General features: G+C 44.3%; 1 protein-coding gene across 1 annotated transcript; it reads left to right on the top strand.

Moving 5' to 3' along the window:
- The first annotated feature begins 33,274 nt into the window (after positions 1-33,274).
- LOC144167338 (uncharacterized) lies at positions 33,275-41,284 on the top strand. Its single transcript, XM_077696631.1, has 5 exons — positions 33,275-33,402; positions 36,783-36,931; positions 39,309-39,376; positions 40,510-40,593; positions 41,035-41,284. Exons 1-5 carry the CDS (start codon positions 33,292-33,294, stop codon positions 41,187-41,189), a joined length of 567 nt encoding a protein of 188 aa, XP_077552757.1. The 5' UTR covers positions 33,275-33,291; the 3' UTR covers positions 41,190-41,284.
- The last annotated feature ends 30,805 nt before the right edge of the window (positions 41,285-72,089 follow it).

Here is a 72,089-nt window from a genome sequence, read left to right as displayed (position 1 = left end):
GCTAGCGGGGAACAAAATGTTAGGGTATCGCTTGCCACGTGACTTATGAATGTGACTGCAGCTGAGTGGAACAGGCGAACACCATCCAATGAGAACTCTGTTTTTTGGGAAGGTGAGTCGTGCGTGAGCGGGCTCCTTTTTGAGCTAATGAACGGGAAAAGGCGAGGAAACGAAAACGAAGAGGCGCGAACACGATGTAGCTGTAAAGGAGCCTCTCGAAGTAATACAGATAAAGATAGGGGCCGAACCCACTCCTTCCCATTACGCGCGAAAAGTGGCAGAAACGAAATCGAATAAGGAGACGCAAATGTGATGTATTAGTTAAGAAGTCTTTAAATGCAACCCGCCTTTGCCTTCGAAGCTGCTTAGCACACTTAAGTGACCCGAAGAAATTTTCGGGTCGTTTAAGCACATTGTTAGTAAACCAAAGAAAAAACTAATACAAAGTTCCAGAGTAGAACTAAACTGGTACGTCGCTGCTGGATGTGAGGGTTCCGTTATTAGTCTCGACATCACGCTAAACGCACCTGGTACCACTTGCTGCTCCTTTGGTGGCATCTTCAAACCACGTAGGCGTTGCCTTGTTAAAGTCGCGGCCAATCCACTCTGTCACGAGGGAAGTCAATCCAAGCTGGCGCCCTGGTTGGATTTGCTATGCCAAATTATAAATAAAATGGCGCCATCTTTGCTTGAAAACAGCGCGGAAGACGGGACTGAGCAAGTAATAGACGACACAAGCGCTCGTCTATTGTGTCGTCTATTACTTGCTCAGTCCCGTCTTCCGCGCTGTTTTCAAACGATATGATGTACCAACAAGCCCTTCAGTTCACCCTTTTGCCATCTTTGCAACATACACTACGGACACGCACGATTCGTGGTTAGACATAATTATGACATAATTATCGGGATAGATAGATGCTGTGCGCGGTAAAGATTATATATACGACTCGGGAAGCAGGCGGTTAGCGGTGGAGAGCAGCACATAGTTGTACTGTAACCATACTCTTCCTGTAGGTGGCCACGCTTACTGTGCAACTCACAGTGTGGAAATGTCAGCTTGCAAAGACCAAGCCCCTTCAAGGCAGATTCATCGCTAGTCGAAGAAGCTTTGCGTGGACGCTATTTTTAAGAGGAATAAAGGCAGTCTTGTATCCCAATTTCGGGGCTGTAGTACCTTGTTTTTCATTTTGTCAAGTATCAGCCTATGCTCGGCCTGTCAAGGGAGGACATCTGGTGGATCCTAACCATAGACAGCTTGCCTGTAAAATAGGTTCCCCTCTAAACCGCGCACACACGTGCACGTACACTTTCCTGGCGACATTAAACTACGCTACATTACAGCATATGTTGCACCACACTAAGCTCTATATTTCAACTTTAACACTACAAATGTACCTGAGTGAGCACAGCAGCATTTTTTAACTTCAGATGACAAGAGCTCTCCAGGCATCTGGGAGTGCATTTTTATGCGTACTTTTCAATTCAATCAATTTAGTCCTTCCAAGGAGAAATTTTCTTACAACTGTAATTGCCTTGTTCATCACCGCAGGTGTGGAGGAGAAATTCTAAGGTTTTGTGAGGCTGTTATATCAAACTTCAAGGCTTTTCTTGTGTTCACTAGAACCGTAGACAGAGGCCATTCATTCGTAACGCCGAAAATGTGCGTTTTGGGCCTTGCTATGATCAAGAAAATTTTATTGGCACGCGGCGGTCTAACATTAGTGCCTCTCTGGCAGTTCTTTAATCATCGATGCGCTAAGCTTTGATAACCATTTTTAAAGTTTACATGTATCTCAATGTAGCACGGAATATTTTGTGAAAAAAATGTTGGAAGCATTTTTCGTTCTCTCAACGATTGTGACCTAACCAGAGAAACTCTTCGCATGCACTGTCACATCGGCTGCTTTGAAGAATCGCTTGTAAATTAGAAGCGATGCCGCGTGAAAGTGCTGCTTTTACCGTACAGGCCATCGACGATACGTTACAACAATTGATGCATGTTTCTACGGGGGAGAGAGAGAGAGAGAGAGAGAGAGAGAGAGAGAGAGAGAGAGAGAGAGAGAGAGAGAGAGAGAGAGAGAGAGAGAGAGAGAGAGAGAGAGAGAGAGAGAGAGAGAGGAACTGTTTTACACAGGTTTTAGGTACAGGTCCTAATTTGAATGTTCAGTTACCGGGTCCACGTAGTACTAAGGGATGCCCGTGCAGATCCGGAGCACATGTTCATAAAGAGCTTCCCGGGCAGCCTGGATGTTTACTGTCGACGGAGCAGTTATTCAGAGCTCCCAGGAAGTGATGGAGGTGAGGGATGGGGAAAGAGATGGCGGGGTGCAGTCCTAATAAAAATGAGGAATGTGGATGGGTAGGAAGAATGTGGATGGATAGCACAAGAATGAGGGCAAGGGCACCGATAAATGCGGTGAAAAATATGATAGCAGGAAAGTGAAGGGGTTTGAGACTTACGAATAAGGCACGCAACCTTACGAGTTAGACGGGAACTGGGGGTTGGGTACAAGGTGCGTGACAGGCGTTGGGCGCGTAATTGGTAACGGCGGGAAGCGCGGTGCTGCGTACGAAGCGTCGGCGGGTGGTAAAGGGATGGCCAGAACGTGGGCAGACTCGGGAAAAGTACTCGGGTTAGTGCGTTTGCTAGGGCGTTTGCACACATGCCAGCATGGTTAAGAACCCAAATCAGTGTAAAACGTGGCCGATGATTCGAAGCAAGTATTGAAGTGACGAAGTCATTGGTGGGTGGGTGGTCTTAGGGCAAGAGGAGACAGGCAGCATGGTAGGGTGTCATGGCTGCCCCGAACAAATTCTACGCTTTAATGGATTGATTAGGTACAAGATGATGAAAATGTGGGAGCATGCCCCAGCGGGGGATTCAGCACGTGGGTCTTATGTTGAGCAAAATTACGAAGGTATGATTGACAGTAGGAGGAGATATATACTGGCGTGGTGGTAGGAAGAGTGAGAGTAGGGTGTTCTATTCCCGGCCGCGGCGGCCGCTTTTCTGATGGAGGCGAAAAGCAAAAACGCCCGTGTGTGCGAGATTTCGGCGCACGTTAAAGATCCCCAGGTGGTCAAAATTAATCCGGAGCCCTCCACTACGGCGCGCCTCATCGCCTGCGTTGCGTCGGCGCGTTAAACCCCCACAATCAATCAATCAGAGAGTAGGGTGTTCTATTGCCAGGGCGATCGCGCATTCTTCGAGGGAGGTCGAATCAGGTGGGGGCAGAGAAAGAAACCATGGCAGTGTCAAAAGAAGGGATTTGGAGAACTGAAGCCGAACCCGTTGAGTTTGAGGGGATGTCGCTGGCGTCAGTAAACTATGGAACCGTGCGAGAGTAGACAATGTATTCGTTTGTAGAGAGCCTGTAGGACACAGTAGTAGAAATTGAGAAGAAATGGGTGTGCGCAGGGCACGTAATGCGATGTAGATATAACCGCTGATCATTAAGGGTAACAGAGTGGATCCCATGAGAAGGCAAGCGTGGCAGGAGCGGCTGGAATTTAGAGGGGCAGATTAAATCAAGAGGTCTGCCGGAATAAACTCGTGGCAGTTAGCACAGGACCGGGATAATTGAAGATCTATGGGTGACGCATTTGGCCTGCAGTGGGCATAGATTTGATGATGATGATGATGTAGAGGGCCTGAACGCGCAGTGCACGACGATCAGGGTGTCGATCAGGATACATTTTGCGGGGCAAAGACTGAAGCCGTAAATTAGCGAAAGTGGCCAAAGGAGGGAGTTCAATGGTATTGGTGGGTAGTTGCGAATTGGGGTAGTTAAGTGCGTTAAGAATAGCACGATGCTCTGAGCTTGTCTTAATCTTTGTTACCTAATAGTAGATAATACATTTGAGTGGTTTTAAGTGTGTCCTGATTTAAGCTCTCAAATGCATGTGCCGTGTTAGAGCAGCCTATTTTTTAAGTATAAGGATAATCAAGCAAACTCTGTGAAAACGTTCGCTTTTGTTAGTTGCGGAAAGCAACTAATGGAATGAAAGCACTACTTCCTTTCCTTTGTCTAAATATGACTAAAAACCGTTAAGTGACTTCTTTAAAGTACTACAAAAAAGCCTTTAGTGTGCGTACCATGCGTGTTATCTGAACGGCAACATTCGGCTATAAACACAATATAATCACACGAAGTGTCTTGCAGTTGATAATCTTGACTGCACTTTATTCTAACAAACTGCCCACTGCAAGGGGGTCGTCATTGTTCACCTGTTTACTCTATATTGGCAGTACGGTATTTTTACATTTTTAACACTCGCTACACTCGATACACTCTAACCATTCAGGTGTGCTCCGACGTCCTGGTCGCCCATGCGCGGATTTATTTATTTATTTATTAGTAATACTTCAGGGCCAATGGTGGTATGAGGGGAGTGGTTACATTCATAAGTATAACGAAAAAAAATCAGCGAGAAAAATACATATCAAACAAACATCTTATACAAAATTAGGCAAAACAAGAAGAAACGTAGCAAGCAAGCATAACAGTACACAAGCATGAATTACACAATGTTGACTATGGCATTTTTGAAAAGCGTGTGATTTACAATGGTTGCTGTAGGAGAGGGAAGGCGATTCCATTCTAATGACGTACGAGGAATAAACGACTGAGAGAAAGCGGTCGTTCAGCTTGATGCTATACCGAATTTGTGAGCGTGATCATGGCGAGAAGAAACGTACAATGGAGGCAAAATGAGTTCTTCATGCAGATGCTTGTGATGAAATATTTTATGGAACAACGAAACTCGAGAACTTCTTCGTCGAACTGCTAGGGATTGAAGGTTAAGGGAATTTTTCATTGTTACGCTGGCGGTTCGGTTATAGTTAGACAGGATGAAACCGGCAGAATTGTTTTGTAGCATTTCAAGTGATTTTATGAAATTGTTAACAGAAGGATCCCAAATAGACGAGGCGTATTCTAATTTAGATGGAATAAGTATTTTGTACAGCATTAGTTGAAGGGAAGATGATGCCTTAGCAAAATTACGCCTCAGGTAACCCCAGCATGCGATATGCATTGTTAATATGTTCAATGTGAACGTTCAAGGTGAGGTTGCTTGTGATGTCAACACCGAGCTATTTAGAAGAAACAGAGTCTAGGGCGATGCTATCAAGGTAGTAAACAGGTAATGTGTTATTTTTTCTAGATACATGCATAAATTTACACTGGCTAACATTGAGTTTCATGCGCCACTTTAAGCACCAAGCCGTTATAGAATTCAGGTCAGTTTGAGGGTGGTAAGGTCATCGTCACAGATTATTTCTCGGAACACTACGCAATCGTCAGCAAATAAATTCATATTAGATGAGACGCACGACGTTAAATCGTAATATATATTAGAAAAAGCAGAGGGCCGAGAATAGAACCTTGTGGCACACCGGATTGAACGAAGGTATTGTTAGAATTTTGGTTGTTAATCGAAACAAACTGCGAGCGAGTAGTTAGAAAAATCTCAAGCCATGCAAGACGTTTCGGTTCAATATTAAGCTGACGTAACTTGTGTAGTAGTAGTTTATGGCACACCTTGTCAAATGCTTCTGAAAAGTCTAGATGTATGCAATCAGCAGATGGTGATCGATCAAGTATGGCATGAAGCTTATGTGTGAAAGACACCAACTGTGTTTCACATGAGTAACTTTTGCGAAATTCGTGCTGTGATCGCCTAAAAACTGAATTTGATTCTAAGAAATTAAGAAGGTGTGAAAAAAGAACAAATTCGAGTATTTTACAAGGGATGATAGTAAGTGAATATAAAGCGGCCGCTGAAAAAATAATGCCCAGAGACTCGATTACACTATAGTTCGAGTTGAATCCGCTTCTTATAGGTTTTGGCAAAACGTAAACTTTTAAATCTTACTTCTGTCCCTCTATCAAATTCTTTCAGGAACACGCCATATGCGACAATGTCTTCTACACCTATTGCGGAAATACGTTCCCCGAGTTTCACTACGACCCCCATAGTCGGGAGTGCGTAGACACTCAAGACCATGATGGCGTGCAGCGGTGCAACCACAGCCCCAACCGATTCCCGTCTAGGGCTGCCTGCGTGAAAGCCTGCGTGCACAGCGCAGTGCCAGAAGAGAGGTGCTTGGACACGCCCATATTTTCCAAGTGCCGAAGGTGCGTACCAAACAAGTGTTACTACGAATGGTTACTTAAAACGATTTGACTGCCTTAAATTAAAACAAGACAACATTGTTAGTGCCTGACAATGCTCTAAAAAGCGGTTTTATGCCCACTATACTCTACACGGAGAAAACCTAACAAACTGGTTAATAATGTTCCACAATGGAGACATGGGTCAAAGTTGTGTTTAATGCATGAATAAAAGATAAAAGCGACCTACAGCGTTGTCAGGAGTAGGGAGGTTCTTAACCCATGCTATTTATCCCAACGCAGTTGAAAGCCCGCCTAATTGTGAAAATTCACGCTCAAACTTTATTCCGTGCATTGACCGAATAGGAACAGCTTTATGAGTTCCGGAAAATGCTGCGGTCGCATTCTGTCTAATTTTCGCTATCTTAGCCATCCGTAATGGCATTGCTCGTATCCACGCTGGCTATAACTGCTATGGCAATTACCTTGCGTCAGTAATATTAACGGGAGAGCATTATTAGGGTCATTTTTCGATTTCGCCGTGGCTTCTGGCCGTGCGCTACCGGCTGTGCTCATCAGGCGTCCACTGAAAGACGTCACCGCTGTCACCCGGAAACTACGACTGAGGCAGCAAGATTGAAGGGCTCCGCATAATTGCAATGTGGCGCAACGGCAACTCAAGTTTGGAAAGGAGGACAATGATTCAGACGCAGTTAAGAAAGAAAGGACACGCGTTTTCAGCAGGTACCGCGCCTGCGTGGTGAAGTTTGTTATATGCCGATTTCGCTGTAACTCGCTCGGCCGACACCATTGCCAGCTCTGTGCCGGTAACTTACGTCATCACACCAAGGATTGTTTCTACCAGGAGATCAAAAAATATAAACTTCTGGTAATCCATTTGCCGAAGCTACACGTATCAGACGAGTCGCGCCGTTGTGGAAGTCTCCGGAATAATTTACAGCACCGTAGGAACTGTAACGCGCGCTGAAATGTCGACACAACGGTGTTATTGTGAAAAAGCGTGCCGCAGTCTGGAATCTAACCCGCGTTCTTGGGCTCAGAAGCGCAACGCCTACCCCCTTAGCCACCTCGGCGTGGTTTCCATCAGAACTTGTGCCGGCACCAACATTGGGTGGCTTAACTAAAACGGCAAAACGTGAACGCTAGCCTGTCAGAAATCACAGAAGGCATATATTATAAGCCGAAAAGAACTAAAATAAAGCCCACCGTATAGGTTCGAATCACGTAAGTTTTTGAAATGCTTTGCAATACTCCCCCGATTTTGCCTCCGCTGCAGTTTTGTTTGGCAAACGAAAACTGGCGCGGCGCGGGGTAGTTAAAAATCACCGTAAAAATAAGTACGGAGTAGTCGCGTAAGAATGCTTATCGTGGCTCTGGAGACTAGCGGTGGTGCGAAACTCACAAACGCAAAAAAAACTTTAACCTATCTTTAGCCCACAAACAAAAGGCCCAACCAAGAAACAAGCAAGAAAAAGAGAAGAAGAACTAGTACCACTCATGGAACCACTGATCATGAGGCGAATATTCTAGACCTTACGGTACCACAAATTTACCCTTAGTAAAGAAAGTGATAGGAACACTATCATCAGGACAGCATATGAGGCAGGCCTCAAACTTGCCATTTTCACAGTAAGACAATAGGCTGGACCACCAGGGTAACAGAATGGACGTGAAGACTGGTCTAGAAGAAGGGAAAGGCCATTTACTCGATGGAGGGATAAAGTAACAATATTCGGAGCAAACAGTGGACTCGGAAAGCGCAGGACAACACTGGGTAAAGGTGAATGGGCCTTTTAGTCGTCCTAAATATGATGTTTAGCGATACTGACGATGAATGTGTCCTTAACTTGTGCCTTGCAAATGCGCTTGAAGAAATCGGAGAAACCACTCTGCGAGCACCCAGAGAGCGGAAGGCAAAACATACTCGTGCCGGGGGGGGCATCATATAGAAAACAGGCAGCTCCCCCCCCCCCCCCCCCCCCCCCGTTTGAAAAGAAACTACTGCTTGCCATGATAGACCATTCACCGCTATGCGCCTGCGCGGAAACGCTCCCCTCTACCAAAACTATGGATACAATTGTACACAGGAAGAGGCGATATGGCAGGATGACGTTCATTTGGCGAAAGTTCCAAAATCATGAGGCCACCCTATACAGCGCCTCTGGGATGTACGAAAGCGCGAGGCTGCAATTCTCGTTGTTGACTATACTCTGGAAATCTTTGTGACTGCATGAACCTCCAAAACACAGAAAGAAAGAAGTGGAAGCTGGAGCCATACTCTTGGCAATCTGAATAGAGGACGTAACGAATGGAAACGTAACATCATTACAGACTCTAAAAATACCTTATACAGTGAAACCTCGATATATCAAACTATTTCGCAGGCACCGCGCTGCTCGATATATCGAGCAGCGCGGTGCCTGCGAAGTAGTTCGATATAACCAGAATTCTATATATAAAATCACGTAAAAAACGCGTCATAAACTGGTACAAACCAATAAATGAACGAATTGTGCAGTAAATACTCACTTGGTGCTTCAAAGTATTTATTCTTTTGGCTTAAAGTACTGCATCAGGGTAGCCTGGCGTGTTATACACGACTTCCTCAACGTAGTCCAAATGTTCCACAAGCGACAGGCCGGTGCTTTCCATAGCGCTGCAGTAGCGGTGCGGTAGGGCCAAAACCGCTGAAGCCTCGGTCGAAGTCGGGAGCGGGGCACTATAGGCGCTTGCGGGTACAACCTCTGAAGCGCCTTCGTTTGTGCGCTCAAAAGTAACCTCCGCTAGGATATCCACATCCGTCAACTCCGCCGTCGTTCCGGTGCTGTCGTCACCGCCAACAAAGTCATCAATGTACATGCTTCGTGGCTCAGCCCCAACAAAGCGATCCAGCTGGCCCCAGGTTTCTTCAAGCTCGCATTCTTTTTTTGCAACGTCCGATTCTGCTTCGGTGCAACCGATGCGCAGCAGTCGGGAACGCCCATCGCGCCACCGCTATCCTCGAGGGAACTGCGGGATAGCTCGCCGCCTGTCAACAAAGCGCGAGTGGTGTGGGCAGTGTGGGGTGGCGGAGTTAAATATACCCATTTCATGTCCGTCCCAGTTCTAAATAAAATATTAAAAATGCATGTGATTCTCCGCGTGATATAGAAAGTTCTCAATATAGGAAATAATTCGATATACCGGTGTTCGATATATCGAGGTTTGACTGTACTGTTTTGTTCAGGCAGAATGCCTAAGCACTTCGGTAAGATATTCCCCTCCACAAAACAAATAGTTAATAACCTTCCCGGTACAACCGGACAGAATGGTCTGGAAGAGAACGACGCACTGACCAAGAGGAACAAAAACTTACATGCCGTGCTCCTTGTGACAACGACTACCACACTACTCTACTCGAAAAACGTTAAGAACGAATCCCCACCCTATGCCAAGATAACTCGAAATGTGGAGCTGACCCTGTACCCGGTTACCTTTAATTTTTCTCCCTTACCCGACACAATATACCATCAAGCATGGGAGTGTGTACAAACCGTACGCATACCCTCCAGCCCTTCCTTCTCTTACGAGCAATGGGCGGCTTGCCTGAAAAGTCTTGACCCTGGAACCCAGCGCATACTGGTGAAGAGGGCCTGCACTGCATGTGAGGGCCTGCATGTGGTGGCCTGCATGCCAAGGCCACCACACATGTGCGCAGAACCTTGATCTTTTCTGGGCCACGGCGACAACAAACCCTCGTCCCTAATCTTTCTCTCTTCGATCACCTTTATTGCTCGTGAAGCATTGATCGGGAATACAGCCGCTGCGTACGAAAACACTCTGTGGGAGTCGATGTATCGCTACAGTTTCTTACATCTTAGGATACAAACCTAGATGTCTCTGCAACTTTTTACTACTGCGTTTATAATTTGACATTAACCCGAGCTTTTCACTATGCTGCTGGGCCAATCAATTTATTTTAAAACAATGTTAATAATGTATGTGGGAAATGCGTGTCCAGCCTGATTCTGTTTTCCGGAGGGATAGCTCCTAGCCGTTCCTTAATAGGTGCAAACGTTGATCGCGCAGGCAATATTGGGAATAATGAAAACAAATGCCAATGTAATGAGGTGTCACTCGTCTTTGGAGTGCGAACTCGGGAACATGCCACAGCAGGAGGGCGCGGCCACAAACTACGATATTATTTCAAATTATAGACATAAGAGGTCACTGGTAACAGATGATCCCGTTAAGCCTGCCTCATAATCATAACAGAGCTTTTTTCAGAAGTAACTATGGACTCATTTAAAACCACGCTTTCAATAAGCGTAAACGTACATATGTTCATTTGTCTGTATAAGAATCTACATTTTATATTGCTAGAGGGGGGCGGGAGGGCGGAGGTCCTAGGCACAAACCAGAAACTGCCTATTGCCTCGAATGAAATCCGCAACAGACACGTGAATCTCGCCATTTGGAGTTAATGCCGGGACAAAAGTTACTTCCTTCGAAACGTCTGGACAGGTAAATTTTCTGGAGCTACCTTTTTAGCTGAGACACAACCGCTCCTAGTCAGCCTCTTCATATAAATATTCCATGTACGCTTTTCACTGCCATTCTGCTGATGTTTCACTGGTATCCGTGTCTTTTTTCGGCGTTCTACCGCTCATCACATAACTTTGAAAAACCAGATCGGTTCCAAGGGGGAGGAGACAGTCACCTACTGGGAAAACTACTTCAGCAGGGATCCATGTTTGAATAAACATGAACGGCAATTGCTCAGCGTCCTTCACAGTGCAATGACTTCCTTTATTTACGCGTTTCGCACAAAAAACTATGGGCACGAAAGCCCACACTAAAGGCAACATGATTTGCTGCAGTACTCTCCGAGAAAACGCATGAATACATCGCATTTTTCTGCTCTCTACCTTGTAGTGAGGATGTGAAGACGAGACAATGGCACTTCACGGGAGGCACTTGCTCTACCTGGAAGTTCCCAATGGGAAAATGCCCTGCCAACAGGACACTCATGTTTGCTACGTTCGCCGACTGCTTGGAGAGCTGTGTCAAGCGCAGAGACGGACACCTGCGATGCGACCCACCCTCGCCTGCGGGCCTCCAGGGCAGTGCCTGTATGGTCCGAGAGCTACGCTACCCGTTCTTCGCTTACAATGTTGGAGGCAGCATCCGGTGCCTCTCCGCATCGCTGGCTGGATTTAAGAACCACCGTTGCCTCGTCGGAATCAACCGTTTCGCCACAAAGGCCGCCTGCGAGAGGTCCTGCATTCGGATTCTCTGAGAGAAGGACGCATTGCGCTCTTAAAGTAGCTCTCTTTCTTGTTTAGAATTAGCGTTTCCAGAAAGGTAGCGTCCCATTTCATTTGCGATTAAAACAATTATAGACAAATTTTCCAAATATAAACATTGTAAATTTCGAAAAACGTGACTAACGTCTGTTGATTTTGTTTACGTTTTTTGCCCATTACGAGGGAGTGTGCGTGGATAGTTGGCATAAGCAAAAGCCGTTAGGTCATGTATTCAACGACGGCGTGCCGGGTTTGTAAAATGCTTGCTTCGGCCGGTGAATAAAGCGACTGCGGTGACCACTTCCGTCTGCACTTGAAGATTAGTTCGGCCGGCAACCAAAGTGTGGTTGGTGGCCCTGCCATTATCGCCTCGAATTGGATCATTTGGTGGGTGAGTGAATCGTGTATTGGACCAAGGTGGGCGTGTGGCGTACGATGGGGAGGTGCGACGGACGGGAGGGGGATTACTGATCAAGAAATGACATTACTCATGCATTGCGAAATATCTGTTTACTTGTGGCTAGTCGGCCATCATTCTATTATAGCGCACGTAGTGGGTTTCATTTTTTACAGAACGGCAATCTTTCGCGCCTGAAGTGTACTGTGGTGGTAGGATCCCTCATTCTTTTCAGACTCCGTGAAAGTAACGATAATATGGAAAAAAATGAACGAAAAATTTGAAGTGAGACTACTCAAAACAGCATTTACGCGTAGATTTTCCCTTCAATATTTTAGTTCCCCTAGCGCACACAGAACGAAACGAAAACTGCTAGTTTCTTGGGGAATTGTCCTTCAGTGGTGCCTGTTGCGATAGACATCATTTTTGTTTTGTTTTAGTGGAGCTACCCCCAACAAAAGAGAAAAAGCGCCGTTGAAGTCAAAATTACGACGCTGAATCTGAAAAAAATGGCGGTCTCAGTTCTATTCCCAAGCTTGTAAATACATGCACTACAAAACTGAATTTTTCTTTGTAGGGTGATGTAGTCATAGCGTTTAGGAAAATGTAAAAAAAGTGGTGTCGTTAATGTACAGAAAATGTTTAATTTCCAGCAGTTTTAATTAATTGCACCATTATAAAATCCGTTATTACTTTTACATCTAGCTCTATTTTTTGTTTGTGGGCTTATGGGACCCTAAAGCTTAGGAAAACATAGGAAACACTGTTTTGCTTGAAATAAAAGTTCAGGACCGAAAGTGTTAACTATTCGGCTTTCGGAAACCACATCTCGTGAGTTGTTTGCTATACAAACATTTTGAGCCGCAATAACTATGTTCGCCCCAAAAATTGTTGTTCTTTTAGACTTTTTTTTGTTTTACCTGTACAAAATTTGTGTTTGTGCTGCGCAAATATTTTTTTAAGGTTAGCGGTTGTTGCAGCGAATATCACTGTCTGGTTCAGAAGAAATCCTGAGGCATTTAACATAACTAAAAAATGTTTTAGCTCTGCGACTGTAAAACCATTTCTGAAAAATGCTCCCTAAACCGAGAGAAAAATCTACATTTAATTTTGAAATGTTATGAATATTTATCTATGACATTTCGCACATTGTTAGTATATTATCATTATCAGTACCCTTAAATCTTTTATATTTACTACTCAAGCACCAGAGGTTAGCGCGGGACGTATGTCGATACTTCTCCACCCCCTGCATGCATCGGTTGGTGCCCACCGTTTCGTACCCACGATATGGTGCCCACTACAACTATTTGCTTTGTGGTTGACTTCAAACAGTTTGCATTGTGGGCGTTCTTTCTAAACTTTGACAATCTTTCTGCGGCCACACTGGAAAAAAAAAACACAGGATAGCCCGCAAACAGGCAGCAGGACGCTTGAACATTAAACCTCTTCTGCATTACACGACGGTACGGCGTTTTATTACAACTGACGAACATAGTTTCTTGGTTAGCACTCTTCCAATGACAGGGACTCCATCGTAACAGTTGGTTGTTACTGTGGTGTCCGTTCTAGCGCCGTAGTCTCCTAAGGTCCATGACGCGCATGAGCGCTGGACGAATACCATGTGTGCGTCGCTAACGGCACTCTAGGCCTGATATCGCCCAGCCATGCTCCAACAAATATGTGGAAATAAACGTCAATAACCCCTAGAAACTTGCCTGGTCCTTAGAACGAACCACATAACATGAGCACTGGCGACGAGGTTGGGATTTAAAGGCTTCGAGCTACAATTTAGAAGGCAAGAGTTTCCGAAGCTAAATCGGTGAAGAATGTTTTTTCCGGTGCGCAACGAGACTAAACTGTCATCAAAAATGGAGGCTGGGCAGCCGGGACGATTGTCAATCGGGTACCCGATAGCGACAATGTATGCGCTTTGTGAGAATCATCAGTCCCTGCAACCTACGGATTGTTTAAGTCATTAATAGCTTCAGAACTGCCTTATGCGAAGAGGTTTGAAGTTCTCAACAGGGTTTTAGGCAACCAATCATCCCCGAAGATATCCGTTATTGGAAAGTGCACGGCCCTGTCACCGTACAGATGGTCATCAACGGCGTTTTGGTGATCATGGAGCTGGACGCAGGAGCCGTTGTTTCCGTCATGTCAATGACGCAGTTCCGTCAGCTCTTTCCTTCACTTATTCTGAAGTGCACTGCATTTAAGCTTCGTATTTACACGGGAGCCCTGGTAAGAACCCGTGGATTCCCTTCGGTCAACGTACAGCACGACAACCAGGCTGCAAGCCCTCCACTCTACATAGTGGACCACAACACACCGCCTATACTGTGTTGGGAGTGGCTTTGCGCCGGCCGAATAGCGTTGGCGAAAATGTGGAACATGAACAATATAAGAACGTCAGACATTTCGATTCATATAAGCGTATAAAAGGGGCTTGAAGGTAATTACGAACCCACTACGAAACACGGCGAAGGCCATTACGAACCCATTTTCAAAGACGACTGAGGCACGATGACGGAAGACATCGCCCAACTCTTTATACAACATAAAATAAAATAAAGCAAAGATTCTTTAAGGTGAAATATGCTGTGATCGCACTGCAAAAAGCTTTCGACGCTGAACTGGTAAAAAAGAAAAAAAAAACTGGGATCTATAACGCCGGTAACCACGTCAGAACACGCTACGCCGGTGGTACGCGTAATCAAGAAACATTGGAGTATACGGGATCGCGGCGACTACAGGACGACTGTTAACCAATGTCTTGATGTCGAGCGCTACCCATTAGCAAATGTGGACGACCTGTAAGCAGCCTTGGCGGAAGATAAGGATTTTTCGAAGATTGATCTCAACCGGGCGTGTCAGCAAATCCTCATGTCAAAGTCGTCAAAACAATACCGCTTGTTGACACGCAGAATTGATTGTTTTTATTTGTTTTTATTGTTTTTATTGTTTGAATTGATCGACTCGCGTTTTTATTTCTTCCGCACCCGGAATTTTCCAAAGAATAGTTAACACTACCCTGAAGGCCTACTCAGGGTTTTCTGTTACCTCGACGACATTCTAGTGATCGGTAAGTATAGCGAAGATAATTTTATCAACCTGGATCCTGTGTTAAAATGACTGCTTAAAAGAGGCGTTCAAGTCAAAAAGAGAACACCTGTTTTTAAAGCGAAAGCTTTCTTAGTGGGAGCGGTGGCGTGATGTAAAAAAAGTACGCCCACCTCCCCTCGCGCGAACCCTGGTGTGATGCGACGCTGAGGGGGGTTCAAGCGCCAGCGGAGAGCCCGTCGACCGAAAGGCCGCCGGAGAGCGGCACACTGGTTATATGCTCAGCGCGGCCGAAGGAGAGGAGACCGCGGAGAGAGAGAGTACTGCGCATGCGCAGAACCGCGCGCAGCGCTGCCCACCGGCGGACTAAGAGCACGCTGGGCCGCACACCCGCAGATGTTGAGAGAGAGTGTTCGCTCTCACCTGGGCACGCGCCAGCGCCAGTGCGCCTGCCGTGGCTATGACGCAACACAATACAACATAATCCACTTTAATCCAATCCAATCCAATCTAATCCAAGCCAAGCCAAGCCAATACAATCTAATCCAAGCCAAGCCAAGCCAATCCAATCGAATCCAATCCAATGCCCCTCGCGAGAGAGTGTTCGCTATCGGAGAGGAGAGGGGGAGAGTGGAGGATAGACGCAGCCTTGCGGACAACAACAACGGGCGCACGCAGGAAGGACAGGGCCTCCGACAAGAGATGCTCTCAGCGTCGCATCTAAAAAACTTTTGAATTTCCACAGGGACCGGTGGACCGATTAAAAAGCTCGATGAGATCTCATGACACAAGGCGCGTGCATGAAACCGAGCTTAGTAAAAAACGGTTACTTCAGTATTGCAAAAAAGGAATGGTTCTACATAAGACAATACACGCATCGATAATGAAGAAGGAGTACAGTAGTAAACCCATATCTAATAGAACCCGTATCAGTATACATTGGCATCGTTCGTAGAAGCGTTTACTTAGTGCGCGAACGAAAAATTGCCGCGTTGAGTCGTTCTTCGTTTGCGATTTCGGGCTTGAAGATCGACCGAACGCACTTAAAGCTTTCAGGCTTGTCTCAACATTTTTTTATGAAGGGATGGTAACTTTTACAGCAGGACCTTCGCTACCTCGGGTACAGAATCAGCGCACAAGGCTCCTCGGCAATGGCCGAGAAAGTTGATCCACTCCTCAAGGCTCCAACCCCTAAAAACAAGCAGCAGCTGCAGTCATCCCTGGGAGTCGCCAATTCCTAGGGCAAATTTATTTCTATAACCTAGAAATCGTTGCACAAACAATTTTGGGTTGATGCGTAGAAACGCCTCGTGTTGCTGGGATGAGTGTTTCTAGGAAGCGTTCGCGAAGATAAAGAGCTTGCTAGCGTCCCCGCCGACGTCGGTGCAATACGACCCATGAAAACTGTTACAGCAGTCATGCGACGCATGGCGGTACGGTTTAGGCCCGCTCCTTTCTTGTGGTTTGGAAGATGGAAGCACGAAGCCAATTGCTTTTGCCGGCCGTACTTTGTCCGATGCGGAAAAAAATATATCCGGCTTAACGAAGAGGCACTTGCAGTAACATTTACAAAAACTACATCTGTGTAGTTTTTGTAAATACGTGTTGCCTTTGCTGCTATGACCGAGGCGATTACGGGTGTTAAAAGGCTTTAAATTTTATTACAGTATGGATACTGAAATCCGCCCTAATAGCATACATTTCGCCGAATTATGTAGGGCCGCATGAGTCCTTTGACAGTGCAATTATAATGCCGGATTCCATACAGGAGTTGAGGGGTCGCGCTAGAGTACCGGTTTCTTCATTGACCGAGTGAAGGGAATGAGTCAAAACTACGTGATATCTATCCAAATCGCCTACAGCTCGCATACGAATTGTAGTGATAGGGTTTGACGGCATAATTATAACGTCCGAACTCCTGCTTGGGTTCAAGAGCCGCACTCGTGTGTTGTGTAAACAACCACATTTATATCATTGCGGAGCAGCTGGAATGCTCCAAATGTTGAACAACCGGTATTTTCAAAGAATACAAAACTGCCAGGCTGAAAATAACAAATAGCTGTCTTCAGCAAAAGCACAACCACCACTTTCTAGCAAAAGTTCATCGTCGGGTCACCCACGAGGTCACGTGGCTTAAGAGTGGTTGTAGGCCCCTAGCTGATGGAATGCTAAAAAAGTACAATGGTTCGGTGTGCAACATTGACATTTTGTCACCCGTCAAGGCCTACATTTATGCAATGGCTGTGCGCTTTCTACATTGATGCGCCAGGCAAAAATTACCCAAATTTCCAAAGCACCTGTGTAGCCGTACGTGCATATCACCTCGTGGGTGAGCCGTATGTAGCGACGCAAAAGTTGCGCTCTTGGTCCGCAGTTTACACTATATCGTACTGAGAAGTAAATTTTGAATAAGAATACATAAAGCGTAGAATGGAAGGTCCGAGCACAAAACTTCAAACGGTATTCTTTCTTGACGTCCGTAAGAGAGTTTAGCTCCATACGGTAAACAGAAATTACTATTCTGGAATACTGTAATCAGCCCTATATACGTAGCTTACGATGGAATTTTTCGTGTTTTTCTCGACTCGGACACAAAAAAAAAAATGTTCGGTACGAGACGACGCCCCCAATTCTTTCATAAGCGATATGCAGCATGGGTGCATTAAATACTTTGCTTTCGTTTGCTACAAACCTCTCGCCGTATCAGAACTCCCAGGCGATTGGAAAAAAGCTAAAATAACACCTACTTCCAAAACAGGAAATACGGATAGCCCTTCAAACTTAAGAACAGTATATTCAACCAGAACGTCGTCCAAAATATTTAGACGCATAATCTTACACCACCTTTTTCATAGAGACGCAGGGCATTTCGTCATCTAGTCAATACGGGTTTCGCAGCTGATTATCGACGATCACGCTACTAATACAAGTAAACGAGTTAGCACTGTCTATTAACAACTGCGCACAAACAGATATCATATTACTTGAACTTGCTAAGGCATTTATTTCTGTATGTCACCACAAATTTATTGCGAAACTCAGAAGTAGAATTGGAGGGCGAATATTAATACATTGAATTCAAGAATTCTGTACTCACCGTTTTAAACATGTCCTGTATGAGCAAGTACCAACGGAAACCCTGCGTGTTAGTTCTGGAGTACCACAAGGCTTCGTCCGGGCCCTTTGATATTTTTTGCTTTTATTCACGATATCACAGGCAATATCTCTTGCCACATTTGTGTCTTCGCCAACGACTACATTATTTACGAAGAAATCAACAGTTATTCAGGTCACCTTGCGCTACCTGATTCCTTAAACAATCATTCCAACTGGCTCCACATGTGGCGAATGTCGATATACCCCCAAAAAACAGTGTGTATGATTATCACCCCAAAGAAACAGGCTTTTCAATACGAGTACACCATTAAAGGCACCAGGCTTGAAAAAGTGAAACAACGAAAATATTTAGGTGTCACGATTGCGCGAAACGTCACAAGGGTGACCAAATTTCTAATGTTGCTTCAGTTGCTCTGCACCAGCTATTTTATTATCGGGGATGCCTTGGTCAACTCCGTCAGTCTCCCACGCTTTTAGCCTATTTTACTTATGTAAGACCGGTATTAGAATGCGCTAACACACAATGGTTTCAACAGTCACAAACATTCAAAAACCATAAAATATACAGACAAAGGCAGCAAGATTTATCTGCAACAAATTTAAGCGCAGTGATTCTCAGACAAATATGCTGCCAAGCTCTGGCCTCCAAACACTAGCGATTAGAAGAACACAAGCGCGCCTTAAGTATCTTTTTTGCTCCTTCGCAACCATTATAAAGTTGACCATGATTGTACATCCGTCCATCATGCCCCCGTGTAACCCGACACAAACATTCACACACTCAGAGACTATACTCTTACCGCAATGACACATTCAAGCACTGACCTTTTTTAATTTGCTATAAATTTTTTGTTTACTAACCCGAAATCCGCATCGAACTTTGCCTAAAAAAATAGAAAATATGATCTTTTAACGTGGTAAAGCTCTCCTACACAAAGGCATTGTACCACCAGTGAAAACGTATTAGTGGCGAAGACCTCACTAGAGTGTTTGCAAGTTTGCTGTTAAGGGGCTATGTACCACTACATTTCATGTCTGATTTCTGTTCTCTTTTGCTTTAAGCTTCTTCGTGCTATCTGAGATTAAAAATGGTGATTTGAATATACTTTTCATTAAATGTGTGCATAAGTTCTATGCGTTCCAAATTTGTCGTTCGAGAATTTCAGCTCACGATTCTTCCTAACTTTTAATAAAGCAGCTGTCTTTGGATATTTTCAGCTGTTATGGTTGCGATGATGGTCATTGGATTAGAGTCCTGCTTCTGTTTTCTCTGCTTACATTTTTTTGTGTATCACCTGCACGTGCAATCTCTACGCCCACCCGCTACGATCTCGTAAAGAGACTGGCAGTATTGAAAACAAAGTAATAAAAATAAATAAATAAATAAATAAATAAATAAATAAATAAATAAATAAATAAATAAATAAATAAATAAATAAATAAATAAATAATAAAAAAATAACAATTATAAATATTTAGCAAAAGTCCCTTACAAGCTCCACAACTAATAGATACTATTCATTTAGGTGCTATTCTACAACTAATAGGTGCTACTCGATCCGGAAGGTGCCCAGTGCGCTTGTATTCGTGTACTGTAAACGGGAAAGAGCGGGGGTCGAGTAGCATGAGCACGATAAAAGCAAGAGCCGATCTGAATGCTCAGTTGCTTTGCCCTTCCTTATTACTGAATTAGAATGAGCGCCAATATAAAGAAAAAGAGGTTGTAATAGCAATTACATCAAATATAAAATATGAATTATTATATCTGTGGGTGGCCGTGACCTATGAATGGAACCTCGATTGAGGCGCAAATAGTCTTCTGCATTTACACAAGCAAATGAACTATTGATTCAATTCATACAATCTTAACACGTCAATGAACGCCGCCTACTGCAATGCAGACGAAATAACAAGTTATTACATTATTATTCAACGAAGTTTCCCCATCTATTACCTCTAGTAAGCGGCATAGTGCTGCATGTGAATATTGAATGAGTGGTAGTTGCAAGTTGATTAGCTCGCAAGTTTTCACTTGTTCAGTTGACCGGCCAAAACAAAAACAAAATCTTCAATGCTGGGTCTTCAGAAATTCCTGAAGGTTTTATTTCTATTCCTTGTGATCGTGAGGCAAGGTCCTATGTGCACGTTTTTCTCAGGTTTTAGTTGTCCGCGACGCGCTGTTTCTCCCTTGCTCCATCGCGTTTTAAACACTCTCAGGGGTCAAGATAGTTCCCTTTAGCAGCATTGGGTGTTTGCTGCCCGTCATTTAGTCAGCCACTATCAGAATTTGTCGCTTACGACAATTTGCCATTCCCAATCTATCATTTTGGCCCCGTATTCAAACCTGAGCAGACAGCTCCCCCCCTTTTACAGTGTGTACAAGTGGTGAAACTCGCGCTGAGACGCTGTGTGACGGCCGTGTCCTCCACCGTCTAGACGACGTTTCTCTGTCAACAAGGTTTCGCGTCTCTAGCGTAACCTTCCAACTACGATGCCAGCGCAGTCAATGCCGCCTTCCTCTCATTAATGTCATTCATTCCGCACAATCGCCTTCGTTATGTTTTCGCATGTATCTATATTTCCCAACATTACTGCCTACAGTTTTGACAAATACACCTCACACATTGCACTATTTCAAAACAGTGCGTGTATACAGTGCACTATGTGAAATAGTGCGTATATATCGTTGTATCATAGAAACATGCGAAAACACACACACACAAATATATATATATATATATATATATATATATACAGAAAGATAGGTCAGCAGTCTACAATGCCAAAGGAGGCACGGGGGTGTGGTTAGGCTCTTTTCTTTTTGACTTTTTTCTTTTCTTTTTACCGTAGTAAAAAAGAAAAGAGTCTAACCATACCCCCGTGCCTCCTTTGGCATTGTAGACTGCTGACCTATCTTTCTGTATTTCCTCAACGAGCCCCTCATTTCCTTACTATATTATATATATATATATATATATATATATATATATATATATACTTATATACTAATATTTCATTTTGATTTTTATTTTTTATTTCTTGACAAAAACCAAGGGGAGGCTGAGACTAAAGGCGAACGTGGCCTGACTGAGGCCTCAGCCACCCGATATACAGCGTACATAACAACACGCCTGTTCACACATCGCGAAACGATTATCCAGATATACTTGTTTAAACATATTCGTGACCAACAAAACATTCTTTGAAACACGAGAACAACAGACGTGAAACTTCTCCTACATGAGCAATCACATCCTACAAAGGTGCCGAAATTGCATTTGTAAGTCGTTACTGCGCACTTTACAAAATGATCCGTTGAAATCGCACAATGGCGTATATTCGCGGTAGTTTTTCCGTGTATGGGCTATCACGCAATCTTATCCTCGTGACATTCCCGGCGGTTCCTATTGAATACAGCTGGTGACTCGCTGCTTTAGGTATTGACAGATTCAGTTTAGAGTTGAGAATAATTCGCCCGAAAAAAGCAGTTACAAAATCAGAAATATACCAACAAGCTTCTTGCGTAGAAGACTGTATATAGGGACCATTTCTGAACCATACACAAAAGCTGGTAATATTTCATACATGAAATAAAGGCTGTAAAAATACAGCGATATTTTTCTTGAAATTAATCCAACAAGGAAAAGTGCATGACTTAAAAACATGGGGGACCTAAAATCACATAATCAGCACAGTGAGTGGTATGTTAAAAATTCTATATTTCACAACCGCTCACAGCACACTGCAGTGGTCGCAGAAGAGGAGGCCAAAGAAATATTTGGAGATTTACAGTGAAGTGCAAGTTTTTAACGACGATATAAATTTGTTTGCAGTTGAACATGCAGTATATATCCTCGTTTCCAGTTATGTTTCATACTCGGGGGAAAACGTCCCATTTCTAGGTTCAGAAATTCCCGACTTTTTGAATTTTTTCCCTCAGGTTCCCCAGAATTCCCGTATATGTCTATGCACTCTCTCCTTGCAGCTGATAGATGTTTGCATGGTTATCTGTCCGGTTTTGGGCGTTAGCCAGTGCCACATTCGTCATTTTTTTATTGTCTCAAAGGTTTCAAGGTATTAAGGTTAATTAATAAATCGTGTACAAAATGCTTATTTGATATTAGTACAAAAAGACGTCCTAAGCTAAAAACTGTCAGGGAGACCTGCCGGCTCTAAATTCTCAAGACAAAGTTATTAAAATGGCACAACAGAACGCACACAAAGTAATTAAAACCATTGTCACGTCAGGGTTAGGCGGCAAAAAATCAGTTCTTTTCCATAAAACATTTTATATTTTTGCGTGAGTTTAAGCACAAAAATTAGAAAGTGTACAATACTAGATGAATAATCAAGAAATGCAGATTAAAATGAATAGTCAAATTGGGAACATCAACAAATCAGGATAAGGTGATACTGCAATAACCCATACATTTCAAAGCAATCATCACTTTAAAAAAGAGCCCAAAATTTGAAGGTAAATGCGGAAAGAAGTATACAATGAAAATATAAAAGGTACAAAAAAAGATTTCTAGAATTACGTAAGTATATTCCGAGTAGCTATGTTTTCAAACACTTTGAAAATGTATGTTGAGAACGTGATGATTTCATCGATACTTGAAAAGAATTACGCGGTGCTATGGCTGAAAAAAGGGCGGTTTGCTTACCGTAGTTGGTGTTAACTTGCGGCAGTAATAAGTTATACTGTTTAGAGAACCGTGTAATATTTGTATTAGTAGTAAGGTGAGACGTGTTCAAAGCACCAACACGGATACTATTTTGGTGAGCAAGGGAAATTACCAGACATAATGTTTGCTGCAATAAACACGTGAGAGGTATGACCTTCAGGCTATCATAAATACCTTTAACCGAGGCCCTTAGTGGCTGAAAGGTAATACACAAACTGCTTAATTTTGGAGACGTTTTAGATACGACCATAGGGTTTAGTATGTATTGCCCCATGACGACACACAGTAAGTGAGATGACTATGAATAAATGCGTGATACAGCGACCGAAGGATGTGTGGCTGAAGGTAATGCCGGAGTTCTAATTAATATGCCTATCCGGAAAGCTAATTTCCTAGTAACCGATTTATTGTGTACATGAAATTTTAAATGCGAATCAAGCTCAACACCACGAAATGACGTAGTTCAGGGTGCAGAAATAGCCTGATCGCCAAGGTTTATATGCGTGGTTATGAAAAGCCGTTTGCTATGGCTGTGGAAAATTGTAAAGTTTGTTTTTGTAGGATTCATGTGCAAACAGTTGTTTTCGCACCTTGAGACGATGTTTTGTAGATCAGAGTTCAGTTTTATTATTACATTGTTTAAGTCTTTCCCGTGTGAAAATATCGGGGTATCGTCTGCGTAAAGAATAGAGTGCGAAGTTTTAAGATAAGTCGGCAGCTCAATAATGTATATTAGAAATAGAAGTGGTCCTGGGTTAGATCCCTGAGGAACGCCTTGATTAATATTAATGAGACAAGCAAACGCGTCAGAAATTTTTACAACCTGTGTTCTATTATAATATAACTGCAAAGTAGCGCAAAACCTGGCCCCTGTATTCCAATTGATTCAAGTATAGCAAAAAACTATTAAGTGGTTTATTGTGTCAAACGCCTTTGTTAAATATATGAAAACTGCGCCGCACCAAGGTCTGTTATCAGTAAACTTTTTAATCGTATCGGTAAATTCTATTAGGGCAAGTTCTGTGGAGTAATTTGGGCGGAATCCAAATTGATGTGGCTTTAGAATATTACGTTTATTACGTAGTTCACCAGGCAGATTACAATGATTTTTGAAACGCGGAAAGGTTTGTAGACGTAGTTACCCATGAGGGTAGGATACCTCTTTTTGAAAACAGGAACCACGTTCCCTTTTTTAGGCTGTTCGGGGAAAACACCGCTTTTAAAAATATTGTTACCAATGGTCGTCAGAACGCTGGATAACTGATGCGTAACCAATGTGGTTTTCGAAGTTGGTATATTGTCTACTCCGGGGCTTGTATTTTTAAACTTATAACCTTATTATAACCGGTGTTGTCGGGCTTCGAAAGAAAGACTGAACGCAGCGGAAACCCTAATTCCAATGAAATTGTGTTTGTTGGTTGCTTCTGGTAAAGAATATGTTACACGCATTGGCAATGTCGAATGGGTCAGTTGAAGCAATATTGCCGTCAGTTTTTTTATAAAGGGGATGTCGTTTCAGACACACGCAAAAACTGCTTCATTATTTGAAATTTTTGTGGGTATTCGCACCGTTTTGAGTATTTCATTTTGGTAATAAATTCGCTTAGTCTGTTTAATTAACGTGGCGAGAGTACGCGAATACCTTTTAAAGCGGGCGCTAAGGGCAAGGTTAACGGTTGAGCTTTAACCTTTTTATGAATCTCTATTTAGTATGCTCCGTAGTACGCTGTTTGTTATCCACGGGTTTCTGAGTGCAGAATACCATCGAAAATTGGAAGATACTCTTGTGCAAATGTGAGTGCATTCGGTTATTTCTCCGCGGAACAGATTAAAAGCATTTTCAGCGTCAGTTTCTTTTATTACATTATTCCAATCGATACTTGATATAATGCCAATGAACTCATTTTTTATCGAACGAACGCCTCATCTTTGTACTGGGTTTTGCTTTGTGGGCGCCTTCTACCAAAAAGAAACGACGGCGTAATGACCACTGATAGGATGGTGAAGAGACCCCACTTGTTCGGGCTAACGAATGCTTGATAAAACGTGATCAATGATAGTGTCTGTGCCCTGCGGGTTACATCATCAAGTATGCAACCTGTGTAATCTGAACAACTGCAGTCATTTAAACCAGTAATGTCTGCATTCATATTACCTAGAATTACAATGTTTTCATTTTAAGCATTCAGGGAAGTATTGATGCTGTCAAATTCGCTACAGAAGTCAGCGTAAGACAAGGAAGGCGAGCGATAAATGGAGGCAATGGTAGTGTTTTTGCTTGAGGGAAGAAAGCATGTGCCGAGCTAAAGCCATACGGACTCGCCCTTTGGAGTAGAAATCGAAATGTCAGTGCGGCGAAAGTAAGATATTGTGTTAGAAATAAATATTGCAGCACCAGCATGACGGTCCGCGGGGTGATGGTGGTAATCAGCGCGGTATCCTGGTAAAAAAAATAGGATGTCATCAGATGGCGAGAGCCACGTTTCAGACAGGCAGATCAGGGAATGCTTAGAGAAGCTACAGATGTTAAAGTAAACAACCGACTTGAGCGATGAACCAGAATCGCTAAGAAGGCTTTTTAATTGCCCATTGGAATATCCCATGAAGCGTTTACTAGATGAACAATGAATTGATGAAGAGAAGATGGCTAATTCCTCGACTCCGGAGAATCTGTGCGCGCAGCTGCTTGGGCCCTTCTTCGCCTTCACCCTACACTTGTCTACCCCCACAAATTGCCATTGTTTTTCTTTTTTCAGTGCCAGAGCTTGTAGAAAAGACGCTTGTTCTCCGGAGTCAAATGTTCGTTGAATAAGACTAGCTCATCGGTGCGTGACGTGCGCTGCGCTCCGAAGCCAATGAAACCTGTCGTGAGGCGTTCCTTTTTTTGTATTTGCGGAAAAATTGCCTTTCTTTCTACCCAAGCGAAACCGCGCAACGTTGCTAGGGTCACGCTTCGCACGGCCGCGGTGTACGACTTCAGTGTCCGTGCTCTCGACAGGACAAGCTATTTTCTCGCCATTTTTTTGTTCAGAGTGCTGCAGCAGTCCTCCCCTTGCGTTTGAGGAACACCCTTTATTTTGACGTTGTTGAGTCGGGAGTACTGTTCTAGCTCTGCTACAGGTTTATTTAGTAGTTAGTTTGATCTCGCAAGTTCCTCGTTCTCATTCGCGAGACCCTCCGGCTGAGTTTTCATTGAAGTTTTCCGTTGAACATTGAAAGGCTATTGCGTAAATCCTCAACCTTTTTGCGCAGAATATTTACCTCTTTCGCTAGCACCGCGTTTGTAACCATTGCTAGAACATAAAAGCAATGATCAGCGCACCAGTGGGAGCGGCACGTAGAAATAAAAGAGCAGTGCGACGAAAACCAACCTGCGTGGTGAAAAGGAGTTGCTGAGCTGCTGGATGCAGAAGTCGTTCGGAGAATTAGAGTTCTAGCGTGAAATAAATGGCTAGCGGGATCTCTTTACATTCATTCAATTCAATGCACCTGCGTTTATACCTTTGCCCAATTAATTTGCCTTTTTCCCATTTTCGCACAGGGCCGGGGCTCCTAGCGGCATCTCTTGCTGACAGCACGTGGGCTAAGGCACACCAGAAATACTTTTTCTATATTGCGCAAGAATACATGAGAACAGGCTTCAGCCCTCTAGCCGCCGCCGCTGATTTATTTTGATTTGATTTATTGATTTATTGATTGATTGATTGATTGATTGTAGCGTTTAACACGCCGGCGAAAAGCTGGCGATTAGTCGTGCCGTAGTGGTGGGCTCCGGGTTAATTTTGACTACCTAGGAATCTTTGACGTGCGCCGAAATCTCGTACACGCGGGCGTTTTTGTTTTTCACCTAAATCTAGAGAGCGGCTGCCGTGGTCGAAAATTGCACCCGCGTCCTCGTGCTCAGCAGACATACGCCTTAGCCACTGAGCCAAAAAGGTGGGTACCCGCCTCTCCTTCAGGCTTTCCTAGCTATTTTTCGTGGAGCATTCTTTGCTCCATGCTCTCTCCGGTTTTATCAACTGGATTTGAAGCGTTCTTGGATGTTTGTGGCTTGCGCGAACGCAACTACAGATATTTGAGCATAAATCTGATGAAGTAGCAAAGGAACTTTTCAAAAGTAATAAATGATGCAAGGACCGCATTACTGATCTTTTTTTTACTTTTTATTCAACGGCGCGTAAAAGTCTCTGCAGGTATTAGAGATTCTTTTTTTCTCTTTTGGCGAAAATTGCAACCAAAAATTCTTGCGAAAAGGGAAAATTCTCCGCATGGAACACCACTGCTCGTTCGTTGTGTAATTGCTTAAATTACAAGCAAGTAGACGTTGTTATTACACTTTATTTTTGTTCTGTCTTCTATCAGCTAAAGGTCTAACACTAAGAACAAGACCGGTGGTACTGTGTACTAACATGCAACATGCAGAATAAGATGACTATACATGCAGACCTGAAATACACTAATAATGACAGAGTATTGTGAAGCTGGACTTACACGAAAACATCGGATTGCATGTAATTGTACGTGGCAATAGATCTTGGGCGACTTTGAAAAAGCCTTTATTGGCCGTACTTCGTATAGCCCTAACTGAATACTGTTTCAAACGGCAGTGTTTCTGTAACTGGCAAGAATGCACGGCTACGTGGTTTATGACGTAGGGCTGAGCAGCGTTATCAAAAAGCTAGAAGATGAGCACGTGGCACAGAGAACGTCAGTGTAAATACGCAAGGACGTGCAGTCTTTAGGAAGAGGCAGGTGTACAGAACTATGTCAAACGACTTCAATGAATCAAGAACAAGTTATGTCCGACGACTTGACTTAGAAAGGTGTGGGATACCGCACGCGCTCTTCGATCACCTCTGTCAGCAGAATGCCTTTTCAAAGAGTAGCTTTATACAGAGAATTGTCGACAGAAGCTGTTGCAGGCGAGTTCGGTGCATCGAATACAAGTCCATCAAAAGCAATGTTCAGGAAAGAGTTCATTGCCTTTCACATTGGCGCTTGGTCATCATTGCAGAAGTACAGAGCAAGTGCTATGCAGAGCTTGACGTCGGGTTCTTGCTGACTAAGCCTAAAGAAGCATTACGAGTGGGTCGCCTCAGTGCTGCCGCTGGACCAGACAATGTCACCCGCACTCTTTGGAATCTTGATACCCGCGTGACAATCCACCTGCTACATTTATTAAATGAATCGAGAAATGTTGAGAAGATCCTCGAATCCCCGGAGTTGCCGAATACTGTGCCTCTCCTCAAGCAAGAAAAATCACCGTGTGTGACCGGCTCATTTCGTCCTCTCAGGTTGAGTAGTGGCATAGCCAAGCTATACGAACGGCTAACTTTGTATAGGTGAAGTGGAGTTTTAGAAACGTGTGCAGCTTTGCCATAATGTCAGCCAAGATTCAGGCCCCAGCGGTGAAGTATAGACAGTACCCTAGACCTGGTGATGTGTACTGAAGAAAAATCGATCTCGAGGACAAAAGAATAGCTGCTTTCTTGGGTACTATTCGAGCAGCCGACAGAGCAAGTGAGTTTCACAGTTTTGAAGGCTCTGTAGAATTGAAAACTTGCCGCAAAATTTTTCGATGAATTGAGAACTTCTTGCAAAACACAATAGTCCACATGTGCACCAGCCAGGGAGATGGCTAACATCATGCAGTGAAAAAGGGTTCGTCGCGAACGATATTGTAATGGCGAAGTTACCAGCCTTCCTTCCCCGCAACTGCAGGTCACCATCTACGCTGGTGACATTTGCTTGTAGCGCAGGGAAGATAGGTACTTGTCGATTCAAACTAACCTGCAAGCCGGCATTGAGATCATTGAAGCGTTTCCACGCGTGCGATGCGCAAAGAGATAAACGTCTTTCCAGCCAACCTTTGACGCGAGTGAAGCCGCGTGAATTACAGCTCACCATGCCTGTCAGGAGTTCTTTCGTGAAAAAGGTGACATGTTCGTTTGTGTACACAAAGGCTCAGGACGCATTTGGTGCCAACATGTGTGCCATGCGTGCCATGTGTGCCGTGTGCGCCCCGCTTTTTGAAGGGTTGGACATTAGTAGCCAGATGAGACAGCCTCTGCTAAGGCGCGCCTAGGCCGAACATGCGGAAATTTGTTCCTTGCGGAAGCAATAGAGCTGTCTGCTAATGCATTTTGAGTGCATGAGGAGCGCCGTCCTTATCTGTGCCTGACTACGCAGCCTGAGTCGCACCCTTTGGTTCACCGCCTTCAAGAGCGTTCAGGGTCGAAGGTTCATAATGCCATCTTTGGGTATATTATGTTCTACCCTTCTACCCCTTGTGCCTGAATGGCAACACAAGACCGGGCTGCCTCCATCAACTGCCCTCTACATTGGCATGACTGCCGAAATACCAAGGATGCAAAAAAAACTCATCCCTATATACACTTGCAGCAATGTAGAGGACGCTCACTTACACGCAGAAAATTCATAGTTATCACGTGTATATACATCACCTCGTCGTAATGGGCTTTCACCATACCAAGCCTACAAATTGATAAAGCGAATAAGATTTAATACTCCACATCGTATAGAGCCGCAGAACGTTATGCTGTATACTACGACTTCACCAAATAACTGTAGAGTATTCGCCGATTCAAAAGCGGCTCGTCCAGCACTACATAAGTTGCACCCTCCACTAAGAACAACCTTGGTAAGGGGCATCTCTCATGTTATGGCAACTGAAATAGGAAGAAGTAAGAATAGGGCACAATAGAACACGTGAACATTTCCCAGCTGATCAACTTGCAGCGACCACTCATTCGAATTTCCCATGTGAGACCGTGCCTGTTACGAGAGGTTACGTGAAAAGTTATTTGAAACAGCTGGGGTGACACATTACTTAGGAACAAGTTTGACAGATTAATATCGTCCATCGCTTTTGTACCATATGGACCCGACCCTTCCATACCCATGTGCGTCCCATCTGGGTTGTTCGATCGACACGTTACTACATCGCCTTCGTCTTGACGTGGGCTACCCCAAGAAATATGGTACCGTATTTGATTTTCTCATAAAAGCTGCTGAACTTGTGGACAACGAACTGAACACGTGCGTAATTTTGTGCTTTTTGCATGCCAGCTTTATGCGAGTGAACGTAAAAATTAACTGACAAGCTTATTCTGCTATCTCGGACACCTATATCTCTTAGATACTGTTGGCTCCGGTGTACCTCTACGTACCCTGAACAAATCCTTTCCTGCACAAAGGGAGTTCTTCCAAGCGGCGACGTGCAAGCTCTCCTAAATGCGTGCAGGCTTCTTTGGATGAGTGTGGACAATCAGTGGTGTCGTGAGCTGTACGGCATTTAGCTGCACGGATCTACGTTGCATCATGGCCATTTTTTACTGCTTGCATATATTCATCTTACACGGCATGAAAAAGTACAAAACAAAGTCAAGAATTGACAATACAAACGCTGTCTCTCGAATGATTTTTATTGGAAACATGCGCACGCCACACCGAGTCGGGCAATGCTACGCATGTGTAGTACCAAACACAATTGCCAAATTGACAACAAAAATGTGGTTTATCCCTATTTCATAGGAATCGGTAAAACACGACAGCAAAATGTGCTTTCACAAGAGCATTTCAATGTTTATTGTTCATCGATATGAACTTGCCCATCGCTATCACTTCACCATTGTGTTAACGGCAAGTTGAAAACCTGACCTAAGACGGCAAAGTTACCAACGGTGTTTCGCAAGCGTGTTATCTGCAGAAACCGTATACTGGGTGATGTGAGGCGCTCGGGAACACAGTAAAGAGCGGGAGGTGGTTTGGGTACTGTGGATAATTGAAGCCGTTGCAAGCTTACATCATGGGTACCTTTTCACTGCAGAGGGATCCTCGACAGTTTACGCGTAAGAGAAATGTGTCGAACGTCAGACGGCAGGGATACATCCATGGGAGACCCTTCACTGCACGCGCCGGAGCATTTAGTAAATCGACTGAAACTACAGGCGCCCACAGACCATGCAAAAGAAATCGAACTGGTTGTCCCCGAATAATTTGGTGAACTGATGGTCCACCGCAGCAAAAGGAGCAGCGACAGTGTGCTTGGCGAGTGACGTCCTGCTGTCGGGTTGCTTCGGCAAAGGTGCTACCACTTCGGTCCCGCTGCGTGGCTTGTACGGCAGACGGTTGCGCTGCGACGAGCTCGGAGGCAGGCTTCGTAGCTCGACCATGAACGCGGTAAAGCGCTGGTGTGTCTCTCTTTGCACCAAAGCAGCCATGTGCGCGGCATTCGCCCATAAGTTCGTTGCCTTTCTGCTGCGCTTAATGCAACAGTTTTCGTAAGTCAGGCCATCACAATCCAAGCAGTAGGCGGCGAGGAAACACCGCAGCTTACACTGTCCTGTCCAGGCGCCAACTGTCTGCGCTCGTTAGCGTCATAATGCAGTACCTCGCTTCACCTCTCCTAACTGGCTGCACCACCTAAATGGAGAAGGTGATCGAGAATGATGTAAGGCGCGTCGGTACAGCTGTGTACGCTTCAGTTTATAGCGCGGTTGGCAGAGCGCTTCGCACCTCTCATTGCACCAATAAAGATATCGTGGGTTTGATTCCGAGCGCAGCCACGTCGATTTAAGGTGATAGCAGAGCTGGCAGAGCCCTTGGCAACACCCTTTGCAGCGGGGAGATCGTGGGTTCGATTCCGCGCACACCCGCGTCGAAAGAACCTTTCCTGCCGTTTGTACGTGTTCGTTTTACCGATTGGTGTTCTGTGACAGATATTACGTCAGCGATGTCTTGGTGTATTAGGGATAAAACACTTGCGTGTTTAAAATGCAATACTACTTTTGGGTGGTATGTAGGCAATGTCTCCACTTTCCTAGGTTTGATAGCCAAATAATATAACACCCCGCCTTGTCAAAATGCGAACGTAAAGGTTGATATTTCATTGACTTGCGTAAACAATTTACGCATACAAGGCCTCTTTGGTGTTGGGCTACGAGTTTCCCCAACTGAAGAATGTAAGAAACACAATTACAATTTCCGCAAACAGGGACTAAAATATCCCGCAACAAACAAAATGAAGGAAGCTGACACTAACGTGTCACACTCAAAGGTAGCGAAGCTGTGCGCAAACTTCGCGACCATCACGGTGGTTTAGGTCCACGATTGCAGCCGAGTTGCCTCTTCATTTTTATCGAGTGTAGTTGAGTAGTCTTCATCTCTAATTAACACTTCAACTAACTCTCCTCGCTCCCTGGTCCCTTTTTCTTAAACGGATTAGTTTTTCTGCACCCATGTACCCACGTCCCTTGGAAACATTCTCTACAGCCACGTGGTTTGTGTTGGCTCTGTGTAATTGTATGCGTTCTCGATTGCTAGTGCGGCGAGCCTCGAAGTGATCCGCCACCTCATCGGGCGTGCGGACCACCCGTGGGTGACCCATCCCGGCGATTGAGCTTGCGCAAGGACTGTTATACGAATTCCTAGCGCATGCGAATGGCGAACGCACGCACCTATATCTTGTGCGGAGGCGTGCTTGTGAGTGGTGTGAGCAGTGTTAGTGCGTAAGCGAAAGCGCTTCCACGATTCCGGTGAACGCTGGAGCTTTTTTTTGGCTTGTCTTGGCCAATGTCCATAAGTAGATATGTTTGGCTTGACAAACCTGCGCCGGCGCGCTCGCTGGAGGTCCGCTCATGGCACACACACAAGCGCAGTCGGAATTTTTGTGTTTTTTTAACGGCCGGGAGGTTGGCTTGAGGCATCAGCTCACGTGCACGCGTTCATGTGGGCTCAGTAATTCACCGGTGTTTTTGACTGCAGACCCAAAACTTCCCCGATTTACCTGCCGCGGCGGCTGAGGGGTTACGACGTTGCACTGCTGAGCACAAGGACGCGGGTTCGATTCCCAGCCGCGGCGGCCGCCTCTCTGATGGAGGCGGAAAGCAAAAATGCCCTTGTGTGCGAGATTTGGGCGCACCTAAAGATCCCTAAGCGGTCAAAATTTATTCGGAGCGCTATACTACGGCGCGCCTCATCGACTGCGTTGTGTCGGCGCGTTAAACTCTACAATCAATAAATCAATCAGTCAATCAATCACTCAATCAATCAATCAATCAAAACTCGAATGATTTGCGAAACAGCACTGCTGTTGAAAGACAACTCAGTACTAATGGGCTATGTTTCTTCCAAGGAAGTTTTCAAGTGAAGTGTAATTGGAACCACATTTCACGACAAAGTACGGCATTGAATACCTTCACGTTATGCGACATTTAAGCGATAATCCTTGCGTGCTGGATACTGGTCATTGCCATCGGGTCACTGCTCCCATTAGTACTGAGATTGTGTGCAACAGGGACAAAAACAAAAAAAAGCTTCAAGCGTATTCAAACAGGAACGACCACTTTTTATTAGGGTTTAATGACATGTGAGTGATGTACTAAAATTTATTGGCGCAGTTGTTTCATTTGTGTTTTGTTTCGAAAAGCCGTTCATCTATAGATATCAAATTCCGTCGAAAAATAAATAGAACATCACTCCTGCTGTCCGCTCAACCTCAATAATAAAATAATAATCTTCGCATCTCGCATAAGTACAAGTACACCTGTTGCGGCGGTCATTTCGCGCGCAGATTCGGGGCAAGCATGAGGTCTCTCAGAGTCGTATTCCTGCTAGGCCTGTCCACTTTTACTTCAACTCCCTACACAGGCTGGGCACGTTCGGAGCATCATCAAGCAGTCACAGATCCGTTTGAGGTAAGTAGGCTCAAAATATCTTCTTAGCTGTGATCCTCAAAAATTATTAGGTTCTTCATTGACGAGATACGAAGACACAAGTCTGCTTGGTTGCTGATAGCACAGGATGCTCTTTGGCCCCGCGCTTGTTTTCCCATTATGATCAATTCTATCGAACCTCACTTTAACCTCGTCTCGTCAATGTTACTTTCGGAGCAGCTGAGCATGGGCGCTCATTCTGCATTTTGTCACGCAGCAACATTTACGGTTGTTATCAGTGAAGCCAACCGGGTTTTTCAGCGCATAGGGTAAAGATAACTATGTTTAAGCTTCCTTCCCGGCCCATCCCGACAAAGTAGCGGAGTGCGAAGATGTGATTAAGCTCATGTATGTTCTCTAATACACGTATAGGCTCTGTTTTTGCAATATTTTGCTTGTCTTATGCCCTGTTTACCAACTTTGATCACTTAGAATTCCACACGCTACAGCAGGGAATCCACAGACATTCTTATGGTGGAGAAACTGGTTCAGACAGCAGAGAACTAACCTTTTAGCTTTAAGACCATGTCAACGGGTGTACTAAGCAATAAAAGACAGCGTTTCCGGGAAAGACACTTTTCGCTGGTTTTTGGTCTAGCCCTTCTAAACAGGCATAAGCTTCACAGGAGCACCGCTAAGCTACTGTTCACGCAATGGGGCGACATGCGGCATCGTGTCCCAATGTAAAAGACAAGAAAGTGCTGCCGAGTTCATCAGGAGTTTCGCGAAAGAGGCCGAATCGGGCACGCAACCTATCATGCGATATGACTTAAATAAAGCTTGGTGTTGGGCTAGTTGGTACCTAGATATCGTGGAATATAGAGCGCTGAACTTTACACAACGACCACAGCATAAAAAAAAGGACACACGAAACAGACGATGCGCTTGGTCTCGTTCGTGTGTACGTTTTTCTTTCATGCTGTTGTCGTCGTGTAACGCTCAGCGCTCTATGTTCTATTACGTGATATGAGTCCCTCCTTCGCTCCTATTCAGTGCTCCGGTGCGCGCCGTTCTCGTTAGGGTTCCTCAATTCAACATCAGCTTGCACTTCAATGCGCGGTGCTACAATTTTGAAGGCGTCTCCTTAGAGAGCTCCGTCGCCTCCGTCATGTAGTGATAGCGTCTGTACCAGCGGCGAACAGAGGCGCTGCCTTGAAGTTAACGAGAAAATGCGAGAAATAAACTCTCTTACTGCATGGCGAGATATGAACTGCGGCAGTACAGGAACACACCCTGGCGTGCGAGCTTACCGCATGAATAGAGCGCAGCAGCACTTCTTATGACAGCCCTAAACGGTCTAGCATCGTCCACTGAAAGCCATCAATATATACCCCTAAGCGCCAACGGTTTTCGCCGCTCTCCCAGTGCTGTGCACACACCTCGAAAACAGAACCGACACACAAGAACCCTCTTTTCGGGTCTCATGGTAGTGGCTGTAGCGGTGAAAGTTCCCTCTGAGAGAGGGGGGAGACGAGATCTCGGCGAGCGGAGACTCCTCGGAGATTGAAGTCTCTACACATAGAACAGTTTGTTTTTATTTTGCAACAGGCGTGAGCTTCAGTCAGTGCCAGCTAGGCCAGCGCGGCGGGCACATGCCGCAACATGTTCGAGCGGGGCAGACGCTCCTGCAGCTCAGGAGAACTTCACCGCACTACACCAAACTTACATTACGCGAGCACAGGGTAGCGGCGAACTGAGTCGTTACAACGGCTGTGTGCTCATGAAATAACGCAGCGTCAAAGTGATACAGCAACGACCATTCGTAGATAGTATTGATGTTGCCAACATTTATGGCCTTTACTGGGCTCACATCCCTGAATTTAGGCATCTTGCTTTAGCTGATAGATATTTTATTGGGGCTCCCACTCTACGAATAACACGTTTTGAGACATCGCCCATCACCCCGCTAGTGGTCGTCCCATTGTGGCATTTTCCTCTGTGCTGGCCGTTCTGTAAAGCGCACGTACAATTTCCAGAGCAGAGACTCAGGGAATGCCGTACGGGATGCATCGTCATCGCAATAAGACGGCGGTGTTGGATTTCCTTTCAATATATATCGTCGACATAGAATTTGGTTTCGCAGTAATCCGTCTCCAATACGCTATGTCAACAGCCGAATCAGATACCACTGGAAACCTAAAGCTTTCCGTGGAAAGACACGGGCACCACCTAGTAATGTGGCTTTCCGCCCGCGCCTCCTATTCGTCTCTGTAGAATTCATTGATATCTCTGAGTCACCCAACATGCGACGCCAGCGGAGTAACTCCATCTACTCATCGAAGTGGGACAGCATAAAGACATGTGCGCTCGAGAATAGAGCTGGTGGAATGTTGTTCTCGTAATTCCTACATCTCTACCTAGGCCTCGCGTTTACACATGAGAACAATGAAAACTACCGTTCCTAAATGCTTTTCACAAAAACTGTCCCATATGCATAATACCAGCTGTGAAAGACCATCTAGGAAGTTGATGAAAATTTGTTTCAGTTTGGCGAAGATTTGATAGTGTAACGGTGAAATTAAAGTGCCCATATTAGGTTGGCGAGCACGCCTGCAGAGGACTGGGGTCTAAGACCTATTTACTCACCGCTTAGAAGCTGCGGCCTCTTCTACGAGAACTAGGGAATTAGTCTTTATTGATACCTTTTATAGCTTATAAACTGTTTTTTTATAATGAAACTGATTCTCAAAAAAACACACACGTAAAATGACGTCAAGCGCGTTCTTCATGTGCTTACGCTCACCCCAAAGGAGTTAGTATGAATCGTGTTTGCGGCTTCCTCGTACACTGTAGACACTATAATCTAGGTAGAACTGGTCAGTGTTTGTCTAGAGAACTAGTTAAGTTCAATAGGCGGCTGACCCTGGCTGACCTTGTAACACAGATTTGTAATTGGCTTTTATGCTTTCTCGGCCTTTAAGCTTTCTTTCCTTCCTCTGCACGAATTTTATTGACTTTTTGTGTGCGTTCGCGTAGGTCTCGAGGTCAATGCATGCTAGCAATCCTTCGAAATTGGCACTTCGATGCACAAATGTATTGCCACTGTTGACGACAATCACTGTGATATTTAGGAGGACGGTGATAGCAAACCGACACATTCGGATGCTATTTTGTAGCTGCGCGTCATATACAGTGGCAGCTGTGTTCGCAGATTCGCTACACACTATTAAGTACATTTTGCTAAGGTCGGTCATTCTCGTCGTGTTCCAACTAACATCCGTCTCACTGTAACGGCGACATTGGTTACTTTGTTGTCTGGACACAAGCAGTGCTTTGCAAAATTTACAATGACCTAATCTGTCTGCTGTTTCATGAAAGCAAGGTATAATTCTGCTTAAAAATCATTACATCATTTGTTGTAGATATTTAGGACCATGGATTACGCCTACGCTATGTTTGACATGGACAGGGATGGTGACCTTGACTGCTCGGTCGCTACCCGGACGGAACTTAACGAACAGGAGCAGAGCGCCACCTACATTTGGGAACTAACTGGGCCGGATGGCGAAGCGTAAGGCCTGGATAATTTCTCACCATCATATTCCAACTGAATAGCACGGCTGCGCAGGAAGCGTGAAATCAGTAATTAAAACACAACCAGCAGAAGAACAAAGTTTGTTTTGTCAACTTCTGGAAACACGAGTAAACTTCTACTCGTCTCACTACCACAGCTTGAAATTGTTCAGAAAAATCTACCATATCCGTAATATAAGACATCCAAACCGAATGGCAGGAGGATGGAAAGTTGGGCGAGTTGGTGTTGCGACATGGTGACTAAACAGCGCAGAAGACGAAACACAGAGAAGAGCAAAAAAAAAAAAAAAAAAAAAAAAAAAAAACAGCGCTCGTCCTGTTTTTTGCTCTTCTCTGTGTTTCGTCTTCTGCGCTGTTTAGTCACCATGTCGAATGGCAGGGTTGAAATAAAACTATGACTCTCAGGTGTGTCAAATTCTAGTATTAGGGGTGTTGTTTCTCTGAGAATTGGAGCTTCGATAACTTACTTTGTTCTCGTGCCCCTTTTGTTTACATTTCGAATGCGTTGATCTACTAATAAAGAGAAAATATGAATGATGGGCGGAATATCTAAACCCCCCCGACCCCAAATAAAACTAGCTCTTTAATACCACTGTAAACCGAACCTCCAAATCAATCCGCATAAGTGCACGTGCTATTTCGTTGTGCTTTCATACTTCTTTCCAAGTTTGTTATATAGAACCCATGCGTCTAAACAATGTCGCCAGAAAAACCACCTTTAGCAGCGCAACTTCTGTAATTGCTATGAAATTGACGATTTGCGAGACTGACCCAATGAGAAAAAACCGCAGACAACATCTTGCTCGAGCAGCTATCCACCATCACTTTTGGCGATGCCAATTAGTTTGAATTTTGTTTAGCTAGCCTGGCTAAGACTGACAGACATGATAAACAGATAGCTTTTATTTGAAAAAAAAAAAACTAGCTTAATCAACAGTAGCTAACCTGGCTAAGACTGACAGACATGATAGACAGATAGCTTTTATTTGAAAAAAAAAACTAGCTTAATCAACAGTTAAATAGCCTGGAAAAGGCTGTTCAAGCGCTAGCAAGCGTGCTGGGACGCCTGTTGGCTAGAGTATTGCGCCGATTGGGCTTAAAGTTGTATTTGGTGACAACAACAGACCTATAATGTCGCCATTTACTTTTCAGCAATTCGCTACACAGTTTCGTACTCCCATTTGGTTTGAGTTAAATACCATTGATTCTTACGCGAAAAACTGAAATCAACACATAAAAGATAATCTTCATTCTTCCACTCGGCCCTTTTTGAAGCATGCCAAGCACAGATGTTATGGTGACTAGATATAGCGCAGCATTGTTAGCGCTACAAGCGCTATAACCCCCAATAAACTCACCACTACTAAAATTATTCACAGCACAGTTTGTCTAATTTAAGGTTGAAAAAGAGTTTAACCTGCATTGCAAATAGTTCTTGCAGTATAAGATGATAGCATCAGACAGTCTCCAGTTTTTCAAGGTGTAAATACGTAACTTGAAGTCTTACTGATCAGTTACTCAAACATTAAACCAAATATGTGACGACCCCTACCTCTTCTCTCAATATATTTGGGTGCTTTAAGCATACAGCACATTTCCTTGGAAAATTGTTTTCATTTTGTATGTATGACGCATGGGTGTTATGATGTGTATATTTCTGTAAACAGGCCTGCGTGCGTATTCCCTGTGCATTAAGTTTGATTACACTATAAACATGCCTGTGTTCGGTACGCACCATTAAAACTAGGTGTGCGTAAGCGTCTAGACGCGCGTAAACATCTCATTAGTCACCACTAATACAATTCACCTTGCACTCGGAAATTTCGTTGTCAGCTAGTGACGTGAACTAGTGCTGGTCTTTCCAACATCAAAACCCTGTGTTTTGATGAAGCTATAATAAGCATTCTATTCGATTGGAATTGTTTTGGGAGATTGCGATTAAAATGAAAGAATTAGATGGAACCAGTGTTTTATTGGCGTGTCATGTATGCGCTAAAATAAATAATCACGCAGTTGGGACTCACTCTTTTAATCTGTATAGGCTCACCTCCTGTGACATGAGTAATAAGCGATCTTTTGCATCGGGTAGAACATAGCAAACCGTTACATCCACAAGAAAAATAAGAATGTGAAAACCAACCGAGTGCTGACCGCCTTGCTCCTTGACCAAAGAAAGTACACTTGAAATTACAGCAGGTTCTTTAACCAGGGATACTCATTTTTGGAGCTCGTTCGCGTAGTCTGCTGAAATTCAACGACAGTGAAAGTGCATAACCTCGCACATGAAATGTAAGCCCTTTTATAAGCAGTTCAAGCGGCAAATGTTTATGACGGCCTTTACTTTAAAATTCCAGAAGGAGAATTCAGTTTCACTATGTGGCAATACCGGGAAGTGACCAGGCTACGGTTACCATCGGAGAAGGTGAGATGATCATTAAAAAAATAGAAGTAGAAACTTATAAAGTTTAAAGTTAGAGTGTGCGGGAACGAACTTTTCAATACTCATAATTATCAATGGTTAAAAACAAGAGGAAGTACGTTGCGGACTGTCTTTGTCTACATTGTTGTCCGCCTGCTTTATTTGTCAAAAGGATTAAATTCCTAATAAACAGAAGGTATTCGCGGATGAAGTATGATCCTTATCTACAGATGTTTGTAGAATTTTATGAAAAACACAGGATATTTAGCTCGGCAAAAACTCTGTTCTCTAAACATTATAGAAAGTCAGTATTGAGGTAAACGAATGTAACCATCGTAAGCCAACCGCTTATTTACATCAGGTGGTCTTTGAGCCTCGATTTCTTTACAGCAGAAAACTGTGCGACGATTCTCTGCCACCAGGCTGCCTTGCAAAAAACAGAAACCCCAGTCTCGTCATCCTTGCTTAGTTTTTATATAGTGGCTCGGACCAAGCGCTCATTTGCTTGCATTCTCCATGCGAACTGAAATATTAGGATAGAAAGTACTTCACCCGTACATATTCCCATAGCTCTTGATTGAGGCATTTTGTACTTTGGTAGTACGTTTTGTGATGTCAATGGCTCATTCACATGTCTGCTGAAGCAGTAGGCACAGCTTTTGTCAAATTTGTTAGGATGCATGGTGAAAGTACTTAGGCCAATGAAATTTCAAAGTACAAGTTTACCTCTCAAGCGGCGCTGGAAGGTTTCATACTAGAAAGCTAAAGAAAATACCCTTTTTTCTCACTGCGCATAAAATATTTTTCTCACAGTTAATTATACAGCTTCCGCTTTCAGTATTTACGGCCCAAAAACCTTTCGCGAACACTCGGACATTTTGACTATGACTACCCGTGCGTCCAAAACGTTGAAGCTGTTTCGACTGGGTGAAACATAACTAGAGCTTGTTTGCACGCCTCGAAGTGTTGAGTATGCCAAGAAGAGTGTTCAATAATTACGCGGAGATATACCATAATGCGAACGGTAGGGCATAGAAAATGCGTGAAAATGGGAAGCATTCGGTTGACAATAGGTAACCCACAGCGCAGTAGAATAGACGTTAAAAGTGATGTGTACTGTCGGTGATTTCTTGCAGGGGACGCACCGCCAATAACATCTAAGTTCCTCTACGCAGACAGTAGTTGTGTCATTGAGGCCCTTCCTTTATTTCGTCGACCAGGTAAGACAAAGCAAACACCGACCGCCTCTTATATGTTTACGTGAATAAGCGCTACGTTCTCGTACAGTTGCTCGATCACATTGTGGGCGTTGTTCGAAGACTTCCATAATACGATTACACCTAGCGAACAAATATCAGCAAAACATACGCGAGACTTGATTAGGATTACGGTATAATTATTAAGATTTCGTTTCGATACTCGTGAAAGCTGCTTGATCTAGTTTCAGTTCTCATGGGGACGTGAAGACGTGTATTTGCTTCAGTGAGAAAATGTTTTTCGTGAATTTCTTGGAATGAATGCGTTTTAGCGGCCGTGAGTTAAGCCGCGATTTGGCGACGAGACTGCCTTCAGTTTTTATATTTTTTTGCGATTATGCCGTAATATGGGGATCTATACCTCTCATACAATACTTATAACACCTTACTGTTTTTCACTTGTAGAGTGCTTCATGGGGGTGCCAGAGGAAGTGAAGACCAACGTATCCGAAAGCTGCATCAATCAGTTCGAAAAAAACTGTCACACTATAGTTCGTGGATTCGACGAAACCTCATGTAGCAAATGGGTCAACGGCAAGGAGGACACTCTATCTCACTGACGCAGCTCAGCTGTACCATGCAAAGGGCACCTGAGGCCCACGCCTGAGGATCCACTGAGACAAAAATAAATTGATCCTGCAGTGCAATTTTCTATAGCTATAGGCAGTCGGCTTCCATTATTTGTGCCTCGTTTGCATATTTATGTCGCTTGCCTTGTTGAGGTGACTGACCCGCTGATTGTGCCGGCTAAGTTTTCTTGCGTGCTTTATATACAAACTTCGAGTGGAGCATGCAGGCCCCTTGACCTTTTTTCTGGGCCAAACGTAAACGCTGTGTGAGTGATAGCCCTCCTGCCTAGCATTTCGGATATTTATTACAAATTTTCACCTGTATTTCGTCCTGCCTCGCTTGTAACGCGTCTACTGACGGACCGACCGGACCTGACACACGGCACTCGCATCCTATTGGAAGCTTTATTTGTTACGTTATAAAGTTTGCTGCTACTTCTAATGCAAGTTTTTATTGTGTAACAGACCATATCACTTCCTTCCCTCGATCCGCTGCTTGTGATAGTTCCCGGAACATCATGGCATTCCGAGGCACACTGAAAAACAAAAAAATGAAATACTTCGGAACACCTTTGTATGCGCAAGAACACTCTGCATTTAATTCAGTCACGGACTATTATAGCCATCATAACAGAGGACTGAAAACCTTGCGTGACCAGACAAATAATTCTATATTTAATGCTTTTCTTGTGAAAACTGCATAGAAAGGGGCGGGGGGTGGGGTAGCTTCGAGAGCGGGGCGGAAACACGCAGGAATAATTTCTCAGCTGCAAAATCTGATACGGGGGATCAATATATGTCTAACAGTCGCATATCTGACAGAGGCGTTCCACAATGCCTGTAGCACATCACCGTTCCACTTTTTTCGACTTAGCGAAAATAATTGTTGAGACAAACGTCGTACGTATGTCGTCAAGCGATTGTCCTCACTGCCAGTGTTTGAAAGATATCAGATAGAGGAAAAGAAAGAACTTTACTAAATCTAGCCAGTTCTCCGCTGGAATAGACAGCCCTGCTTCTGTTTTGGCCAACTTCATTCGCTTAACATGTGGAATGATGAAAACGCGAAGAAAGGGAAGGCTCAACAGCATATTGTTTGCCCATAAGAGGGGTCGAAATTTGTCTAGCTAACCCGAAAAGCTGATATCTACCACAAAAAAGAATACTGAAATAGCCTGATGGCTTTGCAACTCAATCTCCTGGGGTTTGAAATCAGAAACAGGTTTCGTGGAGATAAAAAGACAAAAAGCAACTGCAGTAGTAAACCGTAACAGAAATCTACATGAACGTGATCGAGGTGATAGAAAGCGGTTTTATGACCTCCCAACGTAATCTCGTTCCACATAAGATCCTCTTAGTAACTGGAACTTTTTTGCAAAAAAGTTCCAGTTTTACATTTGGCAGCGTGTTCCACATACCGTGAAAAATAAACTGGAATACTGCACCACACATTTTTGCGACTAAATATGTGTATCGGCGTTCTAACTAAAAGTATATGAATCACTGTTTCAAATAAAAGGGTAGTTTAAGTTACCGGAACACTGCTCCACGTAAAATGATTATGGATTTATCCGGTGCGCCGTTCAAGGTACCTTCAGGCCAGCTGTTTATATAAAACGGTGTTTCCACAGACGTTGGGAAGTTGTCTATGGGACTCCACTTTTGTGATATTTCTGCTTTCCTGTCGGCATGAACCGAGGCTATATGCCAAGCTGGAGGATGCATTGGTATTAGAAGGCAACCGCAAACACCATTTTAGCAGAGCCTTGACATATGGCCCGCAGTGATACCAACAAATGGAAGGCAGAAAACGCCGCAGCAAAGGGGTCCCTGACAGGTCCCAACAGTTGCCTATCGGAGCACACTTCTATATAAAAGTTGGTCTGAGGCACCTGGAGCGGCACAAGACTTTGGCTTCACCCGCAGCATCCTATTTTGGCTTTTATCTGTATGTAACAGAAGCAAAATACTTTCTTTGAGATATATACACAAGAAACTATTAACGCTCATACGCTGCTTTTCAATATACTATGCAACTTTTTTGGGTGGTGGTATGCGTACATTTTCGATATAGATAGCTGTGTTTTCAATTGCAGAGAAAATTACCTACGTACGAGGAATAAATACCATAACAATAACATTAGGCTCTAAGTGATATTTTCGCATATTCACCTTTAATCAAAAACAACTGCCTCACAAACAAATATACTTATCGATCTACCGCGGAACTGACTGACATTATATTACAGGAAGCCTTAAACATGCTGCCATGATAAAATAAGGTAACTCAAATGCGGAAGTACCCATTGCGCTTGCCATACCATGTTAGTGCATCACCGTTCGGGAAAATGCAATTTGCTATTAAATTATAAGACAAGGCCAATAAACAAGCCACACACGGTTGTATTATCACAAGACCTACAAGAGTGTAGTACAAGAGTTTAGGAAAAAATTGCTCGAGCCAATATTAACGATAAAAGATTTCCACACGAGAACTCGCTAAAGGCATGTGGCGGTATACCAAAACTAAAACATGAATAATAAAGAGAGCACAGTTTCCTGACACCAGACGTAAGTGCAACACCAAGCTAATTGTAGCCAAAAAAGGCTTTAAAAGCGCCCTGCAAAATGCCTTTTAATTAAAGCACGTTACGTGCCCCGACCATGTCTACTTGTTTAAAACATCCAAAAAAGCCTATAAAAGCCAGTGTGAATCTCATCAAATTTTACGAACCAGATAGCTGGGGGCATGTTACACATATTGCCGCGAGCCATGCATTGGGTTTGTGTATTGGTGTTTTGCTTTTGCCGCCCACCTGTGCCGGTCTGTGTTATCGGTGTTGTCTGTGTGCCAAAGGAGGCGCGTGTTACGTTCTTTCTTTCTGTCCTGCATGTGTTATCTCTTCTGATAGGCACAGGGTTCCGAACTGACGTGAACAGCCCTCAATATTCTTCTTCGATCTACAGTGTTATGGATACAAGTCGACTATTCGAGAAACCCTCACGCCGAGTGATAAATTCCCACAGAGCAGATGCGGCGGCATTGGAATCGTCTACGCTCGCCTTCGCACATCACTTTGTTGACGGCTGCTTCGCCGCCTGCATTCTTTGAGTTGGTAGGGGAGAACAAGTTTGCTCCATTAAGCTTGTTTTCCTTGAAGACAACAGCGTCGTCTTTGAATTCGTGACAATATTAAAATTTATTAAGCAAACTAAATATGTACACGCCATAAATTGCAGCAAGAAGAAGTGACACATCCTTAAAGGAGCCATGAAGACAACATACAAATTTGCTTTATTCGAGAGATTTCGGGTTTTATAGTGCCCGCAGTGCTTGTCCTCCGGATACAAACAATGTTTTATTCACTGAGAAATTAATCAATGTAACTTAAAATTCGAATTTTCCTCCTAAATCATCTGTTTTCGTGGTCTACAATGACATCACCGGAGCCGACCGACCGACCGCTCTGCAGCCTAGGGTCCTTTGATTCATGGATGTGCCGTTCAGAGTGGAGACACGTATACGCTGGCGCCGCCATTTTGGGTCGCTCGCTCGCCGCCGAAGCAAGTCTTTGTATTAAAACCGCGCTAAAATTATCGCCGCTATGCGGTTTACTGGCGAAGTTTGAATCATCTTATCGGATTCGCGTTGTTTGAAAACTGCGCTTGAGGTTTCTAAGGACACACTTGAACGGAATACAAACGGAAGACGTGAACAGCACGAGCGCAACTAACAACTGATTTATAGGATGTGAAAAATCAAAACATTTAGAAAGGGTTACAAAGTACGGGTGGAAAAGGTGGGGAGGGGGAATGAAAGCACATTCTTGATAAAAACAGGCGCTAAACATCGTAATCTGTTCAATGGCTCTTTATCTTTGTTTGTAGAACTTAGCTACAGCGTTATCTGCACTTGACGCTTTTGTTTACCACGCTTACTTGCTATGAACTGCTTTTCTATGAATTCTATTTTAGGCGGGGCCAGCCCATTGAGCATGAGCTCACGCATTCGGTCTGCTGTGTTGAAATGTGATAGGCTCCCCAGATTTCGCGTGTCGTCTTGTTGCGTGATCTTTCAGAACCGAAGTTTCCTGACACAATGGGTTGCACTCACATTTTTTGCAGTGGATCGCCAAATTGCCTGAGGGGGTCGTTTGCTCGCGTGCGTACCGGTACTTTCTAAGCCTCTCATTCAGACATCTCCCCGTCTGGCCCACGTATGCTCTGCCGCAGTCCAGAGGAATGTTCGTTCAGGAATTGCGCTCGTGCTGTCCACGTCTTCCGTTTGTATTCCTTCCAAGTGCGTCCTTAGTATCCTCAAGCGCAGTTTTCAAACATGCAGAACCAACTGGCCAAATTCATCACCTTACTGCTGTTTCGCGTTGCTGGATCTCGTGGTAAACGAAAAGAACAACACGTTGGGAACGTCGACCCAATATCAGCGGCATGGGATTGTTCAAATGGTGTCTCCACCCTGTACGGCGCCGTTGGCTTCGAGATACTTGCGCGTTTGTTTACGTTACTGAACGTAGATGGCGCCACCATACCGTGGCAAGCCGTTTGTTGTTGACCGTATTTAAACCTGGCTTGCACGCATCAGTACTTCTATGTTTACATGTGCTTTCGTAACTTCCACTGTTTGTCCCGCCATTCTTATTGCTTTAAAAAGAATGTGCCCTACATTTATGGACAACTAGCTCATTCTGCAATGTTATAGGCTCAGCCTAAATTGTGTTTGCTTTGCCAGCCTCTGCCAATCGCAGAGCATTCCGGTATGACATCATAGGTTCTGTTGCGGGAAATGAGGAATTGGGTCGCATGGGAATTTCCTTTTTTCCTAATTATATAGCTTATATGAGCGATGTTTACGTTAAAACTGGCGTCAGTATGATGCTAACGAGGCCGTCTTTTGAATGAACCAAACTTGTGTTTTGTCTTAATGGCTCCTTTAAGAACCTGACAAGCCAGTATTTAAGCATCCAGGCGACCAGATTAACCAAGCAAAGTTGAAAGTAGTTTTTCCGGTCTCAACATTTTGTCTCAGGTAAAATTCACAGTTGTGTGCAAAAAAACCCTCCTATCTCGCTGTTAGTGTACTTGTAACCAAAGCCCCGCTTCCTCCAAGCAGGAAATGCAACTTCATTCAAAGTTGGGAACTCGTTCAAGCCAAATACGCGCATTTTAAATTCTTCTGGTGCATGGCGCTCATTTCAGATACAGCACTAAATTGATCAATAAAGCCCAAAGCTGTCTGCGTAAATAAGCACCGTCACTTTTGTATCCATCAGCAGCAGCACTGCCAGGAAAAAAATTCTCATGAGCTGCACTTGAATAATAAAGACGTTACGGTGCGACGTCATTAACTACATTAAGAGCGTAGATTCGAAAGCAGCCTGCGCTCTGTGCCAATGATGAAAAACTGTAAAGAAAAGCAGGTGACTTGCGGACAATATTGATGCTGCCATTACCTTCTCTCACAATAACTGGGCCTCGAGAAGACATGTTGCTCACCTCATGTACCTTAAGGGAAGAACAAGGAAATTTTGTTTCATGGTGGCTTTAGATAAGTGAGTTGCTTAGGCCCTTTCATAACCCAGTAATTGATTGAAAATTGGTGATTTCTTGGTTTATTTTCTGGGAGTACTTCTGAAGGTGCAAGTTACCGCGCCTGAACACCCTATGGGTGTTCAGGCAGCCTGCACGGCCACATCACAACCCTGCATAACTTTTGAAGCATGTAAATCAGAGGTGAAACCACGTTAAGGATCGGATTTTGTTTTTATTATACAAGAAAGCTCCAGACAATGTAGAAGATTTGAATACTACAAAGATCACCACATAGGAACCCAAAATATCAAATTTCAACGCACACGTCAATAAATAAGGTACTAAAAAATTAGGCACTAAACCTAATGACACCTACTTCGAAATCAATCACTACGCAGTGTTGCTTTCATTTCTATGCACACCAATGTTTCACAATTAGCGTGATTTTTGTAGTTTTGTCGCGGCCTCCGGCTTAACCTTATCACCCCCTTCCACAAGTTGCACCATAATAACCTTGGACTCCCATTCATTGCGTTTGTGGTAAACCAGATCACGGGCGGTCTGGACGCACTTGCGAGCTCTGCGCTCGCTATCCGCCTTGGCCGTCCAAATAGGCCGTGATTAGAATTGCTGGAAATAAAGATTTTGAGTGGCCCTTTGTTTTTGCGAAATCTGACACAACACTCACTCCATATAAGTGATATTTTTCCTGGTTAGAACACTGTTTCTCTGTAGCAGTAATGAAGCTAGTGGTCTGTAATGGTTATGTAAAACGTGTTTGATTACCCTAGCGGCTTTTACATGATTTGGAGGGTCGATCGCAAAAGAAGAAAGGGACGGTGTAAAGGTATAAATGATTGTATTTTCATATATACATAGAAACATCTTTTCATCTTAAAGTCAAGCATTTCGCGCATTCGTTGCAGATACACTAATAATTTCCTGCCAATAATTTTGAAGTGTTCTGACAGGGCCCGCGCGGCTTGCCCAAAGTAATCATTCCTGCTAATATGTGCCCAGTGCTTTTTTTTACCAAAATGCTTGCCTTTCAATAAAACATTTCTTACTATGAATATGAATCGAAGATTTCCGAAGAATTTGTGGGTTTGATATTCTCAATTTATGATATTTTATTTTGTATATTTGCCGTGGTCGTTATCTCACACTGAGTTGGCTTTGTAGCACTGTGTATCATCGGCGTTAAAATGGGGGGTCTTTGATTGTCGTTCTACCATTCCTCATTTCTTTACAACCTTCGTATTTTTCTTCTGCTATTTAGGAGCTTTGGCAGGTTGGCAACATCCGCCTCTCCTCTCAAGCTGTTCTTTATGTGGGCAGTTTTCTATTACATGGAACATTTTGTCCTGTTCGGCTTCCTACTCTGTCTCTGAACAGCTGCAAGGTTTCACAGCGCGTAAAGCCATTCACCCTTCGGCTTGACACGTGCTCCCATTGTGCACACGTGCGGAGCCTTACCCTGGCTCCATGCCAATGCGAAAATTCGGGCTGTTTTTCACGTTACATGGCGACTTTGCTTTTAAGAGAGTAATGTTAGTCACTTTGAAGCTGGCGTTTATCTTGAAACATAATTTGCTTTCACCTGCTTCTAAGGGTTGCTGAGTTATCCTGCCCAAACATGTCTTGTTGAGCTTTATTCTTATTAGTTTCAGTTTCGCTTTGCATTTATGCGAAATTGTTACTTTGTCTTATTGCTACATTTGTGGTTACATTTATGTGTTAGTTGAAAGCTGCATAGCTTTCCTTTGCAGCCATATGGCTGCATTGAGAGAAATGTCAAACGTTCCTTCCCAGAAATTTTACTCCACCTCGGCGATTTCCCCTAAATCTGGTCTAATAACACCTGTTCTGCACTTCGAGTTGTTGATCAATTCGCTCTTGCGCTAAAGACGAATAGCCTCCTTGTTAGCTCCGTTGGTACATCGATTGCTCCGGTTAAGCGGCGGTCCCGGGATCGAATCCTGGACAACAAAAAATTTTTGTTCAACTCTGAGGTTACTCAGAAAGCTGTATAGCTTTCCTTTGTAGTCGTACTGCTGCATTGATATTGATCTCAAACTTTCCCTCGCTGTTAAAGGTTGCTACCTGTTCTCAGAGTCAATAATGTCCTTAAGGAGCAGGCGTTTTGTAGCAACAACATGATCACATAACCAGGGAAGTACGTGTGATTAAAGATTAACCCTTTAACTGTGACCAGGAAATTTCTGGTGGGCGTTTATTCGGCAGAAAACAGAGCCCGTAATTAACCGTGGGCATTGGCCCGGAGATGGACGTTCAGTGCTCTATACATAACAGCCATTCTTTCTTAGACATTCCATTGACAGGTGGGGTGCACAGGTGTTCTGTAAACAAGTAGCTTTCAAGCTGATCAGCCGATGAGCCTCGGTTAGGAGCTAGGTGTTCAACGTTTACTTTAGACAGCTGTTCTCATTTTTCACTGCGCACATTTGTAACGTTTTAGAAGACATGGTTTTGAACTGTTTCAGAGCTGTGGCTGCACAGGCACGAGGTTAATTAAGCCGTGTAACAAACCTGAGTATGCCGGCTCAATCCCAGCTGCCTTTTGCGAAGTTATAACTATGTTGTAAAAGGGTTGAGAGTTGGGCGAGTTGGTAATGATGCATCTGGAAAAACAGACTGCGCGCAAATTAACGGGGATAAGAACACATGAAGACGGCACAAGCGCAGTGCCTGTTTTTTTAATTTTCGGCTCAGTGCGCCGAGAACTGTGACGCATTGCGGGTGTGGTGATTTGGCGCTTGGGCATTTAGGGCTTTGAATTCTGCCTGCGCTTGTGCCCTCTTCATGAGTTCTTGTTCCCGTTAATTTGCGCGCAGTTTGTTTTTCGAGATATAACTATGCTGTCAAAGCACATCTACAGCCTTTAATTACCTATGAGAGCTGTACCATACCAAGCTATACGACACGTATTTCTCTACAATGCTTCCAGTAATTAGTTGCAGAATTTAGGTCGCTTATGCTGTGCACCGCCGATAAGGTCCATCAGGTATTGAGACTTCATAATTGATCCGTCAAAGCACTCATCCAGCACTGAAATAGCTACGCGACGTAAGATAGTACGCGAAGCCATCCTGAACATTTCTACCCTACTAACACTAGTTCTAGCGGATCTAGTTGCTGTTACAGAGGTCTAACAAAGGTATAACTAGACCTTTGTTAGAACTACTTGTTTTTGCGGTTGAGGGGTAGGTGGTTACATATTGGGACTTATTTGTAGATTTTAACAATGCTTCGTCGAGACCACTGAAACAAACACAAGGTAGGCCGCAGACAGAAAACGGGAGCCTTGATCATTGGATCTTTTCCTCACTGCATGACGGCTGATTTTTTATTACATGTGACCAACACATGTGTAGTTTTTTGTTTAGCAGTCTTGCAACTACAGCGATTCTATCGTAACGGCCGTTTGTTTGCAGAGGTTCGCAACACCATCACACATGCGGTATCTTGAAGAGAAGCCGATGGTCAAGAAGACGTTAAGAAAGGAATTTTCAATAAAGCTCCTAAATCCTTTCACAATGTCTTGTAACATGAAACTCTTTGGGGTGTCCAACTCGGTATATGTGCTACCAGTAAGCCACTTTATGACAACCGTGCAATGATGTGTGGAGGCGGCTAGCCTGCCGTCGGAACCAGCCAACAAAGTGCATTGCACGCCAATATCACGTTGGAAGTACTGGCCGTACATGAATGCAGTGAAGCGGTACGGACCATCGATCTACGTGTTTCAGATAGATTGCGCATAATCAGTTACAGTAAACAAACAGATAACCGATAATTGATTACTAGAACACAAATTAGGGGCTCTCGCACTTTGGACCTCTATTTCGGCGGCGCTCCGCACTCAAATGACCACTTCAACGGGTAATCACTCTGTTTGTTTACTTCAGAGTTCGTTTTTTTATTGCTGCATGAATCAGATGAGACGCTTGAAGCGGCGAATTGCTATAATTTTCCTTACATGTTTTCAAAATTCTCCTCGATGTACCTGCGGTTGACTGCTCTCCCACTAGGCCAATATAGAGGAGTGCGCCAGTCTTGGAACCCAAACCGCTTCATTCAACAATAAGAACAGGCGCGCTATTTACATATAAAATAGAGGCCTCCAAATGCATTCGTTAGGTTGCTGACATTTTCAGAGGTATAGTGTGTTAATAATTGTACTTCTTTTCCTTTTCTCACCTTTACTGCGGGCACTATATCCTGAGCCCAATGCGGCAGTCGCTGTAGCCGTTATATTGAAATGGCTTAAACTTTACCAGTGACTGAGTTGGCCCTCCAGTCAATCTCAACCAGCATGACTGGATACATAGTAGAAACTTCCACGAACCTGGGTGACCAGATATAGTGTTCGCAAATACTTATTAGTTATTTTTGCGATGGAAGAGAACATTCTGGCCGTTATAAGGGTTCAAATTTTAAAGGGGGTTGAACAAGGTGATATTCCTCCTAATTGCATGAAGCGCCCCTCATTATCTACGGCTACTGAGTCCTTTGACAGCGCAATTATGTTGGCGGATTCCCAGCAGGGGTTGAGCGGTCGGACTGAAGGACAGGTTTTACGACTGCTCTTCGGCTATGACTAAATGATCGGAATACATCAAAATACGTGTGTCGGTCTTATTGGCGTACAGATAGCATACGCCTTTTAGTGCTGTGATAGTGCTTTTACTGCAGAAATATAACGATCGACAGCGCAGTTAAACGGCCATACATAGGGTATGGCTCAGCGGCGGGAACGCTACATATGTGGAACAACCGGCTTTTAAAAGACTACAAAACTGCCCGGTGGAAAATGATGAACAGGTCATTTCAGCAAAGGTTGAACAACCACTTGGTAGCAAAAAGTTCAACTTCAGGTCACCCACGCGGCCACTTAGCTAGAGAGCGGTTGTAGCCCCCTCACCGATGTAATGCCCGAAGAAGTGCGGTTGTTAGGTTTAAAGAAAGAAATTTTCTCACCTAGCCAAAAAGCGCTCCAAGAAGTGTTTAGTAGACATTGTGTAAATTTATTTGCAAAGAATGCTGTATTATGGAGCTGTATACCTTTCACACAACCCTTTTAATACCTTGCGGGTATTTTCCTTGCAGAGTGCGTCATGGGAGTGTCAGATGAAGTCAAGACCAATGTTTCGCAAAGCTGCATCAATCAGTTCGAAGAAAACTGTCACGCCGTAGTTCGTGGATTCGACGAGGCCTCGTGCAGTAAATGGGTCTACGGCAAGGAAGACGCGCGGTCTCACTGACCGAGCTCAACTGTACCCTACATTTAAGACCTGAGGCCTACGCCTGAGGGCTAATTCAGACCACAATAAACTGATAACGCAATAAAATTCTCTATAGCAGCAGGCAGCCACCTTCAGCTATTTTTGTGCCACATTTGGGTATTTGCGTAACTATACTGACCCGCTGATTTTGCCTGTGTGGCAATAACAAATCAAGCAAAAGTGAAACCAGGTAATTGCCTGCCAATAAGTGACGCCTCAACCGGCTGCTCAGAAGCAGGTAATTAATCAAAAGAGACAAAACCATGCACCCCTTCGTCTAACTACGGCGATGGTTGAACGTGCAGCTTTTGGTTGGCTGCACGTTCAACCATTATTTGGTTGGCCAATCCAAACGTGCGAGTATGTGCCACTCTGGAGATACGCACCGCTTTTCTAAAGTACTAACAGCAACTCTCGTTCACTCCTCGTAGGCTTACGTTTAGCTTTGGGGTGTAGGGCGCGATTGGGGACCCTCTGTCCGTTCGCTTGGACCATGTCGAGATGGACCAATCGCATAGAGGCGGGCTTCCTGACGCGAGGGATCCAACTTATATTCCGGACACACGGAGAGTTTTTTTTTTTTTCACTTCACCCACGATCATTCATCACCATCGTCAGAGATAGTTGGGTTTTCTGCATGGTGTACTGGCATACAACGGCATCACTGAGGCGACTAAAGCTTTGATTTAAAAGAGAGAGTAAGGTCGACATGTATACACAGCTTGCATATGACGTTACCACAGCCCTTTTTGTTGCGCTGCTCTCTGCTTTCCCAGTGCTACTCCTGATAACAGCGGCAAATATGTTCAAAGCCTTCCACTTTGCACGCAGTGTTCTAACGTGGCCGCTGCAAGGACTTACGTGCCAGCTATGTATTGAAGAACAAATAGTAATAGTAAGTTAAGGGGAAAAGGGGCACGGAATGGAGAGGAGCTTTCAAGATGAAGTGTTGGAAGGTTTCCGTTACGCACAAAATCAGTAACCGGAGGGCCCTGTCTTGCACTGAGGTCTGCACCTGAGGAAATAGGAGGGCGCTAATGTTGTGTAACTTAAGATGCGATGAAGCGAACGCTGCCGTTATCTCGGAGCGGGGCAGCGTACTGGGCCATTCGAATAGAAGGTGCTGGAGGGTTTCTTCTCCATCGGAGCGACGACGGTTGACAACGTTCAGTTGGCCTATCCTACACTGGCAGGAGGCGCATTTGTGGTATCATACGCGTGCACGGAGCTGGAGTGTTATTTCGCATCGATAGAAGACCCTGTTTGGGTAAGGTTGGTAGTTGTGGCCAGCAGCGAAATTATCTATTTATTAATTTATCCTAACCGCCCAAGCGGTCCTTACATAGGGGGAACGCAGGTAAAAACACCAAAAATGTAATTTCACAGACATCAAATGAGCAGAATACAATGGAAATGCTATAACTACCCAGGAATTACACCGGCTATTGCAACGTACGGAGCAGACATCGTAAACAAATACAAGATTGCATAGTGACCAATATAAAGAGATGTCATACGCACAGACAAGAACAATTATTGTTACAGCCTTAAAAGATAAGAATAAACACGATGCAAAGCGTCGTTAGAAAGGCTAGGAGCGCTAATAAGTTCAGAATCGTCAATCCGGGCTAGTCGGTGCAGTGGTGCGCGTGTGTGTGTGTGTGTGGGGGGGGGGGGACGAAGTAGAGGGGAGGCGTTGTGTGCTTCATTAGCCAGCACACCGGCAGCTGTAGTTTCGGGGATGCCCACATGGGATGCAACCAATTGGAAACCTATGTATTTCCTTTGTTTCGCGAGATACTGTGCTTTGAGCAAAAGGCTTTTTATAGCCTATGTAGCCTTCTTTGACAGAACGTGTTTACAGAGGGCGGCACAGGAGTCTCTTATCGCGCTATTTTGGTATATTAACATGACTTAGAGGTTAAGAAGGGCTTTCATGTTATTTTTATAATGCCTATTTCGGCGTTTGTACCTCAATGCGTTAAAATGGCTTCAAATTCTTATTTTCAATGCCCAGTTTCGGTATCGGCGACTGTATGGACACTATTTACCATCACGTTTTGCATTCGCGTTTGAAATTGTCATTTGTGTTATCAGGCAGCAATGACTGTTTAGAGCGCTAGAGCGTTTTACCTGGTCCTCTAGTTCAACAAACTTACGGGAAGCAACCGCTAGCATCAGTGGAAATGGATTCTCATCCTCTGTGACAACAGGTAAAACGTCTAATAAAAAACTCTGAAGACGGCGGCAGTGTTGTTTCCGCAATTTAACAGTGATTTTGAGACTATGTTCCGTCTTCCCTCCAAACAGGCTTCTTCCAGCATGAGTAGTCGCATCCTCGTTTCTAAAGGCGTCCTCAAATCCAACTCGATTTTCGATGCAATGGTTGAACATCGAACACGTCTTTGTAAGAAGATCATTGCTAAATTGAAGAGCCAACGGCGAAACACCACTGCGCAGCTGCAGTTTTTTCACACTCACGGTGGACTCTAAAACACGCTTTTCTACCAATAATCTGTTCAGCTGGTTAACACCTTTTTAAAAGTTCTTCTAATGTGTGTAAGTTTATTTTACAGTGTTCGAATGTCTTGAAAGTTTAATTCGGGTATCATGATATCTGAGGAACTTGCTAGATTTGTACCTAACAGTCCCATAGGTAACCCCGGTGCTTAACAGTGTGTAAGCGCATTAGTTTATTGATGAATTGCAGTCTCTCTTGCGTTAATTATTTGTGTCCGTTTCTGTTACATCTTAGCTACATTGCGTCTGGCAGACATCAACTATAGTCGGGTAAAACTGAAGAACGACCACGAAAGTTTAAACTGCACTTTATCACCGCAGCTGGCAGTTGCTCCACGCGACGCAAAACGCGCCTTACTGCGAGTCTTTTGAGTGATTTTTCAGACTTGATCTGCTTACAAATCGCTACAGCAACGACAACCAAACTATAGGGAGAATGTGCTACGTCATTGTGACCAAACAACGTGAGGACAAGCAGGCGATGGCCCGCATTACACGCAATCTCCATTCAAAATGCGTTCTCACGGAAATCAGGGCCGTCGTTTTGGCGGAATTATACACAGCATGAGCTAGTGCCGTTCTTAACTCATACCGAAGTATAGCATTTTTAAAGTCAGTATTAGCTGCCCTTATGCACAGTAATCACTCGTTAACTGGTAATCGTAAAATCCGCTGAAAATATGGAAATAAGCGGAGCTTTGAGTTAAGCGAAATGCAAAAAAAATGGCTAGGCCACTTAAATAAGAGCTCATTCTTGTAACAAAAGCTCCAACGCACCGGGTAGCTTCCGTAACAACGGCAAAAAACTTGACAGGAAAATTAAATTTTTATTTATTGCGGACGAAATAACTGTGTGATTCTCGCCTGTTTCGTGTTCGCATCTGGTTCTGGAAAAGCGTTCGCGGGCTGCTCTATGCATCCCATCAACTGGTGGCCGCCAGCGCTACCATCTACCTTGTTGAGAAACAGGTGTAAATATTTCGGCGCACGTTAGAGATCTTCAGATGGTCAAAATTATTCCGGAGCTCTTCACTACGGCACGCTCCATCGCCGGCGTGTTGTCGGCTCGTTAAACCCTGAAATCACTTGAGAAGCAGGTGCAGCATCTTTGTTCTTTCTGTCGCCTTAGAGACTCGCAGAGGGCCCTCTTCGTTTTTAAAATCAGTTGCATCACCGACACTTCTTTAAGCAATGTAGGCGTCAAACAGCATTCCGGTAACGAGAACATCGGCCTCGTGCAGCATAGATTTGCTGTTCACGACCGCTTTCGGCGCGTAGTGTGGGAGCTAAGTGTTAGAACGGAGACTATATTAGGTTAGCGTAGCGGACATTGTCTTGTGTCCTCTCTGCCAAATTTCAAGATATCCGTGGTTTCCGAGTTTCGAGATAAAGTGGGTGGGGGCGGGGGGAGGTGGAGTGCAAACACATTGCCCCTAGGAGAGCTAAATGCACTCCGAAAGAAGTTTCCAGTTAACCGATATTTTGTAATATCCGTGTTCGAGTTTACGAGGGATTAATGTATTTTTTTTCACCCCGTTTTCACTCTATGTGACGCTAGAGAGAGCACAGTGGCCATTGAACATGAATGGGAGCAGAGCACTTGTTGAATTAAGCCAACGGATCGCCGTTAGTTTAAGAGCATGATGGGACAATTGAACGGCAATGTTCAAATTTTGGTGCCTGTGTGCGGTCATAAACAAGAACAACGATTAATTTCCTGTCGTAGGTACAGGCCGCGCACGTCGTCGTTTGAAATTGTCATCGTTAATTGAAAAACATATGGTGCCTATATTGGAGACGTTAAATGCCTAAAACGATGTTTTGCCTGTCTTTTCTTGTCGCCTAGAGCACGCATTTTGGTGCCTAAAAATCCAGCCTCTAATGATGAAGTTGCCAGCCAGACGAAGCGCTGCGATCTCGGCCGTTGTGCTATTTACGGTGATGACGAAGGCCGCCTTGGCTGAACCTTTCGGCCAGTATACGGCTGGGCCCGCGTACATGTGCCTGTATCCGGCAAAGTGGTCTTGGGGGCACTCCTTGGTGTCATCTCACGAGAGGAGCATAATACTTTTGAAGTGAAAAATGATTTAGTCATACGAATCTCTGCGTTGTTGCATGGAGCAGCTCAGCCGCTTTCCGCGACCGATTTGGCATTTTACTGCAATGTCGTCGGACGTTTGTTTGATTTCAGACCCGTTAAGTACTTTAATAACAATCAAACAGTGCATTTCTGAGAACAGGACGCTTTACATATGAACAATGTGGATAGGGCTGCTGTTTAAACTTTTTGAACGTATGTCACGAGAGGCAATTATTCCATGGGTAAGTCAAATTTTTAGCTATCTAGTGCTTGAAATATATAGAGTGATATATTTTTTATATTGCCTACACGCTAGATTCTCATACTTGCCCCGGCTGTCACATAACGAGCCTATAAGGGCCTCCGTAATAGCGGCTGTTACATGCAGGAGAAGTCGTCTTTATGTAGAGGCGCGATTAAGTTAGTGTCTTTCCAGTCCTACGAGTCGTTCGTCACTTGCGTTCATCGAGCTATCCGATGTGTGACCACTTGAATCGCGGCAAGGAAAACACACAAAACTGGGTTCTTGAAGTTTAATAGCGTCAGGACCAGGGCCCGTTTGCCCGAACGCGATAAGTTCTCAACTACGATTTTAGCGCTGTCTAGGTAATAAGTCGTTTGCCCAAAACTGATACAAATGCTCAGTTAAGGTAGCGTTTCCATTGTGTTCTCTGGCAACCGGCTAATTTGCAGTGGCCGACTTTATTGGCGTTTTATTCGTAAGCCAGAACTTAATCGGGACCTTATGCGTACGGGTAAACGGGCCCAGGTTGTGGCGCCTTAAGATCGTCCAGGAGCTCGAGTATTGCTCTAGAAGTTCAAGGAGCCGTGCGCGAATGGGGGTGCGAATGTGGGCTAATCGTCACAGTTAGAGCAATGGTATGAGGCGACAGAGTGGAAACCGCAGGTGTGCTGTGCTGGCTGTGCCGCAAGGAGTGCCGCCACACAAGAGATACTGGAAAGTTGCTGGACTGCGCCAGCCCAGTCCAGCATCTATTATATGTGGCTGCATGTGACCCCCTACCAAGATGGAAGTGCTATGTTCTCGACTGAATAATTCTGAGCGTTCTGGTAGCGAGTTCCAGCGAGATGGATGGGTAGTCATGGGGTTCGCCCCCCTGACTAAATGGACGGAGCTTTGCCCCCACCGATTGTAACAAAATAGCTGAGCTTTTACAATAACCATGGGGGTGCTGCTGTCCATCTCACGCAGCATGACTATGCGGAAAGTAACTCCGTGACGACTAACTTCGCTCCAAATATTGTCGTAGTATTTGCACCAAATCATTTTCTTTGCCAGTGACTGTCTGTTATTATGTGACACGTAAAACAACTAATGTTTTAACGATAGAAAGTTTCGAGATGACCGTACAAACTGATATCTGACATTGCGTAGCTATGTCAGTGCTGGATGAGTGTTCTGATGACTCGATTATGAAGTCTCAATACTTGATGAATCTTATCGGAGGTGCACAAGGTGAAGGAACTTATTTCCGCAATGAAATAATGGTAGAATTGTACCGAAATACATGACATCTAACTTGATAGATTAGAGGTCTCAGTTAATTTAAAGCTGTAGAGTTCTTTGACAGCCCAATTATAACGGCGCAATTGTAGCTGGGATTGCGCAGTAGCATTCAGCTTCGTTGCGTGGCTAAATGTACGTCGTGTGAGTAGCCGAAGCTCTGGAAAAGTTCAAAACCCTGTCTTCTAAATATTTCGAAAGCGGTCTAGTCAGAAAACGTGAAGCGCTGGCTTCCGTGAACGTTGAACAGCTAGCCCCTAACCGAGGCTCATCGGCCGGTCAGCAAAAAAGCTACTTGTTTACTGAACACCTGTGCACCCCACGTGTCAATGGAATGCCTAAAGCAGAACGGCTGTTTGGCGCAGAGTACTAAACTTCGATCACACTGGCAAGTTCCAGCGTTGATTACGGGCTCTCTTTTCTACCGAAGAAACGCCCAGCAGAAATAGCCTGGCCAGACTTGCTAGTCTCATGTTCCTTCACACATACTGCTGCTGTTTAGGTCGTCAAAATGTGACGAAACGCGTAACCTTCGCAAATAATTTAGTGAACATGTGAATGAAAAGTAACATTTAAAGCAAAGAGATAAAGGAAATCTGTGGTTAAAATCTGCGCGCTCCGCCAATGATAAGCAGTGATCAATACATATATGAAAAGCAAGAACTGAAGAACTAACGAGACAAAAACCTCAACCAGACATATTCGGGTAACATTCTCAAGCATCTTTCAAACTCGCGTGAAAACGATTTAATATTCTTGAAAATAAACGCAGGCTTCAAAAGTGACTGACATTATTTCGTTAAAAGCTTACTCGCTATCCAACGCGGAAAATTTGCCCGTATTTTCGCAATGGCAAGCAATCAGGGGGAGGCTTCTGGCGTGTGCACATTGGGAGCACGTGTCAAGCGTTAGGGTGAACGGCTTTACGCTGTGGGAAACGTTGCAGGTGTTGAGCGCAACAATCGAAACGCAAGCAGGGCAAAGTGCTTCATATCGTTGAATGAAAACAGAGAAAAATAGACCTTTAGAGGCAGATGTTACCAACGTGCAGCAGATCCTAAATTGACGGGAGGAAAAAAGGAAGCTAATAAACTCCGGAGAAACCGTAAAATTGAAATCAACGCCCCCCTTATTCAAAAAATGATAAAACACAGTATACAACCCCAATTTACTGCAAGACAACGACCAGAAGGACAAAGACACAGAATAAAATATTACAAATACAGAATATCAAACCCACGAGTCATCCGCAAATATTCCCTCTATGCTCAAGGTAATCAAAATTCGGATGAATGGCAAAAGTTCTGGAGTGCAAAAGCGCAGGCTAAACATACAGCAGGAATGTTGACTGTACAAAGGCCCTGCCAATACAGTTTAAATATATTGCCGAGGTAGTTAGCTTATACCTGCAACGAGTGCGCGAAAAGCTGTATAATTAAACGACAACCATTTATAACCTTGTTTTCCCTTCACCATTCCGGTCTTTTTTGCGGTCAACTCTTCAAATCACTGAATAGCAATAAGGCAAATCAATTGCATTATAAATCACATTTATACCCCACCAGTTCCACTCCTGCCACATAAAAACAGTGTTATAGCCGGACAAATATCCCTAATAAGGACTAAGTGCTATGTCGGTTCGGCGTAACGGAATTGCGAGCCGATCAAAATCATCATTATGTGTAAATGTGGTTATGTTTTTTTCTACAACACTAATAGCGATAAACAGGATCATTTTGTTGTTATGGAGCAACGTGTGGGAGGTCATGATAGGGGTACCCTGGAGAAAAGTGTTTGCGACAAAATAATCAAAACCAGGCCAAATAGGAAACATTTGTGCGCGTGGAACTGAAAGTGGCAATGCGTAGTGATTGATTCTAAATTGTCTGTTGCTGTCATGAATCAAGGTCAATCCCCGGAATGACACCCCATGGAGAAGACGGAAGAAAAGGAGATGAGGAGAAAGAGGCAGGTGCGGCGGGAAGACCGGGTTCCGGAACAGCCAGGGGTGGCGCAGTCTAAGGCATGGACGTCGCCTTACACAAGCCTGGGCGGGAGCGGGCCGACGACGCTTCGGCCCCGGTCTTCCGAGGCCCCGCCAACCACGCCTTGGCGGCTCCAGCGGTGACAAACGTGTGTATTCGGGAAACAGCATCGCATCCTCGTCCTCCGACACGACAGTCCCCACAACGGCGACGCCGAGAATCAAGCCACAAGACAACGACGGCAACGTTCCAGGAATCGAGTCACACGTTATGACGACAACAACGAGTCATTACCCGCAGTGGCGACGCTGCCGAAAAGAGTCGCATCACGCCAGTACCCAACATCGTGACGACGGAACGCGGACATCACCTCTTCATAGCCATGCGGCGACTACCATCCCGTCGTAACCCATTACTTAAGTAAGCCTTGCATTTTGTACAACATCTTCCTAGGACATTGTGAGGCCGGAAAGCAGAGTAATTTTAAAACATTGTATATATTGCATTGGCGAGAGTGTGATAGTTTGTTAGGGTGTGTGGTTTTCTTTGCTCTGGTTTTGTTTCGACGTACATTTGCTGTGTGATAAATATCTTTTGCCAAGCACTCCCGTGTTTCCCATGTGCTCCTTCTTTGCCGGTGAGGACGAGTGACAGTTACCACCCTGATTACCTAATTTCTAATTCATTAGCTCATTTATTGCGGTGTGCGTTACAATAGCATATTTTTTGTTGTTTGGCGAATTTGTAGCAGGCAAATTGTCTTCATTCTCTCGAGTTCTCTGCGCATTGGAAAATTGTCTGACGGTTGCTATGCTCCCAAATTCGAAATTATAACACAGCGCGAACACAGCGAAATTTTAACACAGCGCGTGTTCTGAGAAACGGCGCGTAGCTGCGCCCCTGAGGAAGGGATGGCCTGATCAGCGAACGCACGACAGTGTTCACAACTCTGGCTTTATGGCGCTGCGCGTCACCGCCACTCAGTTTGCTGTAAATCGTGCTTGAACCTCTCGCGCAAATTTCACATGTTTAGGATAGGCCACGCAACAAAAAGGACGAATGGAAACCGGTGCACGTGCAGCACACAGCGCGTGCTGGGTTTCTGTGCTTTCTGTGAACCTGAAAAAAAAGGCTTGGTTTCATGGATTCCGGGTGGTGTGCCTCCTTTCTCGGCCGCCACTGGATTCCAAGGCGTGGTTTTCCCACACTGATCTTGCGGCGCCTCGGCATGCTGCTGTCCCCCTCACACCTAAACGATGCTTTTCTCCTTTGCTTTGCTACCTGCTCTGCCTCGTGCGCCTTCGGTGTCCTCTTCGCTCACTCGGTTACATTGGGGGATGACGGCCCCACAAAACCACAAAGGTGGGTGCTTAAGAGTTAAAACAAACATGATTGCCAACGTTACTTTTCACTCTGACGTCCATGCTACAAAAGATAAGCAGGGCTGTGTGTCACAGTGTAAGCTTTCTCTGTCGCTTACACCTGCTTTCCACACGGCCGAGAGAGGCCTGAGAAAATCAGTAACGCTGATTTTATCGCCGGCGCGATGCCACATGACCTAACAACATTTCCAGCAGAATGATGAATATTGAGGAAGAGAGAAGAAATGGAAAACGCCCTAGAATGTTTGCGTCGATGTAAAGTGGAAGAAACTCTGTTTTGATTTCAAAGTAATCAGGCTGTTCGCTCCAATTGTCCTGGAAAGGGCATAACTGAAATTCCAGTTGTCCATGCAGCGATACGTCAGAAGGCCGACAACTGATTAAAGAGAGTGATGGCGCCCGCCATTGAGACCGCTCGAACGGAGTGTGGCATTGCAATGACAAGTGCCTTTGGGTGATAAGGCAACCGGTAAAGCATTACGAACTAAAAAAAAGGTGTCGCTTATTGAAAGCTTGGGTCAACCACTCGACGCCGCAATATACTCAGAAGCCTAATTAGAATAAATTAGAGAGACTGTGGTGGCAAAATGAAAAGCTAGGGGTTTGCAGAAAACACCGACAGGAGCGTTCGGAATGCAGATACGGGGAGGTAGGGATTGGGTGCCTCTGGCAGTTACAGAGGGGGTCCCTACGTGGCGTCTGAGGCGGTAGAGTAAGCTGTTCATTGTAGGCGTATGCATAAGCTACAAAAAAGTATCCACGCGCTGATCACACCTAGAAATAACGAAGCGCTTTTGGATTAAGGGATAAATTAGGAGAGGCCTAAGTTTAAGGGTAGCAGAAGCTCGATTCGTGGCAGAATCATAAAAAGAGCGCAAAGAACTACTGCACCATTACAACTGATCGGAACAACAAATGCGCAGAGCGGGGGACAAACAGAAAAACCGGACTTTGGCGATGTACCTAGGGCGGTTGGGAAAAGCATGTATTACTTATTGCTGGCGTCAGGTCGGCAAGTGCCTGATATGACAATGGAATTCGTTCTTGTTACGAATACCCATAATTTCATTGTCGGAGCGTGCCTACCACATCAGGATAGAGGAAGCAAAGAGTGCCCTATCACTCTCCTGCGGCCCCACCCTGGCATTTTATGCATAGATCTTCACGAAATATAGCTTGGTAACTTGACACAAAAGAGAGCTTCAAAGCGCCAAGGGTGGCGCAAAGTCGAAAATAGGGATATCAAATGATTGCGAATGTAGAAATAGATATGAATAGAAACTCTTCCCTACAACAGATTCGCAATTCAAGTCTTGTGCTTGAGTGCAGGCTTCTCAGGCTTCAGAGAGTAGATGACTGGAGGCATCAGCCTACGTAAGCCTAGTAGAGCTTCCGCTGGTATTTTTTGTTGGGAGACCTGTTGTTTATTCGTAAATAAATTGCTGGTCTTATTCTCCAACAGAAAGCTCCATTCGATTTTTCTATACGTAAATCAATTCCTAAAATACATACGCGTGGTATTTCGAGCAAACATGTCATGGTGTTCTTGAATTCAAAGAGTAAGCGAACTATTTAAAACAAACCTGTCTCATCTAACAGATGTGTTTTATGTCTCCAATCTGGTAAGGCCTCCAGTTTACAATCTACCATTTCTCTTGAAGGTGTGGGCCCCCACTTTGTTATAAGAAACTGCATCCGACATACTGAAACTGCATTAATACGCAAAAATAACCACCACATTACAAAGCGCCCTGATAGACGGATGCGAAGATGTGCGCGTTTCTCAAAGTAAGGATGTGTATACGAGGACTGTACAGTGCATTTCGTAATAGTATATGGCTAGGTCTTTGCTCCATGCATAATGAAAATTTCCTATGATCATTTTTACACGTCATGTGTTCACAGCGACGACAGCAACCGAATTCGCATTCCTCACGCAGAACTTTAACCGTCCGCCACGAAATTGTAGTTTCTATTATCCTCCCGACATTTTAGGACACCTTGCATTGTGCGTGCGTGAACGTCATATTTGATTTCACTGGATATTTCATGACTTAGATAGATCTGGGAAATTTTCAATACACAAGTTGTTCTCGTAGCCTTGCTCAGAAGCTGGCGGTAGTTCACGCCATACAGACCCATTTGAGCGCCATGATTAACCGAGATATTTTTACACCGTTAAGCGCATGTGAACACGCTAGTGAAACTATTATACGACTTATCAAAGAAAATAGGAGTGAAAAACTAAACGATGGCTGTATTGCTCATTAACCACAGACAACACATTTGACAATACAATAGTTTTATATAGATGCTTTGGTCATGTTTATTCTCGTTAAAGTGTCCACCGAGAAAGAATTGTAGAGCCGGCGCGCTTCATCGCCTGCATTGGTCAGCGCGTTAAACCCTACAATCTCAACATATGTAGAGGCGGTCATCATAGCTCACGAATACAGAACATCGCGTATGCAATGGACGCATTTTGTTTATGCCGAAGGGTGTACTTTCGCAATAAAAAATGCAAGTCAGCAGTGTAATTTTGGTTTACCGGAAAGTTACCAGGCTTCTTTTACCTTCAGGCAATCTCAATACTACAATAAATAAGATAACCCCGCTTTTCTTAAGTTAATAATAGAAACGGTCTTGGAAGAGTTGGGTCAGTACGAGTAATCCACGTAGGTTAAACGAAAATGGCGCTAAGGGCGTACGAGATGGTCATTCATTGTAATATCTTTTGTTTGCATTGAGCGGTTTATCTTTTTAACTAATATCTACAACTATGATACTACAGAAACGCAAGCTAATGAGGTCTATAATAAAAGCTTGGGATGTAGAAAATAATGCACGATAGTTTGTTAAGCATACAACCTTGTGCTTTTGAGGACAAGAAAACTACCACCAAGCTTACCTACAGCTACCATGGAACGCCACAGCAACAACACGGGCGGCAACCTTTGCACTTATAGAAAAATCAAGACGCGGAAAATATTGCGCAACGTAGGTGCACCACATACTGATAAAGCAGAAGTGTTCCAAGCAAAACAGGGTCGCCATTTATTGTAATCTAATGGTTGCGAGAATCAAAACCACACGACCTTGTTTTTGATATGGAAACTCAAACATTTAAAGTAGCATTTGCGCTAATTTGAAGAGCCGAACTGCCGATTGCTTCCGAGGCTTATACTAGTTTCCTTTAGATGGAAACGCACGCATCCAAAGAGGGCTTCATTCACCACCCTTAATTCCTGTTCATACTCAGCAGAGTTTAAAATAGTATACAGTAAAAGCTCGTTGATTCGAACTTCAGTACTTCAACTTTTTGGGTAATTTGAACAGCATAATTTGATATGGCGAGGTTTCTATAAAGTTTAATGTATACAAATGGCACGTAGTTTGAACCAGAGTATGTTCTGCCACAGATAGTTACAACTACCCGCCATATAAGGCAGCGCCTACGTGCCTAACACGCGGCCACATAAACGCATCCGCTACCTACGCAAAAGCCCGCGTGGAACGTAGAGGGGAAAGTAGTCTAAAATCAGTCGAAATCCCTCAAAACGGACGTCTTAGCCTAATCATTCTTTGGGAACTGCATCGACGAGGACGAAGTGGTATGTGTTGTTCGCTAACTGATAAGGGCATCATATCGCAGGTCAGAAGCGCAGAACCGGTACCTTGCAATGACGACAAGGAGGACGTGGTTGAAGCACTCCGGAGGCCGTCCGCTCGGAAGCCATAGCCGGATGGGAGGGAACCCGTATCTTATTCAGTTTTTAAGGAAGCGTAGATGAGGCTTTCTGTTATATCCATTTGTTAGAACAAAAGTGCTGACCATTAGGGACGAAAGGCAGGCCGAAATCACGAGCTTCTTCAAGTGTAAAAGTGTTGACATGCCCTCTGCTTCCCAATAGCAGTGTACGGTTGTTATGATTGACTTTTATTAGTTGGAAATTTTAGTATTTCAACTGAGATGGCATCCCCTTGCAGTTTGTATTAGCAATCTCTCACCATACTACAATGCGAAAACACTTACTTCAGAAAATAGTGGTAGTTGCACAAGTAATCAATTGAGAGCATAATTTTAGGGGACTGAAACGTCGACGCATACTGTTTTTGGCTTATCGCAGGGGATGAAAGCGCAGGCACTGCTACATACCTGTACTCAGATAACTGTGGTTGCGCCATTGCTGATCTTCCTTTATTCGGGGAACCAGGCTAGGGAAAACACATTCCTTAATTTTGATATTTAATGGGTCGGGTCTGCGGCTTATAAAAGTCCATTGTTCAAACCCGGAGCTTGTTTCATCTGGACCGATACTTCCTAACACCTAGTAATACAATGGGAGCACAAGATGTGCTACAAAGCTGGAATGATAGTTCTGACTTACATGCTGGATCTTCATTGTTTGTAACATATTTCCTAAACAGCCTCAGTCGTTATGGTGACGTGAAAGAGAGCTATTTTCTACGGTAAGCGAACTGCGCCTTTTCGTTTTTGAGCTTCTCTATAAAAATACACAAATTTTATGACTACGACGCCAAACTTTTAACGAGCTCCTACACTACGTTCCTTTTTGTCTACTGCGAATGGCTGCGAATACCTTGTCGTCCCTATTACCTTATTTATAGATTACTCAAATCTAATATTTCTATTTTTTCTCCAGACTGCATCATGAGAGTGCAGGAGGAAGTCAAACCCCGCGTTTCGCAAGGACACCTCCCAGCGTTTCAAGAAAGCTGTCCCACCAAGGTCCAAGACTTCGAGAGACAGGCGACGGCGACGAAGTCCCGCGGGCTCCCGGACCAATCTGAATTCAGCTCTTCAAAGTACCCCCGTGGCCTGCGCCTAACTCTTTAGCACATTTTGGTAATATTTGAAAAGTTTAGAAAAAAAGGTTTTTCATATTTTTTGTGCCGTTTGCAGACTTGCGTGCGTTCATCTTGACAGGTTGCTTGCACTGTCACTAACTTACGAAGCATCAGATATAATACTCCTTACTTCGTTTCCATCGCAACCGGCGAGCGGACCTCACGTGCCCTAATGGCCCCTTCGTCTACAAAAAACTTCAAACACTGGCAGCGATACCGCCCCAGCGCAATGTAATATCCACACATCCCCTCCTGTCACTTCTCTCATGGTGGACCGGCCTAATATCCTGTAAACAGGAGGCCTCAGACACCCTTATACGTCGGGACAATCACGTTTTGGCTGCTTTGTGTCTTCATTAAAGTTAGCTCCTAGGACTATAATAAATATGATAATCCATTTTGGCAACGGCAACACAAAAAATCTGGTCGTTTCGCCTGCCCGTCTGTTTTTTTTATTATAATGTCACAAATGAAAGCGGTAGCGTATCTGCATTTTAACATCCAAACATTTTTTAAAGATGTTTACCTTTCCCCCCCCCCCCCCCTAACACGTACTACGCTTTCGTCTCTGTCCCTTCCACCCCACTGGCGTTCTACCCAGCTGCTTCCGCCCTCCTCACATGTCTGATACAATGCCGATCATCTCAATTGAGAAAACGTTTCCACTGCCGCCTGTTTTTGTTACTTTGCGATAGGAAAAAACCTCCAACTTTTATTCCGAATTTAAAGAGAGTTGGTCTTGTCGATAAGTAATCCTCTCTTGCATGAAACACGAGTGTGGTTGTATTGGCTCCGCACAAAGAGCAGTTTTATGAACAATGCCAGCCGTTTGAGCAGTTTAGACCTCTCATGTCTATACGTAATTTTCGTCAAGGAATCGTTTCATTTTTTGTACGTTTGGCTACGTAGAGGGAAAGATAGACAAACAAGCACACCACAAATTTTCCTTTCGGTAACAGAAGAATTATTGTTGACTATGAAAACAGCTGCAAGACTGCTTGAGCATTTAGCGTAGTACATAGAAGGGACCATTTCAAACAAGCCAATCCGCTTCCCTTAACTCGAAAAAAAATAGCAAAAAAAGCTTCGAGATATTTCAGAAAAAATGTCAGAAAAAAAGTCAATTGTGTAGTGAACTGTTTTTACGTATTCTTGTTCCCATGTGTAGTCCTTTTTCTTTGACTACCGATTGCTTGATTTGTGTAGTGAATTGTTTTTTATGTATTGTTGTTTCTATGTTTGATATTTTGTTTGCCATAATGTGCGGCTACATTTTTGTGCTGTTTATTTGCGTGTACTGTATGCGCTGTATTGCCCCTCCTTCTTGGGCCCAAACTGGGCCTGCAGTATGTACTAAATAAATAAATAAATAAAGTACATCACTGAAAATATCGGTGCTGTTTCAATTAGAATGCCCTTTGGGTGGGGTTTTGCTATCAAAAATTAAAATTAAGGCGTGCAAGCCGGGAAAAAGCGGTCAGATAATAGCAAGCCGTACAAAAGAGATTGGGTTAAAGCTAATTCAAGCACAAAAGTAATAAAATGCCCGAACAGATGGAGAGCAAGCAGTGGGAATGCGGGAAAATTAAAAAAAATCCGCAAACCTCCATTGCATTTTGCGTTTGATGAGCGAGTGCCAAGCAGTACAGCACAAGACTTCCGATAAAAAAAGCGAGTAATGTGCCAAGGCCCCATAACACTGTAATTTCTGACGGCATTTGCAGCGCACCAAGCCGACGAGGCCGATTGATTTCTGCGCTTTGTATTAGGTGTAACTCTTCTTGTTCTGCAGTAAACCTGCTTCGATAGAAATTGCTGCAATATGACATACCAAGGTTTATTGAAACAATGGGATCCTCCAGCAGATTCCGTGAATACTTAAAGCGTTATACTGCAGGTTCGGTTATGGATAATAACATAACCCAGAAAAAACACCAGGTAGCGTCCACTGCACCGACAGCACATTCAAAGAAATTACTCTTGTCTTCAGCAATCTGCTGTTGTCGTGCGTGGCTCTGTAATTCTTGCCCCTCCTCGCTGTTGCGCTGTTTCGGGGGGACCATGGTTATCGTGGCGCTTTTATGACGATAATGTTGATTAGCGATACGTGAAGCCATGAGTTATAGACAAAGAAGAGCGTAGATAGTCATCGAGGTGCAGCTTTCCGGCTCATCGCAATCCTTTTATAAGTAACTACTCTATAATTGTTTGGTGTAATTTAGTAATTTTGGCAGTGCTAATACTGATGCCGAAAACTCGCATGGCGCGGAGCTTCGACTTTTACCTAACTCTACTACGTTCCAGAGCCAAGGAAACTATCCCATTGAATTGCATGGGTGGTAACATTTAACAGCGTGTAACGCAATCACTATTAAGAGTTCGGGAATGTCCTTTGATAGCATTCATGTCCCAGTCGGCTCCCTGCTCCACGCGAAATATCAGTTTCCTGCAGTGGTTCCACTAGGTTCGTGAGAAATCGGAATTTGAAGTAAGAAAGGTGGGGGTGATATTTTTCATTGAAACAAAAAGTGAACGAAAGGGAATGAGCTAAACAACTTGAGCCAGGAGTGCCTATTCCACCGAAGAGCTCTGTCAATTCGTTGCAAAGGTTTAATTAACAGCCAAGGCGCTATATGAGGTGTTCCCCATCCTTGGTACCCATCCCTGGGCTTAGACGCGTCGCCGTCTTCGTTACCGAGAGAACACTGGCACGACCGAAGAGTAAAAGAAAGCAAAGGAGGAAGCTCTGGCGAAATCAGGAGGTCAGGGCGGTTCGCCTAGGCGGCGCGAGACGTTTCGGAACTGTGCGGGGTTTGGGGAGGGGCAGTCCGCTGTGACCACACGAGACGCTCAGCTGCACGACGCTTGGCGAAAACGCGAGGGGGGCGTGTGCGTCACGATGATGTGCGTTCGCTACGTAAGACGCAGTTCGCAGCCCCTTCCTGAGGCGCACTACGCGCCGCCGACGCAGAGGGTCATCATAGCTGCCGTCGACAGAACACACGAGTGAGTGCTGCCTCAGAGCACTGGAACGCGCACCGGTCATACGCTTCGTCAGCAGCTGCAGCTAAAGAGCTGCCAGAGCAGAGGCGCAGCACCGCCGAAAGCAGAACCACAAGTGAGTGCTGAACAATGAGCGAGGCAACCGGTACAGGTGGTTCGTCAGCCACTGTAAATAAAAGCTTTCTGTAACCATAAAAATATGTCCGTCTGAAATTCCTTGGCTGAACCTATTTTCCACAGTCAAAACAGTTAAACAGCTGCGCCGAAATATCGTGTTAAGGAGCATCGCAATCTCCAGCCAATTTTTCCATCACCCGTTTTGATCTCGTTTTATTTAAAACAAATAATTTCCCGGACGCTTGAAGCTTCAACAGGATAAGAAGGCAAAAGCCAAGCTTGAAATTTTCTTAGCCTGCTCTCAAACGTTCTGTTTAACACTGCAACCGAGCAGAACCCAACTGACCAGCCCCATGGACAACATCCCGCGAAGCTTGTCTCACTCACCTGCCATCGACGGGAGCCTCCTGTTTACCTGAAGCTTGAATTAATTTTTCATCGTCAGTAGCCTCCCGTTGAAGTGCTGTGGAACTTTCTGATCAACTTCACATGAGCGACCTTCACCTGTCGGCCAGGACCAACCATTAGGAAAGCACCCTCCGAAGTTCTTTCCTCTCGCTAGCCGTCTTCTCCTATCAGCGCCCGTTGCGTTGCACTTTCTCAGAGTCGCTTTGCGCCCTTCGTGCTGCACTGCTCTTTTTTCTACCGGATGCGCTATCTAGGGCTCACGCTCCCCGGCCTGCGGCCTTTCCTGGAGCTCGATTTGCGGCCCGCGCAACCTTGTTGGGCCACCAATTTTCTGTACATTCCAACATGCAGACTTGAAACAAAGCGATCTTGTAAAAAATCTCCTAAAAATATTATCTCCCTCTCCACCCTCTTCACCCTGCAGTCAAGTCATGCGAGAGGGCGGTTCCCGCGAGAGTAACATACCCAAATGAATCAACCTTGGCCTATGCGATCCTTTTCGGATGCTTATCAAAATTCTCGCACCTTCCTCGAAGTAAGCGTAAAAAACGGAATTGTCTGAGCAAGCACACGGACACCAACATGTCACCACCAGCTTTCCTTGTGAATTGTAGGGCTCGTCAATAGGTAATTCCGTGTTTATAGGATGTGTGTAAAGATGGGCCCCCGTCCTGTATTGTGGCGTTTTACGCATTTGTTGTACGTATTTTTATGTGCATGTTGGCTAATGGCTTCCATCTGCTTCTAAACTGTAAAGGGAGCTGAGAACTCACCACCTCGTGGCCTTCTGTCTCGGCTTCTGCGTGCGTTCGGTCCAGAAAAAAAAATAATTTCACACTTCTATCTGAAGAGACCTACTCTCTATTTTTAATAGGCATTTCGCCAGAAATACAGTGAGGACAGCAAACAGATATCGTAAATTGTTTGGTGCTCTTTTTCTCCTTTAGAACATGCAGATAACTACCAAAACGAGCCTGGTAATGATCCGTAAGAAACTAAAGCACATAGAGGAGTGTGATGAGGAAAAACCCCCTCGAAGGTTCTTTTTTCAGACATTCAGAGGCGACTGGCACTAGCCACGGTGGCGATAACTAGACGACCCTTACAAAAATAAATTTTGAGTTTCAATTCAGTTCCTGATGAGGTTTTATTCAGTGAAAAGAAACTTAATTCAAACTCAATTGGCTATTTAGATGTGTCAGTAGAAATTCAAAAGGATGTGTATTGAGAAAAGCGACACAAAACCTATTGATAGCAGCCTATTGAAACTTTTTTTAAGAACCAATCGACAAAACTTATCGGTTGGAACATACACCTTTGAAGGGCTTTTTTTTCAGTGCTGCCCACTCTATCTACGGAATTCTAAAAAAATGAGGCTACTAGGTTACTTTTATGCTCTTTTATTTTGCGTTCATATTTCTACTGAGTGCAGTCAATAAAAAGTCAACAAGGTTTCAAAAGAAAAAAACTTAACAGAATACCAAATGACTTTATTTAATTGAAACTCAACAGAGTTTCTACTGATAAAACTAAAAAAAAATTGAGAGTCGAGTTGTTGGTGAACAAAAATTGTTAAAAATTACACCGGTGTCCTTCTTTCTTGTCCGTGTTTTATATTTCGCGCTTATTTTCAACAATGACAAAACTCCTTAGTGTAATCCAGTAGCCTTTACCAGCAGCGTCTTTGCACAAATGTTAATTGTACCTGGCTAAGCGGGGAAATCAAATATATTCGAATATTTCTGACTGCATTTCCTCAGATACTGCCGGAGCATGGCTTGCACAAAACAACGGAGGTAATAAACATTGACAAAACTCTAGTGGCTAATTTCTTCTGGCACGTGACTCCCGCCGAATCGCTGCCTTGCCGTAGCAGCTCATTTTCTTCTTCATACGTTAGCACGCATTGACATAATGGGTGAGCAATCTGCACAACTGCTAAGCTGCGGCTTTGGTGCGATTTAGCGGCAGTGGAGATATTCGAAGTCAGTCTTCATTAAAGTCGGAGCAGAAGCGTGCAAAACTTGTCAAGGGAAAAAACGGAAAGGTTGGGGAGCTACACCAATCTCGAGTCCCAGTTTCGGTGGCAAAAAAAAATCATTTTCCCTACCTTTTTTCAAACATACAATGCTGTGATACGTTGTGTTCT

Source organism: Haemaphysalis longicornis, unplaced genomic scaffold (assembly GCF_048455015.1).
Source record: "Haemaphysalis longicornis isolate Haplotype H1 unplaced genomic scaffold, Haemaphysalis longicornis Haplotype H1 scaffold_2, whole genome shotgun sequence".
Taxonomy (NCBI): Eukaryota; Metazoa; Arthropoda; class Arachnida; order Ixodida; family Ixodidae; genus Haemaphysalis; species Haemaphysalis longicornis.
This window is presented reverse-complemented; position numbering and strand designations above follow the sequence as displayed.

Excerpts from the sequence above, each read along its gene's own strand:
- LOC144167338 (XM_077696631.1), top strand. The coding sequence starts at position 33,292 with ATGAGGTCTCTCAGAGTCGTATTCCTGCTAGGCCTGTCCACTTTTACT. Across the intron at positions 36,932-39,308 it reads ACTGGGCCGGATGGCGAAGC|AAGGAGAATTCAGTTTCACT; the intron begins GTAAGGCCTGGA and ends TTAAAATTCCAG. Across the intron at positions 40,594-41,034 it reads TCCTTTATTTCGTCGACCAG|AGTGCTTCATGGGGGTGCCA; the intron begins GTAAGACAAAGC and ends TTTCACTTGTAG.